General features: G+C 36.9%; 2 protein-coding genes, 1 long non-coding RNA gene and 3 other non-coding genes across 17 annotated transcripts; 3 read left to right on the top strand and 3 right to left on the bottom strand.

Annotated features, from left to right (window-relative positions):
- Positions 1-6,271: 6,271 nt before the first annotated feature.
- On the top strand, positions 6,272-11,328 carry LOC145613342 (uncharacterized). Of its 12 annotated transcripts, XR_014106916.1 has the most exons (5): positions 6,272-6,396; positions 6,499-6,511; positions 6,616-6,697; positions 7,815-7,867; positions 8,311-11,328. It is a non-coding gene; the product is annotated as an uncharacterized LOC145613342 (long non-coding RNA). The 12 variants fall into 12 exon arrangements; XR_014106919.1 differs by having other exon boundaries at positions 6,273-6,697; positions 7,815-7,881; positions 8,311-8,379; positions 8,481-11,328; XR_014106922.1 differs by having other exon boundaries at positions 6,273-6,697; positions 8,311-10,482; positions 10,567-11,328.
- A 1,087-nt stretch (positions 11,329-12,415) lies between these two features.
- On the top strand, positions 12,416-13,408 carry LOC145613920 (protein FAR1-RELATED SEQUENCE 5-like). Its single transcript, XM_081668954.1, has one exon. The coding sequence runs from the start codon at positions 12,416-12,418 to the stop codon at positions 13,406-13,408; it is 993 nt and encodes a 330-aa protein (XP_081525080.1).
- Positions 13,409-18,535: 5,127 nt separating this feature from the next.
- Positions 18,536-19,003, top strand: LOC145613921 (uncharacterized). The gene has a single exon (XM_081668956.1). The coding sequence runs from the start codon at positions 18,536-18,538 to the stop codon at positions 19,001-19,003; it is 468 nt and encodes a 155-aa protein (XP_081525082.1).
- Positions 19,004-23,186: 4,183 nt separating this feature from the next.
- On the bottom strand, positions 23,187-23,277 carry LOC145615884 (small nucleolar RNA snoR8a). The gene has a single exon (XR_014107459.1). It is a non-coding gene; the product is annotated as a small nucleolar RNA snoR8a (small nucleolar RNA).
- Positions 23,278-23,411: 134 nt separating this feature from the next.
- LOC145615883 (small nucleolar RNA snoR8a) lies at positions 23,412-23,503 on the bottom strand. The gene has a single exon (XR_014107458.1). It is a non-coding gene; the product is annotated as a small nucleolar RNA snoR8a (small nucleolar RNA).
- A 30,492-nt stretch (positions 23,504-53,995) lies between these two features.
- On the bottom strand, positions 53,996-54,101 carry LOC145615798 (small nucleolar RNA R71). Its single transcript, XR_014107387.1, has one exon. It is a non-coding gene; the product is annotated as a small nucleolar RNA R71 (small nucleolar RNA).
- Between the last annotated feature and the right edge of the window lie 17,988 nt (positions 54,102-72,089).

Consider the following 72,089-nt stretch of genomic DNA (forward strand, 5'->3'; position numbering starts at 1 on the left):
GCACCGACGTATTGGTACGAGAGTAATATTAAAGATCAATACGTAGAGTGATCTTCGACGATGTCCCAACATAGAGAGGAAGTTATCTAGTGGCGAGGTACTGCCGTGGCGAGATAATGTCACAAATTCTGAAGATGGCAAGATATGGTAACCTTCGACGGTCTCTCAAGATAAAGAAGAGATTGTTATAGCGGCGACGCACTGCCGTGGCGATGTACTGCCACAACTCTAAAGATGACGACGTACAGTTATTTTCGACGATGTTCTTGAGATACTGTGGAGGATTGTCACTAAGAAATGTTGAAGATGACGACGCAATGTTACCTTCAAAGATGGCGTTCTCTAGCTTGCAGAAGGTCGTCAAAATAAAATGTAGAAACAAATCGGTTACCTCCAGAGACGTGTGCTCGACGGAGCTAGATACGCGTTTCTTAACTCTTTTATCTGTTTAACTAACATTGTTTTACAGGTATCGGCGTTACAAGAATGATTTAGGATCGTAGAACGTTCTGAATCATTCTCCGTCCCTATCGCTACTTTGACTTTTGTTTTCGAAACCTATGTTTCTCCAAACTCAGTCAAAGTGGGAGCTTCTGTAGACACCCATTTGTGTCTCCTCAAAACCAAACCCAGTGATGAATGCATTTCACGTCGAACCATGATCGAATGAGGTGAAAGTGTGGAAAGTCAAGTGTTGCGGTTTAGTTTTATTAAAAATTCTCTTCTTTCTGTTTTTGAAAACAACTCTATTTTATTAAAAATAGCCAATCCAGTTTAGTTTTATCCATTATAAGGGTCCAATAATAGTGAATTGGATGGGCGTGAAAAGACCTTTCCAACGATATATTATAAGCCCAATTCCGATGAATATTGAGGAAGTTATGGCCAAAATACTAAACTGGGCCCGGTTCATTATTTACATACGGCCCAATGATCTAGAGGAGGGCCCAATGTTAATTATTAGGATTAATTATAACTTTCTAGAAGTTTCTAGAAGGTTCTTTTAAATTCTAATATTGTTAGGATTAATAATTATTTTAGAGTTAAATTTTTTTTGGAATAAAATATTATTATTTTTAATTATACGTTTTTATCTTCTGTACGGATTCCGTAGATCAAATTTGGTTAAAGATCGAATTCCGCGTGGAAAGCGCGTGAAAGCCAGGCTGTCGCCTCGCGACAGAGTGAATTTCTGGCGACAACGTGTAGTTTTATTCCTTATCAAATTTTGTCAATTTCCGGACTATTTTCCTTATAAATAGGGGTCTCGACCTCCGTTAGTGTAGACACCTAAAAATGTCTCCCCAAATCCAAACCCGATGATAAATAACCTTTTACCGCCACTATTGGTCGGGTTTAGTATTTAATCCCGAGAGTGCTTAAAAAATCGTATTTTATTAAATTCATATTTTTGAAAGGTCTATGGATTAGTCTTGATGTTTGGTAAAAGCATAGTTTTAATTTTAGCCCAAGCTTGTTAATTAATTTTAAGCCCAAACCTTTTTTTTTATTATTTTATTATTTTATTATTTTCTTATTTTAGCCCGAATAATAAAAGTCAGAAAAAAGCCCGAAATTATCAATCGGCACTTAAAAAGCCGAAAGAAATTAGGGTTAAAAATGAATTTAGACGGAAAAATGGACTGGAAGTGACCGTGTCACGGTACAGTCTGACCGTGTCACGGGAACCCTTCCCGTCTGACGGTGGGACTTCCTGTGACACGGGAGGTCTGTCGTGACACGGGATGTTCCGTGTCCTTTCCGCGTAAACCCTTAACGCGTTTTTCATTTCGTTTTCTGAAAATTTCCCATGTCACTCCAAAACTGTACCGCGTCACGGGAAAGTGTACCGTCTGACGGTACAGTCTGGCCGTGTCACGGGATACTTTTTTAGGGTTTTTATCAATTTAGGGTTCCGTGTGCCCCCTCAGCACATTTTTCCTATAAATACCCCCTCATTTCTGATGTACGAGGCAACCAGAATTCGATTATTATTATTTTCTCTCTTCTATGCTATTAACCTAAACACTAGCCTACCCTTTTCACTTCAAAATTCCTTCTTCAAGCACTCAAAGGAGTCCATATTTTACTCGAGGTTCTGTCCTTAAGCCAAGGCGTGAAAGGTAGAATCCTTTGAGGGTTTGGCCCCAAAATCAACCTTATCGTATTTAATTTAATTTAGTTATTGCTTTATTATTTCCTTGAAGTTACTAACTCGTTTATTATTTTGTAGTTGTAAACAAACAGATTCAAAGTAAGGATCATGCTCTTTTTATTATTATTATTTTTCTAACGATTTTTATGTTGTTGGAATTATGATTAAATTGGTTTTTATATTAATATTGATTCTAATATTTATTATGATCACCATATTACATGTTAAAGGGAATATGTAATTGAAAATAACGCCTAATAAGATAATTTGAACAACCGGTTTAGGTTCCTTTAATCTTGTTATTTAATCAAGTGATCACCAATATTTTAGAATAATGTGTTGCATTAATATTCAACCAATTTAGCTTAATAATAGTTCGGAGCGAATTGAATATTTTGTTTGTATGCCTTTGAGATCGCAAGAATACTTTTCATAATAAGAATCGAGTAGAGGCCAATACGGGCGAATGTGACTCCATGACTCACTTCGTACCATCATTCCCGATCCTCCTTTCGTGGTTCCGAACCATATGGAGTTAGTAATCTCATGGATTATGAATGGGGTGTAACCTTCACGGGTCAATTGTTGTTGCCTTTGTTGTCCCTTAATCGTGGTTGCCTTTTATGATCCGTGAACGGTTTACAAATTCCTTAAAAACTTGTTGGCGGCTCCCTACTTTCCTTGTCCCTAATCGTGTCCCTAATCGTTATGTCAATTCCCACTTCCTATAAGTGCCAAGCATATTCACCACATGCTTTACGTAGGCGCACTTCAAACGACGCCTACAGTTAGGTTTAAAGCTTTGATCTTTAATGTTTAATGTTTAAAGCTTTGATCTTTAATGTTTAGTGACATGCTAGGATTTGTTATTAATCTTGTTAGTATCATGCCTAGGATCTTGCTATTATATTTAAGCTTTATTATTAACATGATTATTATTATTATGATTATTATTATTATTATGTTGCTTGATATTATTTATATTGTTGTTATTGCTTGATCACGCCTTTTATGCATGTTTAAAGGGAATTTGTACTTGAAATTACGCTTAATAAGATAATTGATAATTTGGTTTAGGCTAATGTGATTTTAATTCAAGTGATCGCCAATAATAGTTTTATTTGTGCATTAATATTCAACCAACATAGATAAACAGGTTTAGGGTAAATCTAATGTTTGCATGTTAGTCATAAAGCGCACATGAATACGAGTAGAATAAAGTAGAGGCCTATTTTATAGGGCGGGTCCTTTCTTTTGTAGATTGAATTTGTACCCTCGTCCCCGAACCCTATTTGGTTCAAGACCTTATGGAGTTGACGATGTCCTGGATCGTTTAAGGGGTGTAACCTTCAACTCGTGATTGGTTTACAAGTTCCTAAAACTTGTTGGCGACTCTTTTGCTCTAGCTTTCTTCCCTTTGGAACGCCACCATACTTTAATGTATGATCACAGTGGGGTTCAAGCTTGGGGTTATAGTGCTTGAAATATTCCCTACACAACTTAGGGGAGAAAAAACGAATTAGTAAAAGTAGGAAAAATTAATAAATAAATAATAATTATGATCCCTATAATTGTAGTTTGAGAAGTTATATACCAACTTTTGTCTATATATATTATCAATACATTTTCCACATTTATGATTTGATTTGTATTCAGTTATGACTCATGTTGCATAGCGTTGAAGATACATTTTGGTCATATTAATTATGTGTATACATTGAGATAAAATCTTGTCAATTATACTTGAATCACTACACCTGAAGTGTAGGTTGTATGATCAGTTCCAAAATAAAGATATGTCTAATAGATATGATATATGGCAAGATAGTGCAGTTAACACTAATAATGTAATATTATATATAAATACCATTATGTATGAAATACCCTAAAAGTGGTATAGATATCTGAATTATTACAATAGATGGTCTATGATGCATGTAAGAAAGTTATGATGGTACTAATAAGAAAGTATTCAGATATCATAGCAAAATAGCATGTGTACGTTAAAGGAATTTTATGATACTGGTACACAATGGAACTAATGAATAATATGCATATGCATAATAGAGTGGACTAGTGAATAAGGGAGCTGAAATAAATGTCCATTTTGATGTCGATATAATGATAATGATCATAAGTTTATCATGGACTAAAAGTCCAATGAAATATAGATTTTTAAATCCAATCATGCATTATTTAGAGTCGTATGTATGTTCATATATATGTGTGAGTCATAGGTTAATGAATTATTCATTGCATATGTAGGAATTTGTTAGATGCATTACTCATTGTATATCTTGTTCAATATCTTATCGTGATTTCTATATCTCATATTGCATGTAATAGTTTCTACATAATTATTATGGTATGTGTGAATGTTCGTCCAAAATATAATATGGGGTATTTACAACATTAATGTGAACTTTCAAAGAGATATTCATATTTCAGTGGGCTTACAGTTGTGATGAAATTATTGATGACATTGATTTAATATCATGTAAGAAAAGTTTCCGAAGAACTTATATGCGACGTATTTATAGCCCTACAAATTTTATATTATGAATATTGTAATTATTAATAAACTTTTAGTCATGTGACTACATCATTGACATCTCAACCTGAAGATTGAGCATATAAAAGTTAGTGAAAATTACAATTTGTATTTGTAAGAGAACTGTCATGTCAACTATGAAATGTCTAAGGAATATTAATGGAATACTTATGCTTGAGGATGTTTTTTATGTTCCAGAAGAACCACAATCAATGTATAATTACATGTGTTATATTATAATTCATATTAGATTGAAGAACGACATTAGTAATATCAAGTTTTGTCATCAAATTTTTTTAATGAATGTTTGATCAAATAATAATCTTCAATTTCTATTATTCACGACTTTCAGAAGAGGTTGAAATAATGATATTAGAGAAAAACACATGTATGGTGAAATGAAGACACTTCACATGTTCTCATGATGACTTGAAGGTTTGAAGATGCAATTTCAGTTTGGGAGTATCGAATATTAACGAATGATATTTTACTACAAATGAGAAGATATTCAACTATATTGGATTCATTAATGCGGGACTAGAAGATATCAAGTTAGGTCCATTATACTTTTGTAACGTATTAAACTTTATTATTTCCACTTTGTAACTCCCCATGTAACTCCCTTAGTCCTAACTCTTCTTATAATGGTGAAATCTGATTGTCACTAGGAAATTACAATGATCTTGTGTGTGTGTGTGTGTGTATATACATATGTATATATGTATTATATACATATACATATACATACATGTATATGTATATACATATGTATATGTATGTACATATGTATATGTATGTACATATGTATATGTATATATATATACATATATATATGTATATATATATATATGTATATATATACATATGTATACATATGTATGTATATATATACATATGTATACATATGCGTATGTATATACATATGTATACATATGTATACATATGTATATATATATACATATGTATATGTATATATATATACATATGTATATGTATATATATATACATATGTATAATATATATACATATACATATACATATACATATACATATGTATATATATATACATATACAGATACATATACATATACATACATATATACATACATACATATATATATATATATATATATATATATATATATATATATATATATATATACATATATATATATATATAAAATAAAATAAAATAGACAATGAATATTTGCACTACATCTTCATCTTTAATTCTTTATTTTCTTCTATTTAATAGCAGCGCCCACGTAATATTACATATTTACAATGACACCATCCCTAAGATGGATATGAATTAATGTCATTGACTATATATCAGTTGTAAATGCTCAAATTAAAATTAATGTCCCAGAAGGACAACATCGGTTACTAATGAACTTGAAGCGTGGTATTCCAATCCATAACCATTATAAAAATTACTGTAGCTTATGAATAGTACTTTGTGATGCTATTACATATGCGCCCCTGAATTCATTGAATTGCCGATTTTACCCTTTATTGTTTATGTTTCTTTGGTGGCCTGACTTTTGGCAGCTGTCTCAGACTATCTTCTTTCTCTCTCTTAACTCTTAAGTCTTCTTCCTTCTTCTCCTCTCACTATCTTTCTCTCTCCTCTCTCCTCTCTCCTCTCCCCGCTCTCACTCTCTATCTCTCCATTGGATCAGTTTCTGAGGTTCAAAACAAAAAAAATTATGATTTGGTGTTCATCTCTTCGATTAGATTTTTCCTTTTATTTGACTGATTTAATTTTTGATTATTTCTGGTTTTTTCGCAGGATTTTTTGGGAGGTTACACAAATTGCTCCCTTTTTTTATGATCTAGACTTTTGATTTTTTTTTTTTTTTGGTATAGGATTTTAAAATATTTTTGTTTTTTTCTCTTCATGATGCAGGTTCTGGTGTTGGTAATGCGCATGAAAAATTGCTTCCTCAGCTTCAATGATGGAGGAGATAAACTGTAATTGGAAATAAATGGTATGTATTACTCTAAGGAATCTTCTTCAATTTTTGTAGTCTTCTTCTTTCCAACCTTTTTAATCTTTTTCCTACTCATCTTCAATCCTCACAAAAAATCAGGTACCTAATTCTTTTCTATTATTTTCTACTTTGATTTTGTTTAATTTTTAAATTTTGATTGTTGTGTAGTGGTTTTTGTTGATTGTATGACTTTTTTTAAAAAAAAATAAAGTTGTAATCTTGATTGTATAATTTGATTGTTCATCTGTTCACCTGCGTTGTACTTCTTGTTGTTTTTGTAATAAAATTTTTTGATTCTCAGGCTTTGGAATTCTGATTTATGACATATAATCTCCTTATTGTTTCATCAATTGCCAATTGTTATTGTTATAGTCTTATAGAAATATAGAGACTTTTTTGAACCAAGCTTCATATGTTTTAATTCAGTAATCATGGATGTTTGATTCTAGCTCGTAGTTCTTTTAGTTTTGGCTAGTAATTTGGTGTGTGACGGTAGAAGTTTGGCGGTTTCAGATGTTTCAGGTTATCACTTCACTGTATTTGATTTTTTTTTATAGCTCAAATATCATGGTTTACTGTTAAGTTTCGAGTCTATTTGTTCACTGTTGTCGTATAGCTTACGATTTTGCGAATTCTCTGTGATTATGATATACTCCCTCCGTCTCTTTATTAGAGTCCCCTTTTTCTTTATTAGAGTAATAAATGTTAGAAAGGGGACTCTAATAAAGAGACGGAGGGAATAAGTATCTGATTGATCGTAACTACTATTGTTACAATTGTTTTTGGTGCGGCATACCTTAATTGTTTATGAAATCTGTTTCTATATTCTTCTGTTTGTTAACATTAATTCACAGAATCTCTAATAGGAATTGTTAAATTTCGTAGCTTACTTATATGTCTAATGTATTAGTGACTTATGACTATGTCCATGCATATGCTATACAGGCCATATTGATACTGATTTAGTTGTCATATAACCGAGAGCAAATAAATGTTGTTTGCATACTCATACCCAGAATACCAGATAGCATCAAGCCTTCGTGTTCCATATTCACTGTTTTTAGCCTTTATTTTTTTCTTATCCTCCAGTTTCTCTGTTTTTTCTCTAAAATAGGCGGAAGCTGGAAGGAGGAAGACGGATCAAGATTTGGTTGATTCGAGTTTAAGGTAAAAAAACTCAGGTATCATTGGATGTTCGACCTATTTTTTTATTATTTAATTTCTAGAAATTCTGTGCAATATCTGATGTTAGCATATTTGTATGATTAATTTTTGATCTGTTTTGTGATTTGTGTGTTGTTAATATTTTTGGAAATTGATGGAATTTAAATTCAATTGATTGAGAAACAAGAACGGCTGAAGTTCGAAGTTTTTTTTTTGGTGAAATTTAAGTGTTTTAAGTGAATCGGTGAGAGTTTTGAGTTGTTATTTTACACATTGATGAAGTATTTCGTTGTTCAATTTTTATTTATTTACATTAGGGTTTTGAAACAACTACCTTGGGTTACATGACTTACATCACATAGCATATGCACCATAGTTTTTGAAACAATTGCCTTGGGTTACTTTTTCTTAATAAAGCCATCATCCACCTCTTTCTTCATGTGCAGGCTGCACTCAGAGTTGCTTCACAAAAATATGGTGGCAATGCTAGAGATGTTGTGGCACTTAGGATAGAGGTAGAGGTGTCCAATTTTACTTCTCCGGCTACCTATCTTTCAGATGCTAGATTTTCTTTTCATGCTTGTTAATAGATGAAATGACACTTTATTTTGGATAGACGGCTAGGGATGAGGCAATTTCTGCACTTGATCAGCTCCGGGAGTCCGAGTCTAAATTAAGATCCCTTCGGTATACGGTTCATAGATTAATATAATGTTGACGCACGAAGAGATGGTTTGAGCTCTACTCTTCTTTCATTTCTTATTATAATTATTTCCAATTGTATTTACATGGTTCATAACGTTGGACTAGGAAGAGGTGGTTCTTAAGAGGTGTTGGCTTGCTCCATACTGGAGTTTATGTGTACGATATGGTAATTGAATAATTTAGCTAGTTTTGTTTTTGTTTTCTCAAGTATTTGCCATGGTTCATTCAATTACCCAACTACTAAAACAATATAGAATTACTGCATAAAATTCTTATCAAAAGCCAGTAATAGCACCAAAGTTCTCTGAACCACCCCAATTGAAAAGGGACTACCCTTCAAACTTGGAACTCTTAAAATCTTATAGAATAACACTATGAATGTAGAATTTACTCATAATTCAAAGGAACCCCATTAACAGAAAATGACATATAATTCAATAGATAGTGTGGTGGGCCCCACAAAACCACAAATATGAAAGGAAAAATTGATAATTTGAGCAGAAAGAATTGATCATTATTAGAAGAGTAAGACAAAAGAAGGAAATAGATTACCTAAAATTGGGTTGTGGTAATGAAGATGGAGACATGGCTGTAGGATAGCCTGAAAGAGTGATACTTCTCTTCCACTGAAATTGTCAGGTCATTGTGGCTTTTGCAACTTCTATTGTAACGTCATTGCTCGCCCACATGTACCTTCCTTGTTTTTTCAACTGTAGTCTACAAACAATATATATGGCTCTATACATGCATTGATATCTAATTATTGTTTTTACCTATTTTTGTTTTTGTTTTCTTATAATGCAAATAATGAAAGCTGATATATGGCTCTATACATGCATTAAAGCTGATATATGTGTACGAATATTGGTCATCCTTTGCCCCTCTACCTGTCGAGATTGTTATTGCTTCAGGACAGAAAGCAAAGGAAGACAATCCCTCAAGTGCAGAAATAATAGATCATAATTGCTTCTGAGTATTACTGAATTAATTACTTTTGTTCCGTCTCGTATTTTGCAGAATTCCTCGACTCTCACCATTTTACAAATTCGTATGCGTTTCTCTATTTATCAGAGCGGTTTCAGATATAGTTGCACTTATTTTATCATTATATGTATTGATTGATTATTTTTTTTTTTTTTTGGTTTTGTTACTTTTGTGATCATTCCTATAATTTATTGAAGAAATACTTATTTTAGATTGTAGGGGTTGGGAGTTTGCTACTCGTTTTTGGAATTGTGTTGTTTGTGTGAAGTATGAGGAAAGCACCTTGTGTTGTGCAGTCACTTAGTGCATTTTCATCAACAACTTACGGCGTGTTCTTGTTGAGTTTGAAGGCCTATTTGCATTGAAATTTCATCATAATAGGGTTATAGTGTGTTACCTGTTGTTACATATGATGATATTAGTGTTAACAACCTGTATGCAATGAACTGCAGTTGTTATTAGTGTCTAATTTTACTCCATTTGACTTTTGAAATTTGCTTATTTATGCTTTTATTATTGTTTGAATGCAGTAGAAATGATGATCTGATAATCAAAGTGTTATGCAATGAACTGCAGTTGTTTTTATCATCTTCGAATCCTCCACAATTTTTTTGCTTATCAATGGTCATGCATAGAGGAAGATGATGATGCCACTAACGTCACCTGAGGAGCGACAACTTTCGAGGACAATTTTTGGCAGCTACAAAGGTAAAATAAAAGTATGGTCGATTATGCAAAACCACTAGTTCAATCAGACCCTAAACTGGTCATAATATAGACTTATGGAGATCAATGTGGAGCGTCAAAGGTCCCCCAAAACTTAAGCATTTCTTGTGAGGGAGCTGTAAAGGGTAATCTTGCAGTTAAGGAGCGTTTGATGCAGCATCACATTACCAATGAAGCTTCTTGCCAGATTTGTGGCGCACAATGTGAGTCCATTATCCATTCTTTATTTGAATGCAAGGCTGCTACTGAGATTTGGAGTCATAGTGGATTGGAGGACCATCTTGTAGGGGCACCTACGGAGTCTTTCGAAGCTAGATGGCAGTGGTTACATAGCAAAGTAGAAAGGGGTGTCATATTATGCATGACTGCTCTGATGTGGGCATCATGGAGGTGCCGTAATCTGATCATTTTTGAGAACGAGTCTCCTGATGTTGTAATGCTTGCAGCAGGGTATTGTAAACTGGTGCAAGACTATGATGAATATGCAAAAAAGGTTTTTCAACCTGCTGCACATCAGGCGTTGGGCAGCAGCGCTGTTTGGAAGTGCCCACCATCATGTTGAATCAAAGCCAATGTTGATGCTCGTGTAACTGATTCGGGGTTAGCAGGCTTGGGGTAGTTTTCGGAGATGCTACTGGGCGCATTATTCTCACAGCAACAAAAAGAATTGAGGCCTCATCTCCTGAGTGTTGTGAAGCACAAGCTGTAAGATATGCTCTCTGCTTAGCTCTAAGGTTTGGCTACTCTAATCTTTGGGTGGAGTCGGATGCGATTAATGTGATTAATGCAATTTCTTCTCATGACGCTGGTCTTTCTCCTATACACGTGGTCTATGATGATATTGATCTAGATAGAGCGAGCTTTAATGTTTGTTTATTTTCGCATGCTAAGAGGAGTTGTAACACCGTTGCTCACCTTATTGCTAGGGGTGACACGAGTGGGAATTCTGAGTTAGTTCGTTCTAAAAATTTTCCACTAGATGTTGTAACATTGGCCGAGATGGACATTTCCTCTTAATGAATGAAGCTCTATCTTTCTTTCAAAAAAAATTCACTTATTTGTTTTTCCATAGATTTATCCCCATAGAAACTTTATCACTACTCCTAGCTTGTTAATACTTACAAATTTATGTGTATCATTGCTATTAAAAAACTCGAACACAAGCACGAATATCACAATAACCGAAAACAATCACGAATATCACAATAACAGAACCCAACCACGAAGTTCACTTATCTTGCCGTTGGGGGAGCACGCGCATCGCGCGTGCTCCAACGACTAGTATATTTAAAATATAAGAACTTTCGAAAAAGGAAAGGAGCAACAATTGGCAATGACAAATTCGAGGAAGTGATAAATCCCATTAAATTTCTTAGAAAAATCACTTTTAACTATATAAAAGACTCAAGAAGAATTAAGAAATGTCCAACAATATTAACATATTCAAGTTTATAATCAAAACTCCAACAGAGTGAGTAATTATTGGAAAAAAATATTAGTTGATTGTCTTGTCAATTGTATAAGGGTGGTGATATTGCCAAGGCAAAAAAAACCATTTCTAAGGCAAATTATTTACCCGCTGCCCGTAATACTTGAGAATCTAAATATGTCAAACTTATTAATTCAATAATATACTTTGTAACATTTTATTGCCTATAATTTTAGTAGCTAAATATTCCAATTAAAATCTTTCCGACTCCAACTACTAATTATTCTCGTCAAAATCTGCAATTAATTAAATTATTCATCAACATATACTCACTAAATTTAACATTTTATTGGGAGAGACACCATTATCAAAGCTTTACAGGTATTAGCTACCTCTAAACTTGTTTATTGATTAATTTTATTTATTTATCAAGTGCTTAATTAATTTGTAAATGACTATTAGTATAAGTGTTTCACGTCAACAATATACGTATGAATGTTCTACCTTTATTATAAAATTTTCCATTGAAACAAAAAAAAAATAGCATTATGTTTGTATATAAACCTGGGATACTTCATTCTTCAAACTATAATTAAAATCTAATTGTTGGGCATTCGATCTTAAGGATTAGTAGACAAAGATTTTCTAAACAGTGCATCTTAATTATTTATCTATTTCTTTGACAGATTATTGCTAATCATATAATGATGGACGAGGATGTGCACGATGTGTTTAGTACACAATATCAAACTCGTGAAGAACTCCTTGATGTTTTTAGAAGGTTGTATAAGTCAAAGGGATATGCCATCTCAATTAGGGACTCTCGAAAGGATTGTTATGTGACTATTGTTTGTGATAGGGGCGGCATATATCGGGACAGGCGTAATAAAATGATAGATACATCTCAAGATAGGGAAACAAGCACTCGTCTTATAGATTGTCCTTTTCGAATACGAGGTAAGAAACAAAATGATGGATTTTGGTCTCTTCAATTGCAAAATAATTCACATAACCATGAAGCTAATGTTGATATGTCTGGTCATCCTTCTTCTCGTCGTTTTACAAATGAAGAAATTTTAGATATTGATAAAATGTGTATGTCGGATATTCAACCTCGTCAAATTTTGTCTTCTCTTAGACAAAAAAATCCTGGCCTTCAAGCCATAGCTAGAAATGTGTATAATATGAAAGCTAAGATTTGGAAAGATAATTTAGATGGACGTTCAATGTTACAAGCCTTGTTTGATGAACTTGGTCAAGAGGGGTTTACTTACAACTATAAACATGATGATAACGAAAACCTGACACATGTATTTTTTTCTCACCCAAAGTCCATCACTCTGACTAGAGCATTTCCAAATGTGTTTGTTGTGGATTGCACTTATAAGACTAATAGATACAAGATGCACTTGCTTGATATAATTGGTGTATCAAGTTTTAATAAATCTTTTTATTCATGCTTTGCATTTCTAGAGAAAGAGAAGGAAGAAGATTATACCTGGGCTCTACAAATGTTTGCTAACATTAAGGGTATATCATGTGAGCATCTTGTTATTGTCACAGATGGGGAGCTAGCTTTAATGAATGCAATACGTATTGTTTTTCCTAGGGCTACTCATATTTTATGTGTGTGGCATATTCAAAAAAATGTGGTCTCCAAGTGCAAAAGCTACATGAAGATTGGGAAGATTTTATGTTGAATTGGAATACTATTATATATGCCAAGACAAATGAATCATTTGACAATGCTTGGGCTTCATTCAAAGAGTTATACATGGACAAGAAGGATATTGTTGATTACATTGGAAGTACATGGATACCATATAAGGAACGATTTGTGAGTGCTTGGACCAAAAAATATGGTCATTATGGCAACCGTGTTTCTTTAAGAGTAGAAGGTGCACATGCAAAATTGAAAGGTTACCTACAAGTTTCAACCGGAGACTTTCGACAAGTAAGAGACAAAATCATTCTTGCTATTGATGATGAATTTCAAGAGATAAAGACTCTACTTGAAATCGAGAAAATTCGTGTACCTCACAAATATCGCATCCCATTCTTTAAAAATCTTGTTTCTCATGTTTCGACTTTTACAATGAACAAGCTCTATGAGCAATATGAAATGGCTAAATTTGGTAAAGCAAAAGCCATTTGTACAGGCCATTTTCAGTGTACTATGAGACTACCTTGTGCTCATATGATGTATGAATCGAAAGAGAAAGCATTGTCTTTGGAGTCTGTACATACACAATGGAGGATTGACTTAAAGTCACTTGATGCTTATGATACAAATATAAGTGATAGTAGCAATGAAATTGAAGAGCTTACTGACAAGCTACGGGATAAATATCAGCATATGCCTATTTTTCAGAAGGAAGAAATAAGGAACAAGATATCTCTTATGTTGAATACAGTGGAACCTACATTGATGGAACCAAATACCCGGCCTCATAAAGGACGCCCACAGAAGGGTTCTATCAGACGAAAGGAACCTTTAAGTTCAACAAGAAGAGATCCATCACAATTTGAAATAGTAGAAGCATCATTGAAACGTTCTAAGTCTCAAGTGCATATACACGAACACGAGTCATATAATTCTTATCCAACCCATGGTGAAAGTGCACTGAATTTAATTGATCTTAATGCACCTGTTGTTTGGCTAGATTGATTGTTCTTCATTTCCTATCATGTAGGTGGTTTTTATACTCTTTTAGTTATTATTAGTCTTAATGATGTACTAATCTTCTTTAACAATAACATATGACTAACTACTACTTCGTATATCTTTTGGTGGCAGGGGTTATGCATATGAAATTCATACGATGTAGAACTCCTTGGACTGTTGGACATACGCTAAACTTCTCTCCGGATTAGTTATGTTTATCGTCTGCTATTTTTAAACATTTGTAATTTAATATTTGCATTTTTTTTTATCAATGATCCAATGCAATATTTTTTTTTTAATTTAATAAAATTTGGACCATTTTTGTAGCTGTTGGAAGTTTTGGTTTATACCTATTGCAATAATCAATTCGTACTTTTGATTGTTTTGATTCTTCTTGGAGTATTGATTATTAGAATAATATAATGCATGTGTGTGTATATGTAGTGATTTAGTTTATGTGGAGGTGAAGATCATATGCCGATTTGGTATGTGCAAGAAATAAAGTGATTTAATTGTTATTGGCGACAATATAGGCAATACAATATTACAAAGTATATTATTGAATTAATAAGTTTGACATATTTAGATTCTCAAATATTACGGGCAGCGGGTAGATAATTTTACTTGGAAATGGTTTTTTATGCCTTGGCAATATCAGCACCCTTGTATAAAGAAACACATGTTGGTGTTCTAATATCACATCATATTATGGTGTTGCGTTTGATTTAAGGTAATATTTGAATGTTCTTAATTTTAATTTTATTTCTTTAACTTTTCTAGTTTTGATAACGTCAGTTACTTTATTTATTTATGTTGTCCAAATGTATTAGTTTTAAATTAATAGTGTTTGTCAAAAAAATAAATAAATAAATAAATAAAAAATTAACGGTGTAACCAAAGGATTTTTTTTTTACTTTTTATTTGTGAAGGTTGAACTCCTTTGAATCTAATCAAAATCACGAGAATTAAAATAATTATAGTATAAGGAAATTTGGTTTTGCGTAATCGACTAATATATACTTCCTATGTTCTTTTTTTACTTGACCTATTTCTTTTATCACGCTCGCCAATGCAAAACTTTAACGATCAATAACTTAAATTCTCCTTATGTAAAAATTATAAAAGTTATAAATTATGATAGTACTTACTGAGACGAATCCAAAAAGATCATACATATATTTTTCTTACATATTATTCACAAAAGACGGTCAAAGGAGGGGTGGTGAATAGTGTAAAAGTCAAAGCGGGTCAAGTAATAAAATACGGGGGAAGTAATTGACTAATTGTTATACATAAGCAATTTCATTTGTAAGACCATCTCCAATGGTGAAAATCAACTTTGAGTATTGAAATACAAATGAGTTATTTTTGTGAAGTCTAATTTCCCAAAGGTGAGATTTTCTATTTTTAAGGTGTACTAATGTCACTTTCAATTTATAGCCCACCAAATCATATTATAAGTTTTTTTAGAAAAAAAAAATTAAAACTTAAATAAATTACAAAACATATTACTCCGTATAATATTGACAAGGGTTCATACTTTTTAAGTTTTTGTCAAATAAAAATCAAAGTTAAGTATCTAAACATAAAAACTTTCTTTTAGAGTTGCTAATTTTAGATACTAACTTGTAGGTATCCTTTACAAAAAACACCCACTCTCCCCTAAAAAAAACTCAATCAAATCCCACCATTAGAGAAGGTCTACTGTATACGGGAAGTTGTGTATTGCCTAATTTAAAAAAAAAAAAATATTAAGGTCCTATTTTAAATTACAACATGCCCTAAAATCATTGCTACAGCGCTAGCTCAAGTACACTAACTCTCTTTAAGGCCGAATCTGTTCAACTTAATTTCTGTTCAGCTGTGTAAAAGGACTTTTCTAAGAAGAATGGATTTTTCTCTCTCGAAAAACCCTTTGAGCGCGACGAAAAAACCCTCTTCGAGTGAGGAAAGAGACCAACTAGATCGATCAAATAAGAAACCTAAACGCAAAATTAACCATTTGGGATTCAATTCCAATGCTGAAAATGATGAAGAGATGTTCGATGTTGGTATTGAAAACCATACGAACATTGTAGGCTCTTTGGGGGAGAAACACCCCATCGAAGGGCGAAATGGAGGTGCAATTTCATTCAGGGATTTACTAAGGGGTGAGGCTGCTGCTCATAAGAATCAACAGATGGAGATTCTAGACTCTGAAGAAGAAGAGGAAGTGGAATCTGATGATGAAAACATCCCTGAAGAAATCCTAAATGATGAACGATGTCCTGTGATTAAGTTATCGAAGGAGGAAAAAGCAAGGCTTTGACAGCCGTGGAAAACCTCCTTGATAATCAAGATTTTTAGTGGAAAAATTGGATATATGGGACTGATGAGAAGGTTAAAAAAGAAATGGAATATTAGAGGTGAACTAGCTCTGACTGATATTGGCTGCAATTACTACATTGCAAGGTTCACCAATAAGGCTGATTATAACTATGTATTGACTCAAGGTCCTTGGCTTCTCGATGATAATTATCTCACGATTAGGAAGTGGGTTCCAAATTTCATCCCTGATGAGGCCCCAATCAAGGTTTTAACTGCTTGGGTTCGCATCCCTAACATACCAGTTGAATACTTTGATATAGCCTTTCTTAACAAGATTGGTTCGAAGATTGGCAGGGTACTTAGAATTGACAAGACTACTGCTCAAGCTGAACGTGGGCAATTCACTAGAATCAGTGTGGAGATCGATCTTTCTAAACCATTATTGTCCAAATTTTGGCTAAAAGGAAGAGTCTGGAGAGTCCAATATGAGGGTATCCGTATGATTTGCTTTAAGTGTGGTAAGCTTGGACATGCTAAAGACGATTGTCCTATCAATCATGCTGAGAATCAAGTCACTGCCATGACTGTACACAATAATCCTTTGCACAATCACAATCCCAAGCCTGAGGAAACCGAAGCTTTTGGTTCGTGGATGATGGTGAAGAAACCAGGCCGAAGGAAGCAAACAAAGCAGGATAAAAGCCCAATCAATGGTGCCAAACCTAACTCGGGTGCGGCCCAATTTTTGGAAAAAAATCTTGCCAACTCAAGTGGTGCTGGAATTAAGGGGTCGGGCTCAAGATTTGCTATGCTGGACAATCAAGAAGAAGAAAATTTGGAGAATCAAGTGGAGAAAAATAAGGAATCAGAAGATATGATTGAAGATAAAGATGGAAACTTTATTGAAACGGTTGAGCTAGGTGAAAATTCACAAGATAACTTACCTAAGGATGGATTTACTCCTATTTTTCGGGTAAATAATAATATCCCAAGCCAATCTCATTCGAAATCAAAGAAAAAGTCCACCAAAGTATATCAGGAAAAAAATAAAAATCTATCTTCGAAGAATATTTTTGAGCCACTAAAAGAAATTAATGATAATACGAATATTATCATTAACAAAAATAAGTCAACAGCCCACGAAGGAAAGGAAAATTGTGCTAATTCCTTTAATGCCCCTACACCAGCCATCACTGAAGTCCAATCCCAAGCACACTCAAGTTTCCCAAAAGCCATCAAGGAGACCAACCAAGCTATCGAGGTGCTAGCAGAGGACGTTACTCATGTCTCCAACTCTTTCCCCGATCACACTCATAGTCCCTACAGACAAAATTCTTTGTGTAGGACACCCGATGGAGGAGCCTTACATGGTGAGCTTGAACCCCCTGATCCATGTGATGGAAGTGGAGTTCGAATCGATGCTACCCCCAAGCACAACTCCCCTGGAGTTGGTGGCAACTCTGAAAATTCCCAATGAGTTTAAGCGCTTGCTTAGACTCATTAGTGCTGCTTATATGACAACTTTACCTTCTATTCCGGTTTCTATGGAAGATACAATCCCGAATTTAGCTCCGGACTCTCTACCTATTACTTGTATGGTGTGGAACGTACAAGGTGCGGGTAGTCGTAACTTTATTTCTTCTCTAAAGGACTTAGTGAAAATCAATAAACCTAATGTCCTTGCTCTTGTGGAAACGCATATGGGGAAGATCATGCTCTCAAAATTGCCTCAATTCTTGGATATGATGGTCATGTTCGAACGGATGCGGTGGGGTTTAGTGGTGGTATATGGATTTATTGGAGAAAAGACCTGGTTACCATTAGCCCGATTTATAAGCATAATCAATACATAACTATGGAAATCTCGCGTGTGGGAGCAATGCCGTGGTATTTTACGGCAATTTATGCAAGCCCTGATCCTAATAAGAGAGAAGAATTATGGGTTGAACTTGAGAACTTCGCTCACACTCATGATAAACCATGGCTTATGGCTGGAGATTTTAATGACACTCGTTTCCCCTCGGAAAGAAACACTTCTTGCAGTGAAACGGATAGAAGATCGGCTAGATTTAATGATTGGATTGAAGGAATGGATTTATTGGAGGTGGAATTCTCGGGTGCAGCACATACGTGGGCTAGAGGAAAATCCTCTGAAACAAGACAGAGTGGTCATTTGGATAGAGCTCTTTGTAATGATCAGTGGGCATTAAGATTTGAGAAGGCTTCGATGCGCCATCTTGCTGCTGCCTTTTCAGATCACTGCCCCATTTTTATTTCTCCTAATGGCTTTGTTCCGCTTGAATCGATTCATAGGCCATTTTGATTTCAAGCTGCTTGGCTCCAGCATGAAAATTTTTCAGAATTTGTGGAGCAAAATTGGAATAAAAATAACCCCCTAGTCCCAGCACTGTCGAAGCTATCAATGCATTTGCAAAATTGGAATAGAGATGTTTTTTGGAACATTTTTAAACAAAAAAGGACTTTGCTTGCTCGACTTGGTGGAATTCAGAAATCTTTGTCCAAAAGGGTTGATAGAGGGTTGCTCAAATTGGAAGCGAAGCTTCGAAAAGATTTGGAGGAAGTTCTTGATCGGGAAGAGACACTTTGGTATCAAAAATCTCGCATCACTTGGCTTCAAGATGGGGATAGAAATACCACCTTTTTCCATTTAAGTACGATTGTACGAAGATGGAAGAATAAAGTTACTGCTTTGAAGAATGATGAGGGAGTGTGGACTCAAGACAAGATTGAAATCCAAAATTTGATTGTGGATTTTTATTCGAAGCTTTTTACTGAGGAGGGTGACCAGGGATCGTGGGATATTCCCCAAGACATATTCCCAGAGTTATCGAATGATGATTGGGGTATGCTTACAAAGTATTACTCTAAACTGGAGATAGATGAGGTTATTAAAGACATGGGAGCCCTTAAAGCGCCAGGACCCGATGGTTTCCAGGTGCTTTTCTACCAGAAAAATTGGGAGTTGGTGTCATAAAATGTTTATGAAACAATTCTTCCAATTCTTGAGGGTAAAAGTTCTTTGGAGTGCTTGAACAACACGTGTATTGCATTGACTCCGAAGGTTGAAAAACAAGAGATTGCGTCTCAATTTAGGCCGATTGGCCTTTGTAATGTGGCCTACAAGATCATTACAAAGGTAATCATTAACCAAATCAAACCGGTGCTTCCCCATCTTATATCCAATACTCAATCTAGTTTCGTTCCTGGGCGCCAAATTACAGAAAACATTGTTATTATGCAAGAGGTGCTCCATACCATGAAGAAGAAACAAGGTGTAGTTGGATATATGGCTATCAAGATTGACTTTGAGAAAGCCTACGATAGGCTTAGATGGACATTCATTCGAGACACTCTCGTTCAGATGAATTTGACAATTACTATGGTAGAATTGATTATGGATTGCATCTCTACGGCCTCACTCCAAGTGCTATGGAATGGTGAGCCCTCAAAGAGCTTTAAACCGAGTAGGGGTATCCGTCAAGGCGATCCCTTCTCCTTACTTATTTGTGATGTGCATGGAGAGGTTTTACCAAGTGATTGAAGAGGCTATTATTCAAGGGAAATGGAAGCCTATTCGTGCAAGTAGAGATGGGCCATTGCTCTCAAACCTTTTCTTCGTAGATGATATAGTACTTTTTGCTGAAGCCAGTGTCGAACAAGCTAACCTAATCAGATCTTGCCTCGGTAGATTCTGTCATGCTTTGGGTGAGAAGGTTAGTCTACCAAAGTCGAGGGTATTTTCCTCAAAAAAATTTCATCATGAGAAGCAACTGGAGATTGGGGCTGAATTAGGCATGGAAATTACTGATGACTTGGGGATGTACCTAGGTATGCCCACGCTATCTAGTAGGGTGACAAAAGACACTTTTAGTCACTTGTGCGAAAAAATCGATCGTCGGCTAGCTGGTTGGAAATCGAAATACCTCTCACTAGCAGGGAGAATTACTTTGGCTAAATCCACTTTAGCAACGATGTCCTACTACTCAATGCAAACCACTAAAATCCCGAAGACAATTTGTGATAATATTGATAAAAGGACCAGGCGCTTTGTGTGGGGTGGGAATGAAGACAAAAGGAAAATTCATTTACTGTCGTGGGAGTGTTTGCAAAGGCCCAAAGAATTTGGTGGTCTTGGAATCTATTCGGCTAAACACGCTAATTCGGCTTTTCTCACAAAGCTTGGCTGGTGTATGCTCTCGGAACACAATTCATTGTGGGCTAGAGTCTTGCGTGCAAAGTATTGTAAAGGTAGATGTGATCTTGACATGTTCGAACCCAAGGCTGGGATGTCGAACGTTTGGAGCGAAATTACAGAGAATGCAAGGGTGCTTGGTGAAGGTACAAAGGTTGCAATTGGCAATGGTAATCGCACTCTCTTCTGGGATCATAAATGGGCGACTGACAAGCCCTTGAGTGACTTAGTGTCGCAGCCACTGCCCATGGAGTTGGCTGGAGCCACTGTCGAGGAAATGTGGGAAGAGGGGCAAGGCTAGAGGTGGAATATTTTTGCACCTTTCCTACCTCAAGAAGTGCTTAAATGCATACAAAATCATGAAGTTAGAGCTGATCCGTCATTGGGAGATTTGGTTTATTGGAATGGCAACTCTCAAGGGAAATTCACGATAAAGTCTGTGATGAGCATAATGCGACATGAAACTGAGGTGCTACATGATAAAATCCGGGATATGATATGGAAGGCTCCAGTCCAGCAGCGCGTGAGAGCCTTTCTATGGCTAGTCTGTCATGACAGACTACTTGGGAACCTGAATTTGTACAAACGCAAGCTTACAGATTCTCCTATATGTCATATTTGTGGAAATGGTGATGAGAATGCGCTGCACATTTTGAGAGACTGCCCCAATGCTAGAATTGTGTGGAACAAAATATTACATCCCAGATTTCATGAGCAATTTTTCAGGTTACCTCTTAGAGACTGGCTAACTTATAATTTGGATGGTAAAAGCTCAATCAATGTTGTTAGCTGGGATACAATGTTCTGTATTGCGACTTGGTGGGTTTGGAGGTGGAGAAACTGCCGAATTTTTAATAGAAGAGATGAGATCCCTATGGATGTTGGTGCGTTTCTTCGAGTCCGCTTCAAGGAAATGAAAGTTAGCCTGGATAAAGTTCATGGTGATGCAGCCTCAACAAGCAAACAGAAGATTGAGATTAATGTCCCCTGGCATTCCCCTGCTCCTGGCTGGTTTGTTCTCAACTGTGATAGGGCAGCTAAAGGTTGCCCAGGTCCTGCTGGTGGGGGGGCGATCATTAGAGACCATGAAGGTCAGTTCATCACTGCTTTCTCGGCGGCTTTTGGCTACTGCTCAGCTTTCAGAGCTGAGGTAATGGCGCTGGTAAGAGGGCTAGAATTAGCTCAGAATTTGCAAATTTCAAAGCTTAAAGTGCATCTTGATAACCAAGCATGTGCCAGATTAATGCAAAAACAAAGAGAGGGACGAGGAGAGAATGTTCATGACATCAATTATTGTCTATAGCTGCTTCGAGATGATAGATGGGAAGTCAAGGTTATTCATATCTATAGGGAAGGAAATCGAGCGGCGGATTGGTTGGTCAACCGCGGCGTCTCTCAAGACTCTCAATTAGAAATCATCAATGTGGTACCGGAAGAGCTTGGGAGGATCTTACAGGAGGATGCTAGAGGAGTTGCTTTGCCTCGTTTAGTCCCTTCTTAGAGATCGAGTAGTTGTAGTTTGTTGTTTGCTTTTGTTTTCTTTTTTTTTTCTGTTTTTTATTTTTCCTTTGGAAGTCTTTCTTCTTCATTTGAATCAAAAAAAAAAAAATTTCTGTTCAGCTCAGCTCTAATCAATTCAATTCAAATTCTATTAGTTCATTTAATTTTCATTCACTGATAAACATTTCATTTTAGCCCCATTCAATCCTAATTATATCAGTTCAGCCCCAATCATCAGAACAAACCTTTAGTCCTTACACCTAGGTGGCATATCTTAGAGTTGAATGAGATATAGTATCATAAGGTTTTAAGGGTTGGTAAGAGGAAGAAGTATAACAACATATAGATTAGATCGACCACGTCATTTCTATCACATGTTGGTATCAGTTTAGATCGGCCAAAACTGGTTCATTCTCTTTGATGAACATTGAACATAATATCTACCGCCCGTGTAAGACCGAATTGACATAATATAAAGCAAACTATCAAGCTCCAAATTCAACCAATTAACTAATTATACCTTAGTAGAAATATAGAGGTGTGCGTAACCCCAATACCATACATTCAATGCACAGGAAAATCAGGGCTTTAAAACACCACTTTTAATCAATTTTAGGAGTGCCAATTTCATGTAACATCCAATCGATTCAGACGCAACATAACAAATTTAGCTATCTCCTTTAACAAAAATACAATTTATACGAATTTAAAAAAAAACAGAATTTTTTTTTTAAAAAAAATTCAATAAAAATAAAAATTCAATAAAAATAAATTATTAAACAGAAAAAATGGAGGTGCTCATATACTATCCAGCTATTGAGGAGTCTTCCATGCCAAAATTGGCATTCAGAGATATAGATTATAAATTTAATCACAGCATCCAAACCCATCTACAATCAACTTATATAAATTTTGCCAATTGAATAAAATTGATAAAAGAATAATAAAAAAAAAAATAAAATAAAAAAAAACACATTAATTTTAAAAATTAGCTTCAACAGAAAATAAAAATGGGGTAAATCGCTCATATTCTATGGGTGTATAGATGAGTCTATCATGCCATTGTTATAGCAATTCAGAACGAGGAATTTTTATAATCATCGCTATTTACCCAAGATTAAAGGATGAAAAAATAAAAATAAATAAATAGAGATAAGAGGATAAAATCAAAAACTTTAACAAAAGAGGAGTTGGAGTATGAAGCAGCGGCGAAGGGGATTATTATAGAAGAAGGAATGAAATTGAAGGCGATAAATTTAAAACCCTAATCCTATGGGCCGACAAGCGGTGACCAAGACCCAAAAGTCAGTACCCAGGACAAAATCGTCAAGTTGTGTGCATCGCATGATTCGTATTGTATGTTCCGGTTTAATTTACACTAGGTTAAAACCCCGTACAATGCATAGTTGTTCAATATTTTGACAAAAATATTTCAAAGAAAAAATTCACATGAATAATCCAAAGTATGAGAGGTCTTCTCATATTAATCCCAATTACTTCCTCCGTTTTCTTTTACTTGCAACACTTCCCTAAAAAGGAAATGTCACAATATTTGCAACACACTATAAAAAGAAAGTTATTTTAGGGAAAAAACTATACAATTTCCCTTATTTAAAGCACATGACCCACTAAATTACCCTCCTAACAACCACTCATCCCATTTAAAAGTGTATTATATCATGTGAACCCCACATTTCTTAAATACCGTGAAAAAGTGTGTGTTGCATCTAAAAGAAAACGGAGGAAGTATAAGTTATTATTGTATAATCTAAACTTTAGTGTAGGTCTTCTTTTATTGTAGCATCCTTGGCTATCTCAATTGATGACTTAATGATGAAAGTATTTGAGTAACCTAGGCATAGAGGCAAAGTACTTCATACTTTCGGATGCGATGATGATTATGATAATGAATGATTCTAAGATGACAAGGCATGCTTCAAAGTTGTATCAAGATTTCATGACAAATAAAGGATTATTTGACTATGTATTTGTGCAGTGTGTGAAAGTGACACTAAAGTTAGACCGCAAAGGCTAAGGGTGTGAAAAAATATTTTTGCGAAGAGTCAAATTATGGTGACTCTTAGGCTGGGTAGGCTAATAAAGTATGGAGCAATCACCTAAGTTTAGTTCTAAATGGATAAGGATGAGCATTGGAGATCCACCCCTTGATATGATCATGTATGAATGTAAATATGAATGCATTTTTATTATGGGCGCACCCCAATATGAGGTTGCTTACGTATCCGTTAGGAATCAAGCCGAACGTAGCTCCAGCCAAACTTCGCACAAGTGTGTGTATACCTCAAAGAGGTCTTTTAAGGGTTGTAACAGGGTTAGGCTAAAGGTTGAAAAACAATGGATAAAAGACTCAATTCCTAAAGTAAGCCCCCAAGGTGTGCAACCTTGCATTTGAATCTTGGTATTTGTATACTTTAGGTTTTTCACTTTTGAGCTCATTTTTTGTTTATTTTCTCCCTCTCTCTCTCTCTCTCTTTATTTTTTATTTTTTATTTTTTATTTTTATTTATGCTTTTGCATTTTTTATATATTAGAATCTTTTTTGATAGGTGTGGGCAATCACGATCATGCGGTCTATCACTCACTTGGCATTCATGGACGCAATCTGAGACGTGTTCATATCAAAGACATGTTCATGTCAAAGACATTGGAACACTTGCCCTTTTCTTACTTTTATTGCTATTCAAACTTGTGAAATCTTAGTAAAATCACTCAAGCTTTTGTATTTGGAAATGGCATAAGTTGCACATCATCCCATCCCAAGGTTAAGTAGAAGTAGGTTGAAAAAAGAAAGGTTTATCGTTAGTTGAGGCTCAAAGTGGTTTATCAAGAAAGGATTATATAATGAATGAAAAGTGTAAAGGTGATATGATGTGGAAAATCATTGGTATACCTTATGCTTAGTCCGACAATTTTTTTTATTTTTTTAATTTTTTTTAATGCAATGCAATGATCATATGCAACGAAAGAAATCTTCATTTTATTAAAATGGATAACGTAAAGAAAAAACCTATGAAATAAATCTAAGGAAGACAAAGGGTGCCTATGCTAGACTTGTTGGGGAAGGGAAAAAATGCGAAAAGCATCATGAAGTCTTGTCGTTGAAGCTCACCTCGTGTCTTGTGCTTATCATCACTTGGTCTTCTTGCCAGTTGGAGGGAATGGAAGCTTTTTTGCATCGATGAGATTTTGAATGAGGTTTTAAACTTGTGACATTTATTTGTAGTATGACCGTTTTCTCAATGGTACTTACAATAGGAGTCGGTGTTCCATTCGGTTGTTCTCCTTTTAGGACGAGGATCTTGCGTAGGACCAATTGGTGTGATGAGTCCCTTGGCATGGAGTCGATCAAAGGCGATAATGTAGCTCATCCCAATTGGGGTACACTTTCTTTCTGGTTCCTTGGTCTTTAAAACATCTATAATACCCCTAATATTTTAGTACTCTATCTATATATTTTATACAGAAAATTTTGATTTAATTTTTACTTTCTTTCAAATTTACAAGTAAGTTATTTTTCTACTTTAAGTTTCATATTCCTTAACTTGTTTTAAGGAGGGTAGATTGTAATACCCTAAATTTTTATACTCAAAACATGTTCGATAACCATTATCCGACTTGCTAATTCTTCTACCACATTCAAGAGCATGGCAATGACATCTTGTAGTTTTTGAACGTCTTCTTTTAGACTTGACAAATTTTCCTCGATATTATCTAAGAAAGCCCCTTCATCTTCCTCGATCATGGCCACTTCATTAATAGAAGTTATATAAGCTATATCGATCATGGGCTCACCTACAGGTGTGATAAGGAGTGAAGGATTGAAGGATGTTTGATCTTCTGTGATGGCTAGAATCTCGGAAGTTTTATTGTTATCAATCAGGTCCTGAATAGCTTCTTTGAGTTTCCAACACTCCTCAATGTCGTGACCCTTTCCTTGATGATATTTGCAGTGTTTACTAGGATCCCACTTAGGTGGCCTGGCTTCGGGAACTGGGTCTTTGATAGGTCCTATGGGCATGACCAGTCCTTTGTGGTGTATCTTTTCGAAAGCTGTTTCATAACTCATACCAAGTGGAGTGAACACTCTTTTTGACCTTTAGATTCGCTGGTTAGAGGTGTTCGTAGCATGTACTTCGTTAATGGGAGAGGAAGAAGAAGGATGGTCGTTCTTCTTTCCTCTAGCACTATTATCTTTCAGGATGTCATCTTTAATGTCAATACCTATATTATACACAGCCTGGAAAGTATTCAAGTTGTGTTGGTAATTTAAGTGCTTTGCATATTTTTCTTGAAGGTTCTTGATGAACATCCTTACAGACTCTTTTTCAGTAGGGACCTTAACCATATTAGCTGAAGTTTCCCTCCATTTGTTGAAGAAAGAAGTGAACCCTTCATTTTCTTTTTGTTTTAACATCTCAAGTTGTCTGTGGTCTGTTTCATCTTGAATGTTGCACTTATATCTATCTATGAAAGCGTTTGTTATTGAATCCCAAGAAGAGATTTTCTCTTTTCCAAGAGAAAAGAACCATTGTTGACAAACGGTTTCTAAAGACAGTGAGAACAAAGAATGAAAACTCTTCCTATCAATCCTCTTAATGTTCATTATAGTTTCAAAGGCCCTTAAGTGGAAGTAAGGATTGTCATTTGGTTTAAACTTAGGGATGTCATTGGCATTGAACTTATGCGGAAGAAGTTCCTTATCCACCGAGACCCCTTGTGAAATAATGCCCTGGAACCTATAATCATTAGATAGTTTGCTTAAACTTTCCTGGATGAGGTCCATTTGTTGTTATTCTGTAGGGTCGTTAACTTGAAGAGTTAGACCCTTCAATATCTCAGTCAGGTTTGCTACCTCTCCCCTAACTTCATTGAGTTCTTCTTGACTTGCCATTATCTTCTTAGCTTTCCTTTTTCTACCAATTGGCTTGTCAAAAAGTAAGACTTGAACGAAAGTGTTATCCTTGACTACACGCCCTTCTCTCCTTGATCAAGTACTATAGAAAGGGAAATTAGGGATAAGTTTTATACTAATTATTTTGACTCAATCTTTATTCAACATGCAATAGATGGGGAAAGATCATGGAAAAATGAGAAGAATGATATGCATGGGGAAGATGATGTGAGTGGGAAGATGATGGAGATGGAGAAATATGGAAGAATTAGGAATAGAAATATAGAATGGACCCTAACTTAAATGACGGAAAAATCGACTTATGCATGAACCTAAGACATGGTTATGGTGACATATACAAAGTGTGTGCTAAGACTAGTGAGTGTAGGTGACATGATAAGACTTGTGTCATGACCATGTGGCTAGACTATGTGACTAGACTCAAGCAAAGACTAAGTTAAGACTTCACGTATGTGCACTAAACTGGACAGGCTGTGGTATTTTAGTCATAACTTTTGATCTGTGACTCTGATTGGGATGAAACCAACTCCAAATTAAAGATAAAACTCGGGGCTACAGATCCATAGTTTGTACGACTCGTAGTTCTTTCTAGAACTCCGGCTATGACCAAAACAAGTTGACGCTTCTGTAGTATACGGGAATAAAAATCCGGGTTGACTTAATGGAACTATGACTCGACTTAAGGCAATTTTATTAGTTGAAATTAATTAATTAATTAATTAAACAAAGTCCTTTAGTCATTGGTTACTTTATTAAAACTTATTTACAAACACAAGTCAAACCAAACGGTTAGTTTAGTCACATATAAGCTATGCACAAGTAAGAGATGCACAAGTAGTTCATATAGTCACAATATGATGCAATGAGTTTGCAACCTAACCATGGCTCTAGTTCTCTAAAGTTCAAGGATATGGGTTAAGTCAAAGAGGGTCCATGGTTATGAGTCCGAATGCATCGCGCAGAAGCCTAACCTTGAAGGGTTGGCGCGTATGGATGGGACCCCGCAAGTTAAAAACTTGCTTCCACGGTTTGGTGGATTCACAAACTTGCATGTACCCGTCGTTTCCAGGAGCGTTCGTTTGGGTAGATGAAGCGTGAACCCCCAAAAAGTTATGTCCATATGTAGAACACATATGGGTTTCAGAAAAGTGAGAAAAGCTCAATCAGGAAGTAGAATCGAGCCAATAGTACTAGAAATGTTCAAAACAAGAAGGCAGAGTTCTGGCTCGGTATTGGAAGAACTTGGCGCCAGACTACAGGGACTGTCGCTGCAAAAGAACCCTTGTCGCCAAGCGACAGAATTCTCGCCAGGCGACAGAAGCTCTTTACAGGCGACAAGCCCTGTTTTCTAGACGCTAGTTCCTACATGCCTCAGTATGTATCTGTGTTCTTAGAATTTTCCAGATTTCGCAGCATTATTTCGATTCTAGTTGTGAAAGAAATTTCTCAAATTTCCTACATGTAAAATCCTATGTTTTATGACTCATTGGTCTATCCAATGAGGACCTTTTTATGCATATGACAATAATAATGTTAATCAAAATTACGCACATGAAATACTTAGAATTTTTTGAGTCTCATCCGCTCATTCTAAATCATTGCCAAAATAAATTTTAGGAATTAAAATAGAAATCCTCCCCAGTGGAGTCGCCAAAAAACTGTAGGGAATATTTCAAGCACTATAACCCCAAGCTTGAACCCCACTATGATCATACACTTAAGTATGGTGACGTTCCAAAGGGAAAGAAAAGAGAGCAAAAGAGTCGCCAACAAGTTTTAGGAACTTGTAAACCCAAAAATGATCCAAGGGATCGTCAACTCCATAAGGTCTTGAACCAAATAGGGTTTGGGGATGAGGGTACGAATCCAATCTACAAAAGAAAGGACCCGCCCTATAAAATAGGCCTCTACTTTGTTCTGCTCGTATTCATGAGCGCTTTTTGACTAACATGCAAACATTATATTAATCCTAAACCTGTTTATCTATGTTGGTTGAATATTAATGCACAAATAAAACTATTATTGGCGATCACTTGAATTAAAATCATATTAGCCTAAACTAAATTATTAATTATCTTATTAAGCGTGATTTCAAGTACAAATTCCCTTTAACAAGCATAAAAGGTGTGATCAGGCAATAACAATAAAAAATATAAAATATCAAGCAACATAATAATAATAATAATCATAAACATAGCATAATTATAATTATAAATAATCAAAATCATGTTAATAATAAAGCTTAAATATAATAGCAAGATACTAGGCATAATACTAACAAGATTAATAACAAATCCTAGCATGTCACTAACCAATAAAAATCAAATCTTTTAACCTAACATGGTACTAATATGATATTATAAATAATAAAGGCATCCTAAACATGATACTAGAAAGCATTAAAAACATCCTAACATGATACTAGAAATTAAACAATAATAAACATGCTTTCTACATTGTGAATAAAATAGAGAGTAAACTAATCTACTTACTTTGAAGCCTTGTACCTCTTTTTAATAAAAAAATACACAAGTTAGTAAACTTCAATGAAAATAATAAATCAAAGAATTAAATTAAATTATTGAAAGAAAGAGTTAAAAAGTTTAGACTGGATTTGGGACCAAACCCTCATAAAAGTATAAACCTTTCACGTCTAGGGCGAAGGCAACTTCAAACTTGGCTAGGTGTTTCTAAGTCTTGTGTATGCGGAATTGTGTTTAATAAAAAAAGCAAGCTTAGAAAGAGAGAGAAAGAAAGCATATATTGCTCAAGAGAGAGAAGAGAGAATCAAGTAATTCTTGATGAGAGTTGATTGATAAAAACAGAGGTTGGGGACCCTATTTATAGGAAAATAGTCCGGAAAATCAAATAATTTGATAAGGAATAAAACTCCACTCTGTCTCTAACAAACCGACCTTGTCGCCAGAACTTTATATTGTCGCCAGGCGATAGGGTCTGTCGCCTCTGTCGTTTGGCGACAGAGACAGTTTTTGCGGATTTTGTTTTTATCATATCTTTTGATCTAGAAGTTCAAATAAGTTATATAATATGTCTTTGGAAAGCTCTTGAAGTCTACTTTCTAATGCAATTAATATTAGATTAAAATCTTTAGTAGATAAAAAGATATGGCCAAAACAGTGGAAGGGTGTCAGTTTTGGATAGAGTTTCGTATTCCTTTCATATCTTTTTCGTTATAGCTCGGAATTAATATTATAATATATCATTGGAAAGATAATTTCAAGACCTATCCAACCATATAAAATTTGGATAAAAAAATGTGAGGCACAAAAATAATATCTGACTGTCTTTGAACATCTTTAAATTCGAATAGAATTAGGACTTTAAAAAAGGAAAGTTTTATAAAGAAGGAAAGTTTTTATTTAAATCAAATTCCTTAATCTTATCTTTTCAAAAAAGGATAATTAAGATATTTTAGAAACTTATAGAAGATTCTAATCAATCCTAATTAGTTTAGGAATAGGATTAAACCCTTGGACCCTCCTCATGATCATTGGGTCGTAGGTAAAATCCGGTTTGGGTCCAGTTTAGTATTTTGGCCATAACTTCCTCATTATTCATCGGAATTGGACTTAAAATATATCGTTGGAAAGGTCTTTTCAAGCCCCATCCAACTACACCATTATTGGACCCTTATCATGGACCAAATTAAACTGGATTGGACGTTTTCATAAAATAGAGTGGGTTTTCGAAAACAGAAAGAAAAGAATTTTAATAAAAACTAATCGCAACACAAGACTTTTCACACTTTCACCTCATTCGATTATGATTCGACGCGAAAGGTATTCATCACTGGGTTTAGTTTTGGGGAGACACAAATGGGTGTCTACAGTAGGCAGTATTGAAATGGCTATTTTGGTGGGTTCAAGCCAAAGATGATGCCCCCACCGCATGCATGCACCGATCTCATGAACTTGCTCCTTGCATTCCTTCAAACTTGAGCTCCAAATCACGAACATGAGGCATCCAAATTGATGAAAAATATGAGAGGAAAGCTCGGGAATCCTTGGAACACGATCATAACCTGAAAATACACAAAAACAAGCAAATAAAAGGGAAAAAGACCAAATAAACAAAGAAATGCACAATAAAAGAAAACTAACTAAGGAAAGCACAAACTAAAGAAATAAAGAACAAACTTAAGGAAAACTAAAGAAAAGGGATATAAAATAGCATGAAATTCATCCTAAAAGAAGCCAAATGAGTGCCATAAATGACACTCATCACCAGTATGCCAGCGCTCGTCCTCCAATATGGGAACCACAATGCCCCTGATGGAGGTCGCCCAGCACATCATGCCCTCTCTCTAGGGTGATGCATTTTAAGTAAGGTTTCACAAATGCTTTTTTGAATAACTCCCCGTTCTTCATATCAAACCAGACCACTCTTTTTTCATCAGCCAACTCTCTTTTGGATCGGCTAGGAGTAATCTATCTCTCAGGTAAGAGATGATCCCATCCATCCAGGTATAGCTTCTGTCAATGATATGCACTAGCTCGGCCTCGATATTCCACTTTTCCAATACTTACCAAAACACTGATCTGGGGTATCACATGATGTCGAGGATCTTAATTTGGAGAGGGCGTCCACTTGATGATTGGACGAACGGGGTACTTGCTGTAAGGTAAAGTGCTCTAGGCTCTCGGCCTCTACTTTAACCATCTTCAGATATTTCATCATGGTCGGCTCCCTTGCTTCCATGTCGCCATTTACCTAGCTGACTATTAGAAGGGAGTCCGAACTTACATCAAATTTTGTAGCTATTGCCGCCTTACACATTCTAAGGCCAGCTAGGAGGGCTTCATACTCGGCCTCGTTATTGGAGGCTTGAAAGTGGAATCTCAATGTATACTCATACTTGTCTCCTTCCGGAGATAAACAAATAACTCCTGTACCAAATCCGGTCGTAGTAGCACTTCCATCAACACAGACTTTCCATATCTGATCCCCGACCGGCTGCAGGTCCAACCTAGTCATTTCTGCCAGAAAATCAGGAAAGGCTTGCCCCTTGAACGCTTTTCTGGGTTCGAACGTAATGTCGAGACCTCTAAGCTCTAGGGCCCATTTCAACATTTGGCCACGACTTCCAGAGTAGCAAAAGGCTTCTTGAACGGCTGATCAGTATACACCACAATTTAGTGGGCTAGAAAATATGGCTGCAACTTCTTTGATGCCATGAATAAGGCAAGACCGAACTTTTCTATGGGTGGATATCTTAGCTCGGCATTGCGCAGTACGTGGCAAATGAAGTAGACTGGGATCTGATTGTCGTCCCTCTCAACAAGGAGGAAAGCACTTAAAGAATGGTCTGAAATAGCAAGATACATGAATAACTTTTCATCTTTGAGTGGACTGACGAGCCAGGGTAGTGTATGCAAATGGCTTTTCAGCTGCACGAAGGCTTCCTCAGCCTCATCTGTCCACTCGAACATAGCTTTCTTCTTGATTGTTTGAAAAAAGTATCGGCACTTATCCCCTGATTTTGACAAAAATCGGCCGAGAGCCGCTAGGCAACCAGTCAATCTTTGCACTTCTTTGATAGTCCTCGACAACTTCATATTTAGGACAGCTTGAATTTTTTCAAGGTTAGCCTCAATTCCTCTCTGGTCGATGAAAAACCCAAGAAATTTGCCGGACTCAACACTAAATACACATTTCTTTGGATTTAGCATCATCTTATGCCGCCTGAGTTCGGTAAATGTTTCTCGAAGATCCTTCAAATGGTCGGCCGAAAGCTTTGACTTGACAATCATGTCATCAATATATGCTTCAATATTACGGTCGATCTGATCTCTAAAGACTGTATTGACAAGTTTCTGAAAAGTAGCGGGAGCATTCTTGAGACCGAATGGCATAACTTTGTAGCACTACAGTCCCTGCTCGATCACAAAGGAAGTCTTTTCCGGAGTATGCGTCCATAAAACTCATAAGAGCGTGTCCGGCCATAAAGTCAACCAGACGTTCGATTTTTCACAGAGGGAAACTATCCTTCGGACACGGTTTATTGAGATCAGTGTAATCCACGCACATTCTCCATGTTCCATTTGGCTTTTTGACCAGAACCACATTTGCTACCCAGTCAGGGTAATAGCATTGCCGAATGAAACCTACGTCCAATAGATTTCTTAGTTTGGCTGCGGCCGCTTGATTCCTTTCTTCTCCATGGTTCCGCTTCTTTTGGCGGACAAACTTGACAAGCGGGTTCACAGCTAACTTGTGTACGGCCAGGTCTAGGCTAATACCCGGCATTTCGCTTACTTTAAAGGCAAACACATCCTTGAATTCTTTCAACAGAATGACTAGATTATCCCCAAGCAAACCAGTAGCTATAGTGCCCACTTTGACCATCCGATCGGGTCGATTGGGGTCCAGCACCACATCTTTGTGATCGCCGGCCGGCTGAGGCCTCAACTCCTCAGGCCAACCGACAGTCATTAATTGCTATGCATGCTCTTTCTTGGCCGCCTTTCTCTTTTGGCCGACCTGGTATGCTTGGAGTGACCCATCATTTGAGCTTGGCTCGGACGACTTTACTTGGACTCGAATCGTCGGCTTTACAGCCAACTAGTTGTATTCTTTTTCCATCTTCTGATTTCCTTGGATCGAGCCGATCTGTCCATCCGACCTTTCAAACTTCAGCAACATTAAATGATGCATGATCACGGCTTTTGCTATAGTGAGAGTGGGGTGGCCGAGTATGACATTGTAACCTGTAAGATCTATGCCCACCAGGAAGCAAACGACCATGTCTCTCCCTGCCCCTTTTTGCCCCAGTGGGACTGGTAAGTCAATCTGACCGACTGGGTGAATCACCATCCCACCAAACCCAACCAACGAGTGTGAGACGTCCCTCAAAGCATCCTCAGGGAATTTCAGATTTTTCAAACAGGCAAGGCTGATAATAACGGACGAACTTCCTGTATCTATCAGTATCCTCTTGACCTTCAGGTTGGCTATCTTCATAATAAATACCATAGGATCATTGTGCAAGGCCTTGACTTCTCCTCAGCCAGCCTCACTTACAATTACCTCCGGAGATACCGTAGGCTCCTACTTAACGCCTTCAGTGTTCATTACTTCTTTTCCCGAATTCCTTGCATCCTGCTTGATTCCCCTCATGGTTGCGCCGCCTGAGATGAAAGCCACATAACCAGAGTCTGTGATGTTCCCATCTTTTTCTTTCTCACTTTGCTTTTTCTTGTCTGGCTTGTCATCTGTTCGAGTGTATGTGCACTTTGGCTTCTTCACATACGAGTTGAGCATGCCCTTCTCGACCAACTTGTCTAGCAACCTTTTCAAATTGTTGCAGTCATTAGTATTATGCCCCACGTCCTTGTGGTAATTATAGTACTTGTTTTTGTTTCTGTACTGGAGTGAGCCTCTCAACGGTGTGGGCTTCACAAACTTGAACTTATCTTTAATCTTTATCAATATCGAATAAATTTGTATTGAACTCATACTAGGGCTCGTACGCCTTTAGCTTCTTTGACTTGGTTTCTAGGCCGTTAGCTACCCAACCTTTCTCTTGTTCTTCCCTTCTTTATTTTTCCCGGCCGAGTCTTGCTAAGAAGTTTGCTTCTTCTCAACCCCCTTGGCCGGTACTTCAGCTTTTGTGAGAGAACAAAAGTCTGCTGCCTCTATATATGCTTTGCCTTCCCGCAAAACGCTTGCGTATGTTCGAACCTTTTTGCGGACCAAGTCAAATTTGAAACCATTATGCCTTTATCCCCGGAGAAACTCTAAATAAGCCATTTCATCCGGCAGATTATGAATTTGGGCTTTCTCTTGATTGAATCTCTAGATGTACGAACGCAACCCCTCATTCTTTCCTTGCACGATCATAGCCAAATTAAGGCTCATCTTCCTTGGAGGAATATTGTAGGAGAAGTTTTCTACAAACAACATGCTTAATGTTGTGAAGTAGTTGATGCACCCAGCTGGTAAAGTATTGAACCAGTCTTGTGCCACACCCATGAGAGTGGCCGGGAAGCACCTGCACCAAGTGGCATCATCCACACATTGCAAATACATAAGATTCCTGTACGAGGTGACGTGCTCCTCCGGGTTGCCCGTGCCATCATAGGCACCCACAGGAACACTTTTCACCTTTGCAGGCTGGGGAGAGCTGAGGATCTCTTGAGAAAACGGAGGCGGCTTGTCTCCGAGATTTAACATACGCATTTGCCAATAAATTGGTTGCGGCTGAGCTTGAGGTCCGGCTAGATAAGCTATCTCGTGGAACGGCTGACCGAACTGTCCATACTGCCCGAAGACAGCAGGGTTAGTCGGCAGAAAAGTATTGAAATTCTAAGGAACTTGGTACTGAAATGGTTGAATTGGAACTAGGACTAGAGTTGGAGTCTGATGAGCTTGACTGCTGCTGGTCCTAGCCGTGCTGGTATGCTTGGAGGGGATGTGATTTGAGAAATCATCCGGCATTGATGGTGTAGAGGTAGTGTCCCTAAACCGATGGGACGACTCAGTAATCTCTTTCTAAGGTCATCTGTCCTGCCCCCCAGCCGACTCCGTTTTGCCAAGGATCCGAGACAAATTCGAACTTGGTACCCTCGGCGAATGTTAATGCCAGCAGTGTGGGGTGTTACCAGAATTTACCGCATTATTCTCTTTGCTCTTGGGTTTCTTTTTCTGGCCTTCCCCTTCTCCCCTGGGCGGTGGACTAAAAGAGGATGACCGTTTACCCTCTATCTCCCTTCGGAGCTTGTTGAAAGCGAGCAGAAGCAAACCAGCAGTAACCGGAGGATCCTCCGCTTCATGGAATGTGGCGGTCAGAGGATCTGTCGAGTGAATTGTAGTAGCTATATCTTCTACATGGCCGTCCTGGCTAGGGAGACGGTTTGAGCTTGGTGTCTGACCATCCATTGCCAATAACGGACAAGTATCCCCACAGACGGCGCCAAATGTATTGGGGTTTTGTGGAATCCCTCGGGATACTGGTCACGCTCTACCTAGCAACGGGGTTCGGACACCTGCAAAACAATGAATCCCCGGTGATCGGAGATTCGCCTCCGACAATCAAGTTAGTGACCGAAAACGGAATAAATTTAGAGAGAGAAAGTAGAGAGAAGTTGGAGCTTTTAGTGCTCTTCTGTAATGATGTCACAATCCCCCCCTCCCATCATCAATGATTGGGGTATTTATAGGGGTTGGAAATTGTGCCTCTTAGGGTAAGTGACCTTGGAATTTGGGCTCTGATTGGCTGCGCAATCAGATTAAGACAGGTGTCCTAAGGGGGCGCCGTTTTGCGGCTTTCCTAAGAGTTTGGGCCTCCTGATGTAAGGAGGCCTTTATGACATTAATCACATTTTCAGGTGCTCTCTTGCTCTTTCTACGTGTCATCTTCCTGTGGTGACATGTGTCGCACATTTATTGGGCCACGTGTCATCACGGGATTGGACCAAGTATTAGGGGTAATTATTGAAAGGAATGGTGTCCTTCGAACAAGTGTATTATTTTGATAGCGGGTTTAGAATTATTAGAAAGCTAATATATTCAGTAAGGTCAAGTGATCGGAATGCCTGGGTGGAGGCCGCTTCCGATCAGTAATATTAATATAATTAATATTACAGCTTAATCTTGATTGAACCCTTCGGGTCACACCCAAGCAAAATATACGAACCGAGTCGACGAATTAATTCGGAGGAAATTAATTCGTCGCCCGAGTGTTAAATATTTAGACGTCGGTAATTTGAGCTTGGAGCGTCGAAATCGAGCGTCGGAAGTCGAGTCAAAAATAATAAAAAGACGAGACGCGCAAAATAATAATAAATCGACCATATTCCCAAAATACCCCTAGCATCGGAATGCCCCGAGCATCCGAATGCTAGGGGCAAAAATGTCCAAGCGTAGGTGGCTAGCAAGCGCACCAAGCCGAGCCTAGCATGGCTGACTAGGTGCGTGCTAGCGCACCATGCTAGCAGCCACGAGCTAGCAGTAGCTAGCAGCCGCGTACACGTGGTGTGTGCAGCAGCTAGCTAGGCGTGCTAGCAGCGCACGCACTAAGCAGCAAGCCCGCACCAAGTGCGTGGCTTGCGCGCAAAGCAGCAGCCCGCATCTTGGTGCGGGGCTGGGCTCGTGGCTGGGCCATAGGACCGGTCATATGGGGAAGCTTGAGGAATATGGAAGCAAGTGGGTAAGGACATGTGGCACAAGGAGAGTATTGAGTGGGGAGCAAGTATGGTCCCCTACTCTCCATGTGGTCCTCACCAACCCATTTCACACAGAAATGCCACTTGTAGATTTATTATTAGTTTGCAATTTTAATTTAATTTAGCTTTAATTTAATTTGTGGAATTTCATGATCCCACATTGATGGGATAGAAATTCCCACTCATACTTTCTTCTATAAATACCAACCTTGGGATTTGGAGTAAAGTGCTTGAGTGGGAGTTAGAAAGAGCATTCCATATTTTGGGAGAAACTCTTAAACTCCATTAATAGTTGGGTTTTTGTCGGACCTTGCTAACTCCAAGGTAGCGGACCTAAAAAGTCGTGTTCGTCCTTTATGGGTGGATACCGTTGGAGGCACAACATTTGCGGTGCTCAAGGCTTTCAAGTAAGAGCCCGTTTTGTGAGGGCGAAGCTCGCTTCAAGGGTATGATTCGTTCTTCCTTTTCTTATGTTTATTTATTTATGCTTTATAGTTTTATTAGTTACAAGTGGTTCCTTGGGTCGGGGTTGTTTCCGTGGTGAGTCGAACTCACCAAACCCCAACAATTTTTACCCTAAACACATCATATCATTGAAGAGAGTTGTAGCCGTTCTTTGATACGTAGCTCCTGCATTTTTTATACCAAATGACATGACTGTATAGAAATATGTACCCCAAGGGGTAATAAAGCATGTATGTTCTTCGTCTTCTTTTGCCATTAGCATATGGTTGTAACCTGCGTATCCATCTATAAAGGATAACATCGCATGTTTAGTCGTGTTATCTACCAATAAGTCAATATGAGGTAGAGGAAAATTGTCTTTAGGGCTAGCCTTTTGAGGTCGCTAAATCGACACACGTGTGAACTCATCCATCCTTTTTAGGGACTGGGGACAAAGTTTGCTACCCATTCAGGTTAATTACATACCCGAATGAAGCCTGCGTCTAATTTCTTTTGTACTTCTTCTTTTATTTTTAAAGCGACGTCAGGTTTCATTCGTTGAAGTTTTTGTTTTACTGGTTTAGAGGTACGGTGCAAGGGAATGGTATGTTCCACGGTTTCCCTATCTATTCCAGGCATGCCCTTGTTTGACCAAGCAAACACGTCTTCGAATTCTTTGAGCATTGATATAAGGACTGATCGCTCTTTGATTTAAGGTTAAGCAATCTTGAGTTCCGTTCTGTTTTTGTTTGTTTTGATATTAATTGTTTCAGTTTCTTCAATTACAAGATTTTTTTGTTCTCATTCATTTATTAATTCAACCATTTTCTTAATGTTATCATCTTCATTAGATTGATTATTATAGCATTTAAAAGATTCAAGAGAAGGCATATACTTGGAAATAGAGCTCATGTTATTGAAATCAAAAGAAAGTACATCAAAAGAAGAATCCTTTTTGGGATCTTCGTCCTTAGAACTAGAAAATAAAGACTCGGTAATGGCCACAAGGCCTAAACTTTCAGCTTCTTTAAAGTCTAAACTAAACTCATCGTCAGATTCTTCAAACATTTTTACTTCGCCTATGGTGATTTCCAGCTTGTCACCTTTATGGTTAATCCATTTGAAAGTTTTCCTCCATCCATTCTCGAAGGTTTTGTTAAAAGAGGTGATCAATGAGGTTGGGTTAAAAGCTCCATCTTGGATGGCGTCGCAACGTGGTTTTGCTCTAGTCCAAATAGCAAGTTAAATGCTTGCTTATCAAATCACCCTAGAGTTAGGTGTTTTGATTGAACGATTTCGAAATCATCATTCAAGAAGTAGCAATCGTGGAATATTTGGAATCTAGTCTTCTTGATACCTTCTAGAACTAATGGTTGTGGAAAGTTATAGCACGGGTAATCTTCTCCCTCCCTAACGAATTGACCGTTGAGAGTTTGATTGTAAGATGAGAGTAGGTGATTATCCCTTTCTTATTGTTGTTTCTACGTGCGTTGATCTTAGCATCGTGAGACTTAAGTTCATCTTTCGCTGGTTTATATCCCAATCCAAAAGAGAAGCTTTTCTTTGGGATAAAAAGTAAAAGAGATTTCTTTATTCCTATTCCCAAGGGCATCACAGGAAAGTAACTATTCCTGAATAAGATTTTATTTACTATTGGGGTGGAATATGGATCAAGCTTGAATGGTTCTTCAAGGCTTTCCTCCATTTCTAGTGTGCAAAGTGCCTCCGTGACAAATCCCCACATGCCCTCTTCATCATTATCATGGTTTATTTCTAGAAGTGATTGATCATTTATCGCTATTTTGAGAGAAGAAGCATGTATAGTCATAGGAAGACCTTGATAGTTCAACCTAATCATTTGATGGAGCGAGGTTGGTGGCGCTCCAAACTCATGTATCCAAGGACGTCCAAGAAGAAGGTTGAATGTAGGTTAATGTCCATGACATGAAATTCAACCATCTTTTTTATTGGGCCTATGGTAATTGGTAGCTCAACAGTTCCACACACCGATCTCCTAGAATTGTCGTAGGCCCTAATGCTTTATGTTGTTGATTGGAAATCTTTTAATAGATTAAGGCCTAAATACTTCGCAGTTCGTAATGGACATACATTTACGGCAGACCATTATCCACTAGAGTAAGAGGGATGTTGAATCCCTTGCACCCCACAGTTAAGTATAGTGCATCGTTGTGGGTAGTGTCTTTTGAGGGAAAATCATCACTAGTATAAGTGATTGATTTGTCAGATTTTCGCTAGTAAGCAAGCTAATGAGATCCAGTGGAGTTGTTTCTGTACTTATAGACAAATCCGTTAGAGCATTAATAAGAAAATTCCTATGCTCTTTAGAAGTACTTAGGAGTTCCCAAATGCTAATATTTGCCTTAGATTGGCAAAGTTGTTTGACCAATGGATATTCCACCTCAGGTGGAGGTGGTACAGGATTTTGAACTTGATTTTGATTGGTCAAAGATCTATTTGGTTGTGTTTGATAAACTCGCCCAGAACGAGTTTGATCTATCTCGTTTGGGTTAGTTATGGGACTCGTGAACCAACTTTCTTCTAGAGGCTTTGAGTATGCCTCCATTTTAAGATGTTTCATGACATGTGCTTGATGCCATTGTTCATCCAAGGAGAGATTCGATAAATCTTGTGATTTCCCCAAGTAATGATCCCAATCAAGCGCTCCACTTGTTTTGTTTTGTAAACAAGGTTGAGGTGGGACGACGGCGTACTTAGAGACATACATGTCTTGGAAGTCGTCGTCCCATAACCCACACACTTCATTAGTTGCCCCTATGAGTGTTGTGGTTTGAGGTTTCCCTACAAGAGTGATATAATTCAAAGGATTGAACGTATCACTTCCCATATGGTCCTCATCAATGTGAAATGTCCCCAATGGGGATACATTGTTGTTGGGTTTAGGCGTGGGAATTCTCCCATCATCTACTAGATCTTGAATTTTGTGCTTTAAGACAAAACAACGTTCAGTTTTATGTCCAATACCTCTATGATAAGCGCAATAGGCATTGCCATCCCATTAAGAGTTTATTTTTTCTGGAGAAGTGGGTGGTGTTTACCATGTTAGTGCGAGCAATCCTTTTTCGTTTAATTTTTCTAGCAACTCTTTGTAGCTCATAGGAAATTGTGTAAATCTTCTTTCTCTTATCCATCTTCTCCGAGGGTCATTACTATGATATTGCATTGTGCTATTATATTGCGTGAAAGTCGCAAATACATCAATAGAGGATGACGTGTTATCATTCCCCTTTTTGTAGTTGTTCTTAGGTTGTTGATGTTGAGGCTTGTTTGTCTTTTCTTTAGCAAGATCATCCTTAATCCTAGTATCCATAGAATAGACCTTTTGAAAAGTGTCTAAACTAAGGTAGCGTAGATGTTTATTGTACTTTTCATGACAATTGTAAAAACCTTTTGTACCAACTCGAGTTCAGGTGGCCTTTGGGCAAGGAGAGCTTCCTTTTCTCGCCATCTACCATAGAAAGCATGGAAACCTTTATCGTCGCCTTGCTTAAGCATTTCAAGTTCACACAAAGTTTATTTGAACTCTAGGTTACTCTCATATTGGGTAATGAAAGCCGAAACTACATCTTCCCATGCTATTTTGAACTTAGCATGTAGCCCATAGTACCACTCTCTCGCAGCTGGGTCTAGAGATAAAGGGAAAGCAAAGCATAAAGCTTAGGATCAACTCCTTTTAAAGCCATGGTACCAGTAAAACTCATTATATGATTTTTTGAATTATTGGTCACCTTGAATATTGGCAAACTTTTCTGCATCAAAGTACTTGTTCCCCATTGCATGTGGAACGAAGAACAAGCTTCTCTAACGACTTTTCTTTGATGGATAGTTCCTCCATCTTTTGTTGCAAAGCCAAAGCTTTAGCATTTTTCTTTTTAGCTTTCTCAAGTTTCTTAATTCTTCTCTCCTCAGCCTCAAGAGCCTTTTCTTCTCCTAAACGAACAATATCTTCTTGGAGTTGCTCTATGGCTAACATCGTTATTGGACTAAAGTGAGTTGTTGAAGGAAGGTGGTTTTAAGGGGGTGAATTGTTTGATGGTAAACGTAGAATGTGAGCGCCCGGGAGTCTTCATTCCCAAGAATGAGCCCTAAAAGATGTACGAAAGGATAAGTAAATCGATACGCTTGTTTAGGAGACAAAAGAAGAAGATAGGAAGAAAGAAAAGACTCAAGATGCATTTGAATGGATAACATCACCTTTAAACAATTCATTAATAATGATATTGTTAGAACGAGTCAATTGTTCTTAATGAATCAAAAGAATCCCGTAACAGTAGGCGCGCACAATTAATAACGTCGCGCGCGGAAGGTGCACGTATCCATGGCTCTTGCGCCAGTAGTGGTCGCGCTACTGAATGAGTTGCGCGCGCCACCCGGTCATGCAATTTTTTTTTAAACAGTTTTTTTTTTTTATATTTGTTTCTTAACATTTTTTCTTCGATTTTTTTTATGGTACCCTCCGAATGCGACTCAAAATTACAAAGGGACATCTTTGCAATTGGGAACCTAAACCAAACTAAAAAAGGCTATCCTAAACACGTCACACATAGTCATATAATCACATAAACATACCATAAGCCAAAATTCTCACAATGCCTTTCTATGGTCGCAAGCTTGAGTGTCCAAATGTACCATATCTTAGGGATCGATGCACAAATCAATCACTCAATGTGTTGACTTATGACATAGCCCTCCCAACATTTTGTTGGCGATATGGGTGGGATGATTCTTATTAATTTCGGGATAGAAGCCTAGTGTTGGCAACCCCTAGACAATGAGCCAATCCCTTAGGGTTATAGTGTGCTATGATTATGCATGATGTAATGTTGCTTGTTTGGTTTTTACTTTTGCAAAAAAGGAAGATATTACGCGTTCAAGTCTCGCTCTCTAACTAGATCAAAAATATCCAAGTTAATTTATGTACAACCCATAGGCAACCTAGTGTTGGAAACCTTGGACCATAACTAAAATTTAATCTTGTAACCTCTAAGTCTCCAGTGGAGTCGCCACTTTAAGAAGCGTGTGCCCATTTTAGGAGATCCTTCTCCTTAAATGTCCATGGCCCTTTAAAAGCCTAAGACTTTACACTTGTTAGGGTGTATTAGGATTTGAATTCCTGACTTTTTGGGGGACGTTGAATTAGAGTTGATCCTATCATTACGCTTTTTATGAGAAATAAGTGAGGAGTCGCCAATGAGTTTTAGAAAAACTCATAAACCTCGTTCATGCCTTTCTCCCAAGTAGATTTCAAGGGATATTTAGCATGAATCGTAAGTTTACCGATGCCCAAATTGGTCTACATGTACCATAAATGAGTTCGGGAGCGAGGGTACCAAGATAACGTTCTCTTTAGGGGGGAATCGCTATCCTAGCCCTAGCGCGGCCTGTACTAGATATTCCTTTCTCACAATTTCATCACCAAAAAATATTCTTATTTAGTTGATTTTGTTTACACGCGCCGATCGCGTAGGAATTACATTGCAAAAGTCGTTATTCTTATTTAATCAATATTCGTGAAAGAACAATAAAAAAACAAGATTCGCCCGGGCTTAGGTGATCAATTAACAATTACTTATTCAATTATATTCTTTATTTAACGCAAGATACCACTATGTGGAATTAATTAATTAATTAAAAGTTTGTTTAAAGTGATAAAAAAATTCCAATTAATAGATTAAAAGTTATTTACACAATAAAATAAAGGTGATTGATCTAAGTGCTCGGGAATGTACCACTTCTCCTTGCTAGATTTTCGATTAGAACACTTATTGACTCCTTCATGTTCAGGTACCTCCACCATAGTAACAAGTATTAAAGGGGATGAGTGTTTAGGGCAAGAGGGTTTGGTACTACACAAGTTCACAAAGTTTCTACTAGAGTTTTGGTTAATTTTATCTGTTTAAGCCCGTATAAAGACTCTATCTATAGGGAAATGATGCGTTTAGGGTTTTGAACGTTCTGCCGCATTAGGTGTCGCGCCCATCTGAATGGGTTACGCGCGACATCCCAGCGCAAGTGATTTAGATGCCCTGCTATAGGCAGCACAACTGAACATCTTGCGCACGGTATTAAGGTACGATTCGATTTTATATTTTTATGAAATTCTGAATCTTCCGTAAGCGCATTACTAGAAGTTACACTGGGTGTCACGCACAACTGATTAAGTTGTGCGTGCTAGACACTACTACAAAATTTGCCAAAGAGACCCGTTGAAATATGCATGAGAGACCGCCTCACAACAGGTCTCTATCTCAGGGGTTTGTTTGATAAAGTGACCCTTGTAAGTGATGACGGGTCTGTTATGCAAATGATTATATTAATAATTCAGATTGAAAAGAGACCTGTTATTTGAGATATGGGGTCTGTTTAGTGGGTATCTACCAGACCTATCATGTTAAATGACGGGTCTCTTTTTTTCTTTTTATTTGATGTGGCTTGGGAGGTTTTCGTTTGAATATTGAAAATTTTGTTTTTATACCATATTAAAATTGTTGGATAATTGATCATAAATTGTAATTTATACTTTAAGACCATACAAATAGCAATGGATTAAATTTAAATTAATGTGATACAAAAAAAAAAAAAAACTCATTATACGCACACAAAAAAAAAAAAAAAAAAATCATTTGAAGTAACTGAAATTTACAATTATAGTTATAGCAATAAGCTAAGACTTGAATGCTGGTTCTTTGTTTGAGAATATGGTGGGAAGAAATCATGTAAACCTGACAAAACAAAACAAAAAAAAAAAGACAAATTAATACTCTTCATTAAGAACATAATATGCCTCTAATAAATAACATAGTTAGCCACTTGACAGGGGGGAGAAGAACACCAGCAACTACAGGATGTAAAATGGAATAACACCCAGAAAATATAACAATCTCAGCGAACCTCTATTAATTAGTCATGGCAGAAAAATAAGCCCCAAAGGCGAGACCCGAATTACAGCCAAAACAAAGATAGAAGCAATTGTAAATTGTAATTAAGAATTCTACTAGAAAACTTATATGGAAACACATTTAAAATAAAAATTTAAAAAAAAACCCCAAAAACCCACATAAAAAAGATTTACCCAGAAAAATTTCAAACCTAAGAAATGATTAAAACCCATTAAAATTAAAAAAGAGGGAAATTATACACATATATACCTAATGACAGGTCTTGTGATTTTGAGAATCATAAATTCTACCACCAACAACTTGAATACCAGGATCTTTACTACGCTTAGGTTGCTTCAGATCTTCATCTTTCTGGGTCTCCATTTTCGTCTCCACTTCTTCGTTGTTGACGACCTTCGTCTTCTCCTCTTTCTTCTTCTTCTCAGAAGCCGCAGTAACTACATGACTAGAAGGTACCGCCATTAACATCCCTCTACAAAAATCTAAATGGGGTTGTAGGAGAGAAAATTGAGGAGAGATAATTATTCAGAAAGATGTTTGGAAAAATTGAATGCGATTAATGATTTTTATAGAGATGTTGATTTGATTGTTGGTTGATGTGTTTTGAAATGGAGAAGGGAAGAAGAAGTGTTGGCGGCTAACAAGAGGAGGACTTGGGGTTAGGGTTGGGCGGAGATTTTGAAGAGAGAGAGAGGTGTGAATGAGTTTGAAGGGATTTATATAATGATAATTAAAATAAAAAACGAGAGTACGTACCAGACACATACAATGTAAGAAACCCTTCAAATTATAGAACAGATCTCACATTTTCTTCTCTTATAAGAAATGTGGGACCTAATATAATTAAGAGACCCGTTAGGTTTGGTAATGGGTCTCTTATTTTTGTACTTTTTTTTATCTTATATACCTAAGAGACCCGTTATAATTAATATTGGGTCTTTTACGTCAAATAGACCCGTTAGTTAAGTAGCGGATCTTTAATTTGGGGTCGTTTTTCCAAGTTTTGTAGTAGTGAGACCAGTGCAACTCATTGAGATGTCCGCGGATTACGGTAACATTAATTTTAACCTAGCCGCCTCTAAAGCTATCATAATTAGGCTTTAACCTCAGGCTTAAGCCTAATTATGATCGAGTTTAGTTGGTTAGGACCTTAGTTTATTTTGTTTTGGGTTAGGTTAGTCATTTTGCATTCTTGTGACTTAATCAGTTGTCCATAAGCATTCTTCACGTGGATCCAACATAAAGATGGTTTTATTTATCGTCATAGCACTTCCTGTCGGGATAGGAGGCCAAAAGTAGATGTCTACACTAAGGATGCTATAATCCTTGCACCATGAGATAAACATCAACGCATACATTTGACTAAGATCATTCAACATGCATCGCAAACACTCAAACTTTGATTCTTTTTCACATCTTTCTTTCTTCCGGGACAAAGTCAATACCCTCCACAAAAACGACGGATAAATTTTTGCTTTATTTTTGCTTTTTTTTTTACATTTTGGGTCGCGCAATCACAAATACAATACACACACGAGTCATGCACATTGAGTCACACGTGTCATAACACATTGAATCAACCTCAAGTCAACCAATATATCACAATGAGTCAACATAACTCAACCTTAAGAAAAACACCAGCAAAGTCATTTGGCAATCTCTTTGATTTTACAGGATACAACAATTCAGCAAAGCTCCTGTTCGCAGCCAACCAAACGATCTCAACAAATATCAAGATCTTTTGTTTAGAGATGCGTGGACATTCCTATCAAAGCTCCCTTGTTTAGAGACGTATGGACATCTCATCAAAGCTCTTTTATTCAGAGACGCGTGGACATTCCTTTTAAAGCTCTTTTATTTATAGATGCGTGGGCATATCATTTAAAGCTCTTTTGTTTAGGGAAGCGTGGACATATCATTTAAAGCTCTTTTGTTCAGAGATGTGTGGACATTCCTTTAAAGCTCTCTTGCTTAAAAATGCGTGGGCATCCTATCAAAGCTCCATTGTTCAAAGACGAGTGAACATACCTAAAAAAGAAGCTCTATTGTTCAGAGACGAGTGAACATTCCTCAAAATTAATCTCCATTATTCAAAGATGAGTGAACATTCTTCTAGAAGAAGCTCTTTTATTTAGAGACAGGTTAACATCAACGGCGGCGAAGCACAACCACAACATCAACAACTGAAGATGGCTACAACCAAAGTCACCTTTGACAATGTTCCCTAGCTTGTGGAGGATTGTCACAAGCAGCAGAAGATGGCTTTGACAATATGATTCTAATTTGGTTGAAAAGTAGACTTCAAGATCATTCCAATGACATATTATATGACTTATTTCGACTTCTTGATCAAAAGATTTGATAAAACAAAGTCCGCAAAAAATTGTTTTTATTGCGTTGCGATACTTCTTATCTCGCCGCGTCAAAAGGAATTTTAATCTGATTTGAATTCTAACTGTTTTCTAATCATTTTCGGACGATTTTGTCTATAAATTGGGTCGATATTCTCCGTTTTTAAATCACCAACAACTACCATCAATCATCATCTCTCTCTCTCTTTTCTCTTTAAGCGAAGCTTTTTTTTTTTATCCCTCTTTCTTTCTAAACCTTGATTTTTCAAAACACCATTCCTCATTCACGAGACTTAGACACAACTAGCCAAGTTCGAAGTTGCCTTAGCCCTAGACGTGAAAGGTTGCTAATTTCGGGGTGTTTGGTCCTAAATCCCTATTTCAATTATTTGATTGTTTAATTTAATATTTTATTGAAGTTACTAACGTGTGTATTGTTTTGATAGAAAGAGTTACGAGGAGACAAAGTGAGTAATTTTATTACTCTATTTCTTTTAGAAAGCATGTTTATATTATATTAAATCCTAATATCATGTTAGGATGTCTTTATGCTTTCTAGTATCATGTTTAGATTGCTTCCTATTTCTTATACCATGTTAGTATAATGTTGGGGCTAAAGCTTTTATCTTTATTATTAGTGACATGCTACGATTTGTTATTAATCATGTTAGTATCATGCATAGGATCTTGTAAATATTATTATGCTTTGATGATGAGATTATTATTATTATGATGATGATTGTTCTGTCTATATTATTATGTTGCTTAATATATATTATTATTATTGCTTGATCACGCCTTTTCTGTAGGTTTAAAAGAAAATTTGTACTTGAAATCATGCATAATAAGATAATTAATAATTTGATTTAGGCTAATATGATTTTAATTCAAGTGATCGCCAATAATAGATTTATTTGTGCATTAATAATCAACCAATATAGATTAAACATGTTTAGGGTTAACCTAATGATTGTATGTTAGTCAGGAAGCACACATAAATATGAGTAGAATAAAGTAGAGGCCTATTTTAGGGCAAGTTCAATCTCTTTTAGGTTGGATTCGTACCTTCATCCGCGAATATTCAGTCATGTTTCCAGACCACTATGGAGTTAGTGATCTCTAGGATCGTGAAGGGGTGTAATCTTCTTCCTGTGAACTGTTTACCAGTTCCTAAAACTTGTTGGCAATCTTTTGCTCTAAATTCCTTCCCTTTAGACACCACCATGCTTAAGTGCATGATCACAGTGGGTCTCAAGTTTGGGATGCTTGAAATATTCCCTACAGAGGGACAAGAATTATGTTGTTGTTGATGCTTTAATTGGAAGAAAAGAAGGAAGGAGTGTCGTTCCCCTTATTCTTCCAACTGTTGCCTTGTGATTCTTGGACTCAAGTACTGTGGAACAAAATGATCTCACTTTATACATTGACTTAATACTTTGATTGGAATGGAAGAGTGTGTGAAATAATTTGGAAAACATATAGGCAATAATCCACTCATTCCTATTATGACGGAAAATGACGCGTGTATTGCATGGTCTGTGACTCGAAAACAAAAGTGTGTGCAATGACTCAAAAAATGTGATTAAGTGAATTTATAAGACTCGTGGTATGATCGTATGGCTAGTCATGAGGACAATGTGAAAAACGAAGAACGTAAGGACCAAATAGCAATAAAGACTAAAAGACAAACTAAAGGTCCCATAAAAATCGTTAATCATATGTAAAATAAAATCAATCAAAGATAAAGAATACATGTCAAGATTAGCAAAATAATCACAAAAAAAACTAAGGACAAAAACTAGAGTTCTAGAAGAGTTAGGACTCATGGGAATAAATAAATAAATAAATAAATAAATAAATAAAATGTACAATCCTATGTTATACAAGTTGACACGGATAAGAGGACTAGGAAAACTAGAAGATTGCCTAAGACTAACTTGAAACAAATTAGCTACCTTTTTATTCTTTTTATGTTCCAATTTAGTATAGTAGTGTGGATTAGAACATGAAAACAAAATGAGTTTCGCTTTTGCCTTTTTGGATAAGAAAGAAAAAACTATTTCCAAACATTAATATTATTATGTAATAACTTGTGGATTATGTGGTGGGGTAAGCAGATATAAAAATAAATATTTTGTTTACTTTAAGAGGAATAAAGTCAAAGTGAAAATATTAAAAAAAAAAAAGAACAGAGGAAATAATTCTATGTATAATAATAGAGTAGATGGAGGGATGGTTAATCCCTCCATCTTCCCCCAAGTGATGGGGTTCAATTCCTCATTCCTTCATTACTGTGATAGGGTAGCCCCCCCTCCCCCGATATCTCACTATTTAAAAAAGTATAATAATAGGGAAGGGGATAAAGGAAGCTGAAAAAAATACACAAAAATATAATTTACTGAAATTTAATAATTGCATATCAAGATATAGTTTTAGATATTAAGATATAGTCATAAAAAAGTATTGACCATATAATGTCTTATATTAGATAGCAAATAATAATAATAATAATAATAATAATAATAATAATAATGTCTTATAATGTGTTCACCTTTGACACAACCGGGGTTGTCTGACTTCGTTCCTGGTCGTGTTGTGTCTGCGGCAGCTCAGCGAAAGCGGGACAAGTATGGGGCGCGTTGCAGGGCTATTGGCTAAGGTTTTCTTCCTTTCTCCTTTTCTTCGTTGAGGGAATTAGAGAAGGATACTGTTGCGTTGCTTAAGCGAGTTTAGGCGTTTGCTAAGGCTCAGGATATTGGTGCTCGTGCAGCTGCTTACATCTTCAGCAGGATCGGGTTTGCTATAGCTAGAGGGGTGGGGGCCCAGATTGTATCTCGGCTCCCCACCAATTTCTTGTAAATTGATTGACTTTGTAAGTTTTTTAATAATAATAATAATAATAATAATAATAATAATAGTAATAGTAATAGTAATACTAATATCAAATTCTCTCGTTTAGGGTAGTTAAGGCAGGGGACGTCAACAACTTTCACGTCAAATTCTGGCGTCCTTCCGGGGGCTTTGGAGGCGTTTAGGTGAAGGGCGAGATTCTTGGTTGGTGTGCAATCAAATCAGGAGAATTCAACGCTTTTTGGGTGCAGTTTTAGGGTGAAATTCAGGTAGAATCGGGCTTTGTTTGTACAGTCTTGTACTCAATTTTCCAGCGGAAGGTTCAGTTAAGCGTATAGCTGCCGGTTTTTCCCAAATTCTGGTGACTTTTTAGGCAGGATTTTCACGTGTTTTTAGGGCTGTTTTTGGGCATTTGCGACAGGTTTTTAAGGCGGTTTTCAGGCGTTTTTGATCGGTTTTTTAGGCGACTTTCCAGGTGGAAGTTTGTGGTTCAAATTTCAGTGCGTTTGGATGCTGTTTTTGGTCTGTTTTGGTGCAATTTCGAGCGTTCTCAGGTTTGTTTATCGGCATTTTGGCTATGTTTTTGGGCTTGTTGTGGACTAGTTTTTCGGGTGCACTTTTAGTTGAGTTTTTGGTGCATTTTCTGTGTAATTTTCAGGCAACATATATGGGTATTGACGGCAGTTTCCTGGTCAGTTTGGGGCCTTTATTTGGTTGTTTTTGTCTTGTAACGGATTTGTTGGTGTTTCTTGCGGCTTGGGTAGTTTTTGGTGGTGCATGTGTGTGTAGCTATGTCGGCTCCCGGTGTGAAGTTTCATTGTCCCTTTGTGGGTCTTAGTGGCTTTCAAGATGGGAGTGGAAATGGCCTTACTCGACGTTATCTAATCAAGCATCTTAGTGATTGTCATTGTTGTATCGATGCGCGAGATATCACCTGTCATTCTCTTACTTCTAATTTTGGCTGTTTAGAATAAGGCAGAAGTTACTTTTAGGCGTATGGGGATTTGGTTATGTGGAGTTTGCTACAAAACACTCACGGTTCATTCTAAATGTCGTCAAGATAGGGGTGAGGATGTGTCGCCCCCCATTGAAGGAGATGGTCTTCTTCGTATTGTGCTTCATAATTTTCCTAAGCCACAAGCTCCTCTTCTCCTGCTCGAGTTGGACATGTGAATGGTTTGGTACGAGATCATAACGGTGGTTTTGATGTGGTTCTCCTCGATTGTTTGTTCTCTAAAGGGTTTTGCATTGTTAAGCCTATCCATCCCAAGTGTTGTTTGGGGTTTTCTCGGGTTCTGAAAGGTACTCTTGAAAAGGTGATCTTTAACCCTGATGACATTTTTAATTGGGTCTCTTTGTTAATGTTACCTCTTTGCATCCTTAAAATTTTTTGCCCTCGGAGTAGCTGTGAGTCTCAGTAATCGGTAAGACGTCGGCATCAGGAAGAGAGTATTTCACGTGCTATTTTTTCTTGGAGTGCAACGGGTGGTAGTTTGCACCTTGTGAGGGATACTTTGGTAGAGGATTCCCCTACTTTGTCAGTGGTTGATGATGATGATGAGTGACATTTATGGCACTCATTTGATTTGTTTTTGGATGAATTTTATTTCATTTTATAACTCTTTTCCTTAGTTTTCTTTAGTTTTGCAGTTTATTTCTTTACCTTGTGCTTTTCGTAGTTAGTTTTTTTATTTTGTGCATCTTCTTGTTTATTCGTTGTTTTTCTCTATTACTTGTTTGTTTTCATTTGTTTTTAGGTTATGATCGATCATCCAAAGATTTCCGAGCTTCCCTTCAACATTTATCATTGCAATTGATGCCTTGTGATAGCATTTTGAGCTTCAAGTCTAGAGGAACTCGAAGGGCAAGTTTCAAGACCGGTGCACGCATGCGGTGGGGGCATCATCTATGCCTCAAACCCACCAAAATGTCCATAAACTTGCTACCTAATTTGATGTTCATCACCATCACCAAGTTGTGTGCACTAGGATGATCAAGGTCGTAGAAGGGGAAGGAAGACCCTCCTAGGTGCGGGCGCACAGGGGGCGCGTGCGGGCGCACAGGAGGCGCGTACGGGCGCACCCCCCTGGGTCTGTGCTCGTGCGCCTCCTCTTCTCCCCTATGTGCGGCCGCACCGACGTGGGTCTATTTTTGGACGTCATAACCGACTTCTCCCTTGTATTTATAGTAGTTTCCTTCGATTTTTAGAGAACTTTTTTGGATTAGCTTTTCATTAGATTTTTCATTCATTGATTTTTTACAGAGAGAATTAGAGCTTGATCATATTTTGTAGAGAGAGAAACTCTAGTTTGAAGAGAGAGAGATTCATGGTGTATTGTGGATGATTCAAGATTTCTTCATTGCAATTGATCTTTGATCAAGTTTTGTAAGGATTACTCATCTTTGTTTTCAATATAAGTTTGATTTTAGTTGGTTTCACTTGTTTTTCATATGATTGTTGATTGTTTGATGTTTGATTGAAGTTTGATTGATTTTTCATTGATTTTTGTATTGATTTTTCTAATATGATGATGATGAAATTGTTGATTAGTTGTGTTTTGATCTTAATTACTATGATTAGTGAGTAGTTTACTTGCTAGGGTAATGGTGAAGCATGTATGAGTAATGGATTCGTGTTAATTGGGGATAATTAATGGAGTTGATGATGTGATTAAACTTGGTTGATGAATCATGTGCATGTGTGTGATTAATTGAAGATTCGCCAACTTTGATTGTTGCACTAGATTGCATTGTAAGTTCACATTGATACGGACCATTGATTTGTGGCTTGCATTTACACAATTGAGGTGTCTTGTGATGTTTCCTAGCTAGAGTTTATCGTTGTTGACGCTAGTTAGACCTCTAGGAGGATAGCTTGATATGCTCTTTTGGTTGCATGATTGATTTTTCCTCACATCGATTGACTTAGTTGATTTGACCTCCCAATTAGCCATCTCCATTACGAATGCATGTGGATCCTAGCCCGTGTGTTTATCATCTTTGATTTTCTACAAATTTATTTGTGTCATTAGCTCTAGTTTTAGCTTACAACCCCGCTTTAGACTTCGGAATAGCTTAGCGCAAGACAATAGACTCTCAATCACTATTCCTTTGGGTTCGACCCTTGACTTTCTACTATACTTGTATAGGGGTTAGTTGAGTTTATAATTTTTGTTTGATTGTTTTGGGGAGGTAGCCCAACGACCTACCATTTCACCATCAATCAAAATGGCGCCATTGCCGGGGAATAGTGTATTGATTGTGTATTGTTGTTGCGTCTATTCCATTTATTTGAAAAACACAAAAAGACTTGATTTCTTTCTTTTAGGCTACTCTTGTAGCCGTGTTTCTAACAATTTCTTTAAGATTTTGCATGCATAGTGCTCGTGATCGATCTATTGTGCCTTTTGATCCGGAAATTGAGAGGACACTCTCAAGGAGAAGAATAACAAATAGATCTTTGCAATATAGTTCTTCAAGTGAAGAGGAGTTTGAAGAAGAGATGCAAAAAGGAGGAATGGGAGAGAATCCAAGGGTAGCCTTGAAGGAATTAGGAATTCCCGGTGCTTATAGGTTCGAGAGTGGGATTGCTCCACCTACAACACCGGCGAATGATTTCGAGATAAGACCGGCCATGATAACCTTAATAGAAAGGAGGCAATTTAGTGGAGCCAAGAGTGAGAGTCCGTTGAATCACCTCAAGGAATTTTAGAAGTATTGCAATACCATCAAGGTGAACGACATTTCTCAAGAGTTTATTCGGCTAAAGTTGTTTCCCTTTTCTCTCATTGGTCGTGCCTTAGAATAATTGGATAAAGAGGTTAAGCCTAATTTGCTTAGAACATGGGATGATGTTACTAGAGCTTTCTTGTCACGATTTTACCCACAAAAGAAGACGGCGGAGGCTAGAGCATTAATTCAAGGATTCAAGCAAAGGCCTAATGAGAATCTCTATGAGGCATGGGAGAGGTACAAGGAGTACCAAAGAGAATGTCCACATCATAGGATTCCTACTTATCAAGTGATCCAAATTTTCTATGGAGGTTTGAGTGCTCAAGGCAAGTCATGCCTAGATGGAGGAGCCGGTGGTCCTATAATAAATAGGACGGAGGAAGAAGTGGTAGACATAATTGAGGATGTTGTGAGATACTATAGAGATTGGCATGAAGGAAAGAGAGAGTCCACAAGCAAGAGTGGCTCAACGATCTATTCGATGGATCACCTTAATGCAATCAACAATTTGTCATCCCAAATTTCAAATCTAGGGAAAGAGATGACATCAATCAAAGCAAAGCTTGAGAGTGTGTCCCTGAATTCTTTGAGTCTTCCCTTCCAAACCAAAGGGAAAGGTACAATCTCTAACTCTTCTCCTTCTACTTCTAATAACATGCCAAGTGGTTGTGTGTTTTAGATTTATGTGGTTCTTATGCTCATGATTCTTCCATGTGTTCACAAGCTTTTGTTGATGGATGTGATGATGTTGAAAATAATGAATGTGAACATGTGAACTTTGTGTCTAATGCCAATGGTGGTCAAAGGTTTGAAGAACCTAAGAGCTTTGGTAATAGGAATTCTCACCCTCAAGGAGGTGGTTTCGATAATTATAACAATGGAGGATAGAGGAACCTAGGAAACAAAGGTTTCTGAGGCAACTATAACCACCAAGGTTATAATAATCAAAACACAAGCCATGGGTATGGAAATCAAAACCAATCTCAAGGTTTTGGTAATCATTACCATAACAATGGCAATATTCAAGGAAGAGGAAGTTGGAACAACAACCAAAATAGGGGAAATTTTCAAAATAACAATCAAAGGGGACCCCCTCCCGGTTTTGCTCCAAAGTCCCAATCCAATGGTGAAAGTTCTTATTACCAACTATCATCTTTTAAAACAAACTTGGAACAATTGATTGACAATCAAACTAAGATCATTAACACCTATATGGAGGTTAGTGATAAAAAGTTCAATGAGATGATGACTCACAATAAGATGCTTTAGACACAAATAACCCAATTAGCAAACACTCTCAAGGACTATGCTAGTCCTTGTTCTTTACCTTCTCAAGGTGTTGAACCAAAGAAACCCGTGTATTCCGTTACCACTAGTTGTGGGAGAGTGCTTAGTGAGGGAATTTCTTGTTCTATCGAGGAAGAAGAGGAGAGGAGTGCTTTGAAGAATGAAGTTAAGAGGGTTGTGTCCAAGGATGTCTATTGTGAGGAGGAGCAAAAGAAAAAGAATGTTGGTGAGAAAATGTGTGAGGAGGAGAGATTTCCCGATCTACCTTACCCTCAAAAGTTCTTGAGATATAAAATGGATGAGCAATTTGGGAAGTTCCTTGAAATGCTTAAAGAAGTTCATGTTTCCACCCCTTTTACCGAGTCTATTCCCCAAATGCCTAGGTACTCAAAGTTTCTTAAGGAGATTCTAGAAGGGAAGGAGGATTGTAATGAGGGCAATTCGGTGGAAGGAGGGAAATGTTTTAGTGCTCTTATCCATGGGGAACTACCGGAGAAAATGGAGGATCCGGGGAATTTTTCTATCCCTTGAAAGATCAAGAAAATGATGTTTGAAAATGATCATTGTGACTTAGGAGCTAGTGTGAGTATCATGCCTTATTCAGTTTTCAAAAGACTCAATCTAGGTGAGCTTCTACCATCCAATATAACCCTTCAATTAGCCGATCGATCTATCAAGATTCCTAAGGAGAGAGTTGAGGATGTCCCACTTAAGATTGGGGAGTTTGTTTATCCCGTAGATTTTGTGGTGTTAGAAATTGAGGAAGATGAACACATTCCTATCATTTTAGGGAGACCTTTCTTGGCCACCTCGGGAGCTTTGATAGATGTGAAAGGAGGCCGCATTACTTTGAGATGTGGTAAGCAAGAGGAAAGTTTTAAGTTGAAACCAATGCATGAATCTTTGTCTTTTGTGCAAGAAATGATGTGTGCAAGTTCTTCTTGTTCTATTGATAATGTATATATGATTGACTGTTCTACTAACGATGCTCTTGCGAATTTTGATAATGTTCTTACAAGTTTTGATAGCATGAAGGTTAGTGAAGAGAAAATGATGATTCCCAAGCTCATGGACGAGGAGGAAATTGAGATTCCAAGTTGGTTTGAGCTTATTCCTCAAGATGAAGGGGAGGTTTCTATGATTGTAGATGTTGAAGTTCCATCTACATTGAACGACAAGCCAAAGAAGAAGGCTCGTGATTCCAAGAAGTTGAGAAAAGAAAAATGTGGTTTTGAGAAGTGTTTCATTAAAGTTTCATCAAGCAACGAAGGAAGGTTGCTAAAAATGAAGAAGATTTTGCTCTTTTTACTACCTTGAAAAAGGTGGTGTTCTTTGACCCTCCTTGATTTGGAGGAAGGGTCGAGCTTAGGACCTTAAGCAAGCGCTTCCCGGGAGGCAACCCGGAGTTTCTAACCTTTCTTTTTGATTTTTGAATTTTCCTTGTTTTTTTCCCTCTTTTATTTCCTTTTCTTTTCTTTCACTTTTCTACTTGTTTGGATCTATAGGATTAACTTTTCGGGATTGGATTTCTTCAAGCAAGCATGATGAATGGAAGATGATTACGGTATTTCTAATCGATATTTGAGGTAAAGGGGTAAGAATCTTAGTGAGGTAAGTTAGGAAATTCATGCTTTGAAAGTTGAAGGAAGTTGATGACTAGTGAGTTCTTGTGGTGGGTTCATGAATCTCAAACTTTGAGCTCACTAAAAATGTATTTTGCTACTGCCTATGTTGGTGTTTATCACCATCATGATTCATGTACGCACCCAAGAACACACCAAGCATCAAAGAACGAAAAAAAATAGAGAAAGAGGAAGAATGGGAGCTGTGCGGGCGCACTAGTGTGATGTGCGGCCGCACACATACCTGGTGCGGGCGCACAACAGGTGTGTGCGGCCGCACACTAGCCTCGGCCATCCTTATCTTTCTTCTTCTTTCCTTCTTCCTTCATTCCCTCATTTTCCACTCTCTCTCCTACGAATCCCATCACCCTAAACCCTCACTTGTGCGCACCAAACCCCCTCCATTCACCACCAAATCTTCATCAAATCTTCACAAAATTCACTCCAAATTCATAAAAATCTACTCAAATTCCATTCTACTCATCAAAAATCACACAAATTCACCTAAACAAACACCTAATCTCTCTCCTCCGTAGTCGGGTATAATTTGGGGCTTTTGTGCATGATCGAAATTGGAGGCTCAAATTTGTTCAAACTTGCTTCTTATATGGTATAATCATCTTCTATAACTTCAATTTGCTTAATTATATCATATATATGCATGTTTAGAATTTTTGTATGAGCATGAATAGTGGTAGTATGGTTTTTTGTGGATTTTGATGATTGATATTGATTTTGGATGAAATTTTGTGATGTTTGTTGATTGATTTTGCATAACATTGTCTTGTTTGTTGATTTTATAGCATTTGTAATCATCTTTGGTTGGAATTTGTTGACATTGAAATTTGGAATTTTGGTAGTAAGGTGCCCATATTGATTTTTGGTTGATTGATTGTGTATTGGATTGTTGGTGAAGGTTTTTCTTGGTTGTTTGGTGATTTTGGTTGAATTGGATTGAACTTGTATGTTGAAGGAAGTGTTGGTTCTTGAGTTGGTAATTCTTGGAGTCTTGGTGTTGAATTTGAATTGATTGATTTTGGTGAACAAACTAGCCACAAAAATGTCAAACCTCATCAAAAAGTTTACCAAAAAGAGAAAAACTAATGTCTCCATTGAAGAACCTAGACATAGCATATCATCTTCACCTTCACAAAAACGACCTCCAACACCTCTACCAAAACGAAAAAACCATGACCCCGAAAAAAAGATCCTCTACCAAAAGCTCAAAGATGAGAGAACCCTCAAACCAACCCGCCACTATCTCCAACGAGACATGACTAGTTTGGGGATAGATGAGGATGTTAAAGAGTTGCTCCTCAACTTGAGAATGGGTACCTTCATCAATGATTCCTTCCGCACCTACAAGGAGCCAACCTTGGAGTTTTTGGCTACTTTGGATCTTTTGCCCGTGGGAGGGCAATATAGGGTGCGGGTTCAAATCTTCAACGAGTTCTTTGACCACTCCTTGGAGGAATTTAAGGCGGCTTTGGATTTTGATCCTCATGGTGATATCTATGATCTTGAGCCGTATATCATTCTGGAGTATGATCAACATTATTGATGGGATGATATTTCGGGGGGTAATGAGTTTGTTACAAGTGCCGCCAAGATTTCAATGGTGTACCAACCTTGTCTTCGGGTAGTGCACCTTCTTTTGGGGTATGTTGTATTTCCCAAGCAAGAGTTGGGGAAAATGAGCAAGTTGGAGCTCAAAATTTTGTGGTTGGCCACCCGTCCCGAGTATCGTGGCCGTTTGAACTTGGGGTATATGTTTGCCACCTATTGCCTATCTTTGAGGGGCCGGAGCACCGGGGAGATACCATGTGGGGGCATGGTTACTAGGCTCTTGACTCGCCTCCACCTCGATCTTTACTTGCCATATTTCAAGGAAGTTGGAGATGGCACTACTATTTTCCTTGATTTGAAGCAATCGGGTCAAATGCAATTCATATCCAAGCACTATGAAGATGGAAAGTATGAGTGGTTGAGGGATAATGAGCATTGGTGCTAGTTGCCCAACCCCGGGTTGACCTCCCTGCACCGAATCAACACCGAGAACGTGTGACACTTTCCCAAGTCCTATCAGCGCCCCAACTATGACTCCGAGGATGATGAGGAGGATGATGATGAAGAAGAAGAACAACAAAATCAACAACAACGACATCAACGTCAACAACAACAACAAATTCCACAACAATAAGTTCAACAACAACAACAACAACAACAAGGGCAACATTCTTATGCTAGTGCCGACTTGGAGGCACCTAGTGAGCAAATGAGCGGCTTGAGAGTCCTCTTGGAGGGCATGTACGATCAAGATTTCGAAGCCATCTATAACCAAATGAGAAGTATCTCGGAAATGCAACAAGGTATGTTCATACAACAACAACAACTTTATGATGCGGAAGTTGACCGCGGGAACATTGTTCCCCCGATCAACTATCCTTACTTTCCGCCCCAGCAAGGTCCTATACCTTCATATGGGCATCCGTATTGGCAGGGACCTTCCGTCCCCAATACCGAGCGTTGCTTCTATCCGGATGAGGAAGGTAATTACGATTACAAGGCTCCCGGTGGATGCGACTATAGGGGTGATCCTAACTACCCCTTTGTGCATCCTAACCACCCCTACGAGCTAGCTTTGCCCGATAACTTCACCCCTCTTGCCCCTTGGCAACAAGATAAATTTAAGGGGCATTATGGGTGGCTCGATGGTTTCACCGGAGGTTGGGAGCCTTATCCACCCCCAACCTTCGATGACCACGCGGGCAACATTGACCCCAATGGGGCCGGGCCTAGTGGTAGTGGTGGTGATGGTAGTAGTCATTAGTTCCCTTGCTTTTTGTGCTTTTTGCCTCCATCCCTTATGTTTTTGGTGCTTGCTTTGTATTGTTGGGATGTTGAGATGTATCATTATTTAGCTTGGGGGAACTAATTCTTGACTCGGTAGCCAATACTTGTTGTTGTATGCATACTTTGTTTGCTTGTTTGATTTTTATGCTCTTCTTGTTTGGTTTGCTTCATTTTCTTGATCTCTATGCTACTCCTCTTGATGCATGATTGTTTGCCCGATATGCTTGGTTTCATGTTGTTGTTGTTATGATTTGACTATGATGTTGTTGTTGTGTTTGCTCCCTTATATCCAAATCCCTTTGATCCAAATCCCTAAAATCCAAATCATGTAGTTTAGTTTAGTTACCTAGTTTGATAGTTGTTTTCTTGTTTTCTTAGATTTTCTTTCTTTTATTTCATATAGTCTTTGATAGTTTAGTTCTTGTTTTGCTTAGTTGTTTATAGTTTTTGCTAGGGCTGGCAAAAACTGACCCGATACAAAAACCCGACCCGAAAAAAGCGGGTTAGGGTTGAGATTTTCGACCCGAAAACTTAAATGGGTCGACACGAACCCGAACCCGAAATTAAATGGATTAGGTTAAGGTTGAAAATCTCAACCCGAAAACGACCCACTTAACCCGAAATAAATTTCAGGTCAAAATCAGGTCTGGTCAATCCGAACCCGACCTGATAACCCGAACTAGTTTAAGTAAAAAAAAAACGTAAAAACCTTATTAAGCCCAGCCCAAATTCACAAAGAGGCTTCCATATAGAAATTCTAAACCCTAAATCAACTCATTTCCCCTCACCGATCTTCAGCCGTTTTTCCCCTCACTTCTCTCTCTTTAATTTTCTATCTCCTCAAAAACTCATTGTTAAATTCGACAGAGGTAGTTCCGTTAAGCCCAATTTTACCATTGTCATTTCCTTCACGGCTTGAATCTTTCACTCCTCCACGAATTCCTCTCCTTCATCAAAGGTATCTTGCTTCTTAATTTATTTTCTATTTTTTTTTCGTGTTTTTATATGCTAGTTTTGTTTATTTTCTAATTCTTCTGTCAATTTAATAATTACTTGCTTTCGTTTATTTTAGTTTTTTACATGCTAATTTTTTAGTGTTATTACTAATTTCTGATGTTAAATGTGGTTGTTTATGTTATTATACGGTTGTTTTTGCTAATTTTTGAATGTTAATGCTAATTTTTATTGTTAAATGTTGTCTATGTTATGGTGATTCTTGCTAATATTTGTTATTTACTTTTGTTTATCATGAGCATGCATGTTTTAATTTAGATCTTACTAGTTAGATCTAGACAATCTAGTCTGATTTAGAATTGCATGTTTTAATTATGTTAGTGTTGTTTTTCTTTATAGGTTTGGCAGCAAGAAGTAGCCCACCCATGTTCAATTGGAGATGTTGTGGGATAAATTTTGAAGCTTGAGGTGGTGAACAAGGATATCAGCAATGACAAATTGACAGTCCCAACATCGCCCGATCTTAATCCAAATGAATATCTTATTGCATCTTCTATTATTTTTTGAGAGCTGTAATTTGTGTTATTAAAACTTTATCTTTGGTTTGTAATTAGTGAATTACACTTTTTATTGGTTTATAATCGTTAAGTAGGATTGTTACTTTGTTAGACTATGCTATTTAATTTTGGTTTGAATTAAAACGCTTAACCTCTGAACAACTTGTCTTTGAAATGAAAAAAAAAGTTATTCAGGTTAATTTTGGGTTAACCCGAACCTGAATATATCAGGTTTGGCTCGGGTTAATTTCAGGTCAAAGAAACCTGATTTTAACCCAAATAAAAAATCAGGTCAAATAAGGTCAATTTCGGGTTGACCCGAACCTGAAAATATCAGGTTCAGGTTGGGGTTTTCAACCCGAAAAGTTAAATGGATCAGGTTCGGGTTGGGGGGTAGCTGACCCGAAATTAGGTGACCCGAACACGAACCCGACCCGACCTGATCCATTTGCCATCCCTAGTTTTTGCTTAGTTTAGTTTCCTTTTATTTGGTATTTTCTTTTCTTTGTTTGGAAGTTAGTAACCGTTTTCTTTGTTTATAGCTTCTTTTATTTTTCCTTTTCTCACTTGGCTTCTTGAAGATGCTTTTGGTCTTGGAATGCAACGAAGGTGGTTTCGTTTTGCCCTCGTTTACTTTGCTAAGCATGGATAGCCCGGTGAGACCTTTCTAATTTTTCTCTTTATTTTTCTTTGGTTGCATAGACTAGCTAGGATTAGTTTAGGAGAAATTGAATGGTTCGAGGGTGAATGCTTGTTAACACGTAATGTGTTTGGGATCGATGACGATGATGTCATTCGATCACTTGTTTGTCGATTGGGATTTATATGTGTTTAACTTGCTTTCTAGTCCATTTCACCTTTTTCTCCTATTTTCCTTTTTCTATGTTTCCTTTCCTTTCTTTTCTTTTCTTTTATTTTTCTTTTCCTTTATTTTCTTTTATTTTCCTTCTTGTTTGTGGTATGATTTTGAGGCATATTTTTCATTTTTATTTCTTTATGAATTGGACTTTATACATTGGACTTTGTCTTTTGCACGATTTTCTTCCTAAGTAGTAAAGGTATGCACGGTTTGAGACTATGTTCGGTTGACTCTAGGATAGGTGTATGCTAGGATAGTTGGTTTAAACTTGAAGGATCATGAAGCCGGATTCTACTTGTTTGTGGCATGTTTGGTAGTTGCTCCCTATAGTCAATTTGACACCACTAGTGAGTTTTTCCTACATCCATGTGAGGTTCATTGTTTTTCAAGCCTTCAACCTATTTTGTATGAGCGGCGTGGATCCTTGACTATGCACACCTAATCTATAAAGCTTGATGTATGATTCTTAAACCCGAGACCGAGCTATCTAGGAAGGACAAAGGCACATTTTTCGAGGTAGTATTTTTCATTTTTAGGATAGTTTGTATCATCTTTATTTTTGGGTTTACATTTGCCTTTTTGCAACCATTTGAGCCTTATACCTTCTTTTCAAGCCACATCTTTAGTTCTTTGGACTTTTGTTTCATTTTCTTTCTATTCTTGGTTTTTGTGAAGCAAATTGATCATGTATAATGGAGTTTGTGGTGGATAAGTTGGAAATTTGGTTTTTATGAGTGCAAGTTTGTGATTAAGTTATCTTTGTGAATAATGGCAAGTGTTTGAGTAAAAGCCGCCTTTAATCATAAAAGGCATGGACTAATAAATTGCATTATGGAAAAAGCCGTCCGAATTTAGCAAAAGGCAAGGACATTGCAAGTTTAAGTAAAAACAAAAGAAAAAAAAATTTGAAAAAGTGAAAATTCAAAAATATTTTGATGTATTCTTTTCTCCTTCTTAGCATTGAATGCTTCATTTTAGCTTGGGGGAGACGCGTTTACGCTTTTTGTATATATTTCTTGTGAGTATAGCTTCAAGTAAGCTTGGGGGTGTTGTTTTTGTTTGGTAATTTCTTGATTGTGTTGTTGAGGATTTATCACCCTTTTGCTTCACTTTTTAGGAAAATCACCAAATTTAAAATTTTAGCCTTCCTTCACCCTTTATGCCTTACGTTACAACCTCGAGGAAAGACCTTTCGACCTAGAAAGTTGAGTCACTATTCGGGGGAGGGAATCATGGGTCATTGCCTAAGGAAAGGGGATGCATAGTTAAGATTGTCGAGTAGCCTAAATAAAATCTCATTTTCCAGTTCCTTCGAGGAATCATTGGGATGCTCACTAAGGGGAGATTTGAGACTAGTGGGAAGAACGCGGTAAGATCGTTTGGGATGAACGTGGATTGTGATGTCTAGTTCCTATGCCTAGCATACCCTATGTTTCAATCGAAAAGTGCATACCTTGATTACTTGAGAAAGACTTTCATTCATTTGCATTATAGTCTCTATGTAAGTCCATTTCGCAAAGGTTTTGTTTTCATTTTCTTTTCTTATCTTTTTATGGATTCACCTCTTTGATGATTGGTGGAGAGTTATGGGTCAAACTCTTAGGACACCCTTACGAGACCTCACTCGTCCTCATAGGCGACTTTGGGGTTTAAAGGGCTTGTTGTAGCTAAAATCAACCGTGATTCCTACGACAGTGAGTCTTAGTGTATATTCTTATCTTTAGTCTTTCTTTTTCATTTTTAATAAATCTTTCTTGCTTTGTTTTGCTCGAGAACGAGTAAAAGTTTAGCTTGGGAGAATTTGATGAGTGACATTTATGGCACTCATTTGATCCCTTTTTGGATGAATTTTATTTCATTTTATAACTCTTTTCCTTAGTTTTCTTTAGTTTTGCTCTTTATTTCTTTACCTTGTGCTTCGTAGTTAGTTTCTTTATTTTGCGCATCTTCTTGTTTATTCGTTGTTTTTCTCTATTACTTGTTTGTTTTCATTTGTTTTTAGGTTATGATCGTGATAAGTCAATATTTTATATACTTATTATCTCTTTTTATAACTAAATTGGGTATGATTTAGTATCTTTTGATACAAGTTTATATGCATAATCAAGAAAATATAATTTGAATGGCCTAATTTGCAAAGTCTAGTATTTACTTCCTAATTCTATTATATTACAAAGCAATTCATTATAATGTGCATACATATTTGTTACTCACTTTTATCATACAAGTATATAACATGTTCCCATTGTATTTTTAATTAGGTCGAAGTTATAATTAGGCAGCAAATATTTTCAAGTGGCAATAATCGTGAGTCAAAGCAAAGCCCACTATAATCCCACGAGCAAACTTCCACAATTAAGAGAATGTGGGTTGAAAACCCACTAAACTCAATACTCCCAAAAAGAGCAGAAGCGGCAAGAGGCAAAAAATAACCACGATGAAACCCTCATAACTCACAACTACTACTGTATAAATCATACAGAGACGCAGCAGAGGACACAGACGGGGGGATACGAAGTGGCCGAGCAGCAACTTGATTAAGAGTTTTTCTTCTCTCAACTTGTTAATTTTTGTCAATTTGCTAAACTCTGATTAATTAATATGTCGAGTATCAATTTTTCATTGTTTTACGAATTGGGCGTCTTCCGTATTTCCTTATCCGACTAATTTCCTTTGTTCTAGGTTAGGGATGTAGTCTTTTATATTTCTGTTAATGAATTGAATTATATTGTTTGGGTTTGATTTATATGAATGCAATTTGATAATCTTGTTTTAATTCGTACTTTTAATCTGGCCAATTGATTGTATGTTTAAGGTATTGGATTATTAGCGGAAGTGAAATTTCAATACTAGTTCGTGGGATTATCAAACGTCAAATAGTATAATTATAGGAATAGTTATACACTTGGGGTGGTCTTTTTGAATTCCTATTCTTAATGAGTTTAATTCAATTGTTGTGATCACGGAAGTAGACATGATATTGATTTAACTATACGTTTTCTACCTTGGAAGAGGAGATTACATACTATTGGTAATTCGATCATTGGTATATTATATATGTTCAACCCTGCAATTAGTTTAATTTCATTATAGAGAGTAATTGGCGAAACCCGAAACCTAGAACTACTTATTATTGTCTATCGTTTTATTAGTTTGCAAGCCTTAATCATTTATAGTTTAGTACTACTTTTCTCATATTTTTGTAGTCTAAATAGTATTCTAGTTTATTATTAATTTGGTACTTGAGTAGACCTCCGTGTGGATACGATACCTTGCTCACCCTATATTTACTGTAATTGACCATACACTTGCAGTAGATTTAGACCCGACCAGATCGATCATCCAAAGATTTCCGAGCTTCCCTTCAACATTTATCATTGCAATTGATGCCTTGTGCTAGCATTTTGAGCTTCAAGTCTAGAGGAACTCGAAGGGCAAGTTTCAAGACCAATGCACGCATGCGGTGGGGGCATCATCTATGCCTCAAACCCACCAAAATGTCCATAAACTTGCTGCCTACTTTGATGTTCATCACCATCACCAAGTTGTGTGCACTAGGATGATCTAAGGTCGAAGAAAGGGAAGGAAAACCCTCCTAGGTGCGGGCGCACAAAGGGCTTGTGCGGCCGCACAGATGGCGCGTGCGGCCGCACCCTTCTGGGTCTGTGATCGTGCGCTTCCTCTTCTCCCCTATGGGCGGCCGCACCGGCGTGGGTCTATTTTTGAACGTTATAACCGACTTCTCCCTTGTAGATATAGTAGTTTCCTTCTATTTTTAGAGAACTTTTTTAGATTAGCTTTTCATTAGATTTTTCATTCATAGATTTTTAGAGAGAGAATTAGAGCTTGATCATATTTTGTAGAGAGAAACTCTAGTTTGAAGAGAGAGAGATTCATGGTGTATTGTGGATGATTCAAGATTTCTTCATTGCAATTAATCTTTGATAAAGTTTTGTAAGGATTACTCATCTTTTATTTCAATATAAGTTTGATTTTAGTTGATTTCATTTGTTTTTCATATGATTGTTTGATGTTTGATTAAAGTTTGATTGATTTTTCATTGATTTTTGTATTGATTTTAGATTTCTAATATGATGATGATGAAATTGTTGATTAGTTGTGTTTTGATCTTAATTACTATGATTAGTGAGTAGTTTACTTGCTAGGGTAATGGTGAAGCATGTATGAGTAATGAATTAGTGTTAATTGGGGATAATTAATGGAGTTGATGATGTGATTAAACTTGGTTGATGAATCATGTGCATGTGTGTGATTAATTGAAGATTCGCCAACTTTGATTGTTGCACTAGATTGCATTGTAAGTTTACATTGATGCGGAACATTGATTTGTGGCTTGCAATTACACGATTGAGGTGTCTTGTGATGTTTCCTAGCTAGAGTTTATTGTAGTTGACGCTAGTTAGACCTCTAGGAGAATAGCTTGATATGCTCTTTTGGTTGCATGATTGATTTTCCCTCACATCGATTGACTTAGTTGATTTGACCTCCCAATTAGCCATCTCCATTACGAATGCATGTGGATCCTAGCCCTTGTGTTTATCATCTTTGATTTTCTACAAGTTTATTTGTGTCATTAGCTCTAGTTTTAGCTTACAACCCCGCTTTAGACTTCGGAATAGCTTAGCGCAAGACAATAGACTCTCAATCACTATTCCTTTGGGAGCGACCCTTGACTTGCTACTATACTTGTATTGAGGTTAGTTGAGTGTATAAATTTTGTTTGATTGTTTGGGGGAGGTAGCCCAACGACCTACCATTTAACCATCGATTAGATGAGGACCTTGATTTGGAAGACCGTAATATCAAGCAGTGTCATAAGAAGATTTGTGATGGCCATTACACCATTGTAGTTCGAGATCTTTCTTCTTCAGGCGTTGCTCCTTATAATGACGCCACTCTTACGGATTTACAATCAAAGCACCCTTCGTCTCCAGCTCCATCCTTGCCTGATATACCTATTGATCACCTTCATCTTGTTACGACTTCTGCTGTTGTTTTGGATTGGATTAAGAGTTTTCCTCGTGGCACATCCTGTGGTAAGGATAGATTACGTGCTCAACATCTTATGGATTGTTTGAGTGGTGCTGCTGTGGCTGTCTCAGATGAGTTGGTTGACTCTATTATCGAGGTGGTTCATCTCTTTCTAGCTAGAAGATGTCATATGGAATTAGGAGAGTATATTGCTATTGCTCCTCTTACACCACTTGTCAAGCCTGGTGCTAGTATTCGTCCTATTGATGTGGGTACATTTAACGGCGTGTAGTTTCGAAGGTGGGTGCTGTTATGGTTGGTCAGTCTTGAGGGAGTTACTTTGATGGTCTTCAATTTGGTGTTTGGGTTTCTTCAGGTGGTGAGGCAATTCTTCATGCAGTAAATCGGTTGATTCAGGATCATGATTCTGGTGTTGGTCTTTCTATATTGTTGGTGGATTTTGAAAACGCCTTAAATCTCGTTGATCGTTCGGTCATGTTACGTGAAGTACATCACCGTAGTCCGGGCATTTCGCGATGGTTAGAGTTATGCTATTCTAATTCATCCAGATTATATTATAGGGACTAAACCTTAGGGTCGTCTCAAGGGGTGCAGCAGGGTGATCCCCTTCATCCTTTGCTTTTTGCTTTGGTTTTACAACCCCTGGTGTGTAAAATCAGAGAGACTTTTGATGTATGTTTTCAGGCTTGGTATTTGAATGACGCACTATTATCAGTGACACGTTGGTGGTGGGGAAGGTTCCGCAGTTGATTGTAGAGGAAGGGCCTTGTTCTGGGTTACATCTTAACGTGGAGAAAACTGAAGTTTTCTGGCCTACACAAGATCCTCGAAGCAGGCTTGTGGGTTTCTTTCATCTAATATTGCTCGACCTTTTCATGGTGTTAAGTTGCTTGGTGGTCGCACTAGTTTCGATTCAGGTTTTATTAGTGAGCTTTTGATGCAGCGGGTAACCAAGACCATTGCCCTTATGGATAAGGTAGCTATGCTAGATGATCCTCAATGTGAGTTGTTGTTACATAGGGCATGTACCAGAGTTTCTAAACTCTACTTTGCAATGCGTACTTGTCCTCCTAGTACTTTTGAGGCGGCTCAGCGCACTTTTGATAGGGGTCTTCGATCTTCTTTGGAGCGTATTGTTACTACTTAAGGGCTGGGTTTGGCGATTGGCAGTGGCAGCTTGTCACCTTACCATTTGTGTTTGGAGGGCTTGGTGTTTATTCTGCAGGTGATGTTCGTCATTATGCTTTTCTTGCTTCTCGGTTGCAGTTTGCTGGGTTGCAAACACAACTTCTACGGCATGCTGACATTGTTGGTCTTGGATGTGCCTTTGAGAATGCAATGAGTCTTTTTAATGGAACGTAGGTGTATGACATAAGTAATCCTAGTGAGGTTACTACCACTAAACTCATGAAAAAATTGGCAAATATATAATTCACAAAGGTTACCGCTTCTGTAGAATTTGCTTATTCTTTAACTCCTCGATAATCAGCATCGTGGAAATTACAGCATGGAGATCACCTCTCTACTTGGCTTCAGGCAATCCCTATTTCAAAATTGGGTCAGACGATGAACGCCAAGACTTATCGTTGTGTGTTGTGCTATCGGTTGGGTGTTCCATTGTTCTCTATCACGACACCATGCTTTGCTTGTTAAAGGGTTTTTGCTGGGGACATTTTCAGTGATCACGCAGTGCCTTGTGCTGGTATTGTGGGCATTAAACATCGGCATAATGTTGTTTGGGATACCCTTATTGATGTTTGGTATAGGTCAGGGATTTCAGATAGAAATGAGGTGGACATTGGGTTATCTGGAGGGAATGGTGGGACACTCAGACCTCCAGATGTGTTATTTATTCATGGGATTGTGGTTGCGATGTTTGCGTTGACTTGACAGGGTCTTCTCCATTGACACAGTCTGGGCTTTTTGACTTTTTTCATGGACAGGTAGTGACTGATGTGGCCAATCGGAAGCTGGTCAAGTACGAATCCTTCCTTTCTCTTTCTCTTTTCTTGGGGAGTTTGAAAAGGAGGTTGTTGCATATCTGAAGCGGATTCAGAAGTCCTCGTAAACTTTGGATATTGGGGCACGAGCTGCATCTCATATCTGTACTAGGAATGGCTTTTCTCTAGCTAGAGGAGTGGGGGCCCAGATTGTATCTCGACTTCCCACTAATTTTCTATAGGTTGTATAATAATAATAATAATAATAATAATAATAATAATAATATTCAGGCGTTCGCTAAGACTAGGATATTGGTGTTCGTGCGGCAACTCACATCTTCAGCAGGATCGGGTTCGCTATAGCTAGAGGGGTGGGGGTCCAGATTGTATCTCGGCTCCTCACTAATTTCTTGTAAATTGATTGACTTTGTAGGTTTTTTTTTATATTTTTATAATAATAATAATTATTATAATAATAATAATAACAATTTATTATATTATTATTATTATCATTATTATTATTATTATTAAATTATAAATTTCTTGATTTTTTTTATTTGAAGTGTACCTTAATTTAATTATCTATCTCTTTGATTTGAAGAAAGTTGTCCACCTCAAAATATATTAAACAATCTTAATTACAATTAACCAAAGAAAATTCAAGTGCATTAGACTCATTCACGAAATTTGTAATTTATGTAGTAAAAAACACTCATGTTGATAGAATCTACACAAAATGGTTTAACTGGTTGACAATGAGCCTTCTTATTATTATTGAAAATAAAGTGGCTTCAATTCATGTAAACTATAAACTTTCATAATAGCCAGATGTGTACATAGTAAATACTTCCTTCGTTTTAAAAATGGAGACTGTCATATGTGCTCAATTGACACACACACAAAAAAAAAAAAAAAAAAAAAAGGGAGAGAGAGAGAGAGAGAGAAAAGATGGGCTAATAATTGCTGTTATAACATGTGAACAAGGATAATTGGGGTATTTTGTGTATGAACAATGACAAAAAGTGAATAAAACATACCAAATAAAGAAATGGTGCAATTAATATGCAGCTTCCTAATAAAAATGGTGCAATAAAAAACAGAGGAAGTATAAAAGATGCGATAAAAAATTTTAAAATAAAGACTTTATGAGTACTATTTTAAACTTCATAAAATTAATTTAAATTCCTTGGTACGGGGTCGTATATGATATCATCTTTTATGACATTGAGTCCCTGATTTGCTCTTCATTTTTTTTTTTGAGATAATAAACCAATTTTTTTTCCTTGTATATTTTGACACTATGTTCATGAAAATACTTCATTACAAAATAACGTAAATTTAATCTAGTGAATTATCAAAAGACAAATTTCAGTATCATAACAAAAAATACGTTCTCATCATGAAATTAAATAAATATTCTAAATTCTAAACACAAATCATTATGAAAAATAAATAAAACCAAACCATAAATTACAAAAAGTAAACACAATTAATCTTGTATCATCATATCATCTGCAAGAAAAAAAAAAATTAAAAGCATATCAGAAGATTAATATGATGTAATTAAATAAACTTTTCATATCAACTAAAATGACATAACATACAACTTTTGTTAGAAAGAACATATTTCCTTTTTTATATATAAGAAATTTAGACTTTTACCACCATAAAAAAAACCCGATAAAAATCTAAAAATTGGTTTTCATCACCATCCGTGAAGAAATCCGTTAATGTATTAGCTCAATTTTTTATTTTTAATTTTCTTGCCAAAAACATGGTATCTTGATTTTTTTGGGTCATTTTGGTCCTAAAGAGCTCGATTTCAAGTCAAACTGTCAAAAAATATAGTAAGTGCCGCGTTTCGTTTACTTAAAACTCCTTACTTTGAGTGAAACACTCAAGACGAGGCATTTCCGATAACCATGTTTTTGACACAAAAATCATATTTTTGACACGAAATGAACCCTAAAACTTCTAAAAACCATGTTTTTGTCATGAAAATCAAAGAATTTTTTTATTTTGTTAGATTTAACGGATGGTTCTTGACGGTAGGTGGTGAAAAACAATTTTTGGTTTTTTTGTGTTAGTAAAAGAGTACGTTAGAAGAAGAAGCCAATATCAGGTTTTGTGGTAAAATTGATAATATCTGTAAAAATAAAAAACACTACGAGATCTCAAACAAGAAAAATTCTCAACAAATATTTTATCTTCATAAAACTTATCTCAATAACAAATAAATAAATAAATAAATTTGATACAAACCTGTCATATTTCTTTTGATTTTCATTGCCAATTCGCAAAGGTTCTTTATGTTTACTTCTTCTTAGACCTCCGACTATAACTAACTTCGAATTTTTTAAACTTCACTTCTTCAACAAGAAACCCATTCACAAAGTCTATATCTTCTTTCTTCATAATTGTGGGCAAAATGACGGTATTCCCAACACCGTACCAAGAATCAGGGTTATTAATAAGGTAAGTATTATTTTGGAATGGTAAAATGACATTAGCCATGTCATCGGTGATGGTGTTTATGGTTGATTCAGTTTGAGATAAATCAAAAGAAATAATGGAGATAACGCCACCAAGTAAAAACCTTTCCATTGATGTTGGAGAAATACCAGGAAAAAAATATGAGAAAAGTGAAGGAGGGTCTGAATAGTCTAGAAACTTTATACAAGAACTATAAAATTCTCCATCGTCATATGTCATGATGATTGCTAAAGATTTTGGCTTAAAGAGAGAAAAATAAAGAATTGATGCATGTTAAAACAGAAGTACTTATGGTGGAAGATTGAAGGAGGTGAAAACCAAGGGAAGAATGTTGGAATGAGTGAGATTAAAAAGCTAATAATTAGGCTTGTAGAAAACTTGTTATTAGAGAGTGATTCATCATATATAAAATGACAACCAATGGTTGATGATCTTTTATATTCAAGTTGATACACTCACATTATTACTTTCAAATAAACTTATTAAAGGATATTTAATGGATAACTAGAAAACAAATTAGGCTGTAATTAAGGTTGTTTTCTATAAACCCGAGATTCACTTATCCAGATATATTGAACTTATCAGACCTTATTACAGCTCATTTTAGTTGTAAATTAAACTCGTGTAAGCTTATTAATGTTTATTAGAATTTACCTTAAACTTATTTTTCCTTAAAAAATACATGC

This window comes from Chenopodium album, chromosome 25 (genome assembly GCF_948465745.1).
Source record: "Chenopodium album chromosome 25, dcCheAlbu1.1, whole genome shotgun sequence".
In the NCBI taxonomy this organism is placed as follows: Eukaryota; Viridiplantae; Streptophyta; class Magnoliopsida; order Caryophyllales; family Amaranthaceae; genus Chenopodium; species Chenopodium album.

Excerpts from the sequence above, each read along its gene's own strand:
- LOC145613921 (XM_081668956.1), top strand. The coding sequence starts at position 18,536 with ATGGAAATCTCGCGTGTGGGAGCAATGCCGTGGTATTTTACGGCAATT.
- LOC145613920 (XM_081668954.1), top strand. The coding sequence starts at position 12,416 with ATGGACGAGGATGTGCACGATGTGTTTAGTACACAATATCAAACTCGT.